The 72,089-nt window shown below is 44.8% G+C and overlaps 1 protein-coding gene and 2 pseudogenes across 1 annotated transcript; all 3 read right to left on the bottom strand.

The window, feature by feature from the left end:
* Positions 1-18,696: 18,696 nt before the first annotated feature.
* Positions 18,697-20,171, bottom strand: LOC136482403 (MEIOTIC F-BOX protein MOF-like; annotated as a pseudogene).
* A 29,654-nt stretch (positions 20,172-49,825) lies between these two features.
* LOC136480306 (AAA-ATPase ASD, mitochondrial-like) lies at positions 49,826-63,600 on the bottom strand (annotated as a pseudogene).
* Positions 63,601-66,296: 2,696 nt separating this feature from the next.
* On the bottom strand, positions 66,297-67,936 carry LOC136482402 (AAA-ATPase ASD, mitochondrial-like). The gene has a single exon (XM_066479617.1). The coding sequence runs from the start codon at positions 67,877-67,879 to the stop codon at positions 66,491-66,493; it is 1,389 nt and encodes a 462-aa protein (XP_066335714.1). The 5' UTR covers positions 67,880-67,936; the 3' UTR covers positions 66,297-66,490.
* Positions 67,937-72,089: the final 4,153 nt, after the last annotated feature.

The following is a 72,089-nucleotide window of genomic DNA, read 5'->3' as shown; positions in this document are numbered from 1 at the left end:
GCTAAAACTTTTTTCATTTAAAATCATTTAGGGGGCAAAATATTTAATACAAGATTAGTATAAGTTATTACAAAATGATACTCCCTCCATTCCAGGTTATAAATACGCATTATGCATATCAAGATTCAAACTTCACTGTCTTTGACCAACAATTTTATCTATAATTTTCAATGTTTATAATGAAAATTTGATATGCTAGATTTTAGTCAAATACGCAATCCAATGATCATAAGATTAAAATCATAAAAAATATAATACAAAATAAATGAATGACAAAGTATAATTTTGAAGACCGCACTATATTAGACTGCACCTTATAAATTAAACAGGAAGGAGTAATCCTATATTTAAGTGACTATGGTGGAGTCACCAAATCTGACCACCTTTAAAAAGCAATTTTGTTGTAGCGAATATTTCATTTTCTTTTAGATCTAACTTACTTACTTTTTTAACGTGTGCGTGTAATCTATATATCCTACTAACTAACCTGTAGATTTGATCTCACCTACTAACTAACGTGTTTAACCTGATCTATGCTACAAGCTAATAACGTGACTAACCTAACCACGTGATACAAGTAGATATCACACGCTTTTACGTGACAAAATAAATAAAGTGACTTCACCCTTTTTTAATCCTACTATTAGACGTTATACGTTTTTGTAAGACAAACTAATTAAACAATAACCTGAAATGCTTAAATTCTACATATAGATTTATCACAAACACAACACACCTGTAGAGAATAATGATGACATGTCAATTGCAGCACGACAGTGATTAGATTAGATGGTCCAAATCCAATCGCTATCAACACCTAAGAGGACGACGTGGCTACTGAATTGAAAAATAAGAGAATTCACTATAGCGTGAGGTGTCATGATGGAACAGCTTTGTGAGGGCAAGGGAGATATATCAATGGGGAGGCGTAAAGTAGCCCGTAGGCTAGCTGTTTGTCTATATATATTTTCCTCTCCTTAAATGACCAAGAGGAATAATGACCGTAAAAAGGTAGGAAGGTGAGGAGATGTGTCACCTGCGAGAATGGCTGATGGCTAGCAAATTGAGATGACATAGAAGACTGAGAATTGAGCTTTATAACAATTAATGATTGCTAGTGGCCCTTCATCTATATATAGGTATATAGGATATAGGATAGGATTGCACGTAGCCATAAAGTTGCATACGTGACAAATTCGCAGAGAAAAAGGTGTAACGTGACAATTAAACAGATATCTTGTCATAATATAGTTAGTGCTTGTTATTATATGTGAGAGGGGTTACATATTTTTTGTAATTGTACCCTAACACAATATGTCTTGGAAAAATGTATGTGATATATAGTTGCACGTAAGATGTACTATACATACCGGACATTTCTAACTCACTAATACATGGCATATTCTGACGACATGTCCTAATTTTCTCACAGCTAGGAATTCATAGTTGCATTAGTTTGTCTGACCGCTAGACGCACTCTACACGTACGTGCACCGAGTAGAAATGTGGCCAGCAGGAGGTGCCTATTTACTATATACTAATCATTTCACATACATTGAACATAAACTGATTTCATTACCAAGGGACGCATATATGCAAGAGGATTTTATTTTTTCCCCGGATTATTAAAATTAATTAATCAGTTTATGTATTCTAATTTCTAAAAGAAATCAAGGGCTGTGATACTTTTGAAGTCTTACCTCCTAGCAAGTAACTGAAGTATCACATAAGAGCTTAGTTAACAAAATTTTCTACAAAAAATGACAAATTGTGTACATAGTTTTCAATTTGACTAAATTCTGAATAGGTACTGTACAGGATAGAGCTTACTTTTCTAGACGTAAATTATATTTAATTGAGGCCCAACAACTGGATGTGCACACCATACCTTTCCTATATAAGATGGTAAAGACCACAACTCCGATGTGCCGAGCTCTAGAAGAGAAATCAGTTCTAGCAGCAGAGGAGAATGGAGATTTTACTAGTTCCATGTGCATCTCTCTGTGCTGTTACACTGATGATGGGATGGTTAGTACACTGGGCGTACAAGAGGATAAATCCGCCATGTAGTGGGACCCTTCCCCCTGGTTCCATGGGCTTACCTATTATTGGTGAGACCATTCAGTTCTTCAAGATGAGTGCCTCTTTGGACATTCCAAATTTCTACAAACAAAGAATGCAGAGGTGAGTTTATAAAACCGTACTTTAAATGCTCTAATTTTGTTATCATTGGCACCAGGCTCTTCTGTATATATCCAGTTTTATCAACTGAATAATCATTTTAAGTTATCAACCAAATAATCTATAAGTACACAGTACTCAAATTGAAGTGTCTACTGTTTTGAAGTGAACCCTATATACAGAAGTAAAAAAAAACAAAGATTAATTTATGGTGCTTCGTAAAACAGAACATAGGTTTGTAAGAACATGGCATGAGTAGAGAGAATATGGCCAAAAGTTCCTTACCATTTGTTCCGTATGGGCATATATAGGAATCAAACACGGACAGTTTCACATCAGACAATGCAATGAACTATAGAGTGCTAAGCTCTTAGATTGCTGCTGCCTTTTCAGCCCTTAAGTTCATGCCAAAACAGCATGAAGAAGACACCTACATCAGTGACAAACACATTACTGATGTGAAATTATATAAACGTCTCTGATGGTCATAATTAGACACAAATATATAAAGACACTTTGTGATGAGGGAAAATCAGAGATGGAGAAATCGTGCCATTAAAGATATGGGGAAAATCACACCACGGACACAAACTCTCAGATGTAGATTTCTCACGTTTGTGATGAGGGGCATGAACCGTCGTTGATGGTGTGCGGCCTCTAAGAGCAAGGCTAATAATACAGCCGGCTTGCTGGCTGTAAGGTTTTTTGTAGCCTTCTCTCAGCCCACTCATATAGTAGTGAGCTCTTTACAGTTAATACATGACCCACTTATCTCTCTCACAGACTTTCTTGGTTCTTGTGCCCAAGTCGGCTGTAAGTTTACAGCCCGCTTCTCCTCTCTCTCCTCCCCTCTCTCCTCCACCTCAGCATTTAGTCAGCTTACAGTCTGCTATTATACTTGCTCTAACAGCATGGTGGCTCGTCTATCCGTACCTCACTCTTCCCATGACGGTCATTCTTTTCATGCTCTTTAAGGTCTTGTATTTTTCCAGGCCTATTGATCATAGTGTATTATAGAAATGTTTCTCTGAGATATACACACTAATATACACATATTGACACTAAATATATTCAAACACGTGTACTTTCATGCTTTGTTGAAGTAACGATTCCAATAATGTCTAGTGATTTTTAAAATCGATCAATAACCTTTTCTTATTATTATTGCTCTTAGGTACAGTCCCATTTTAAGACAAATTTAGTGGGACAACCAATGGTTGTTTGTGCTGATCCAGAGGTGAACCGGTTCATATTTCAGCAAGAAGGGAAGTCATTTCCACTACTACAGGAATGGTTTCTAGGGGCGGCTGGTGAGGCTTTGTAGAGGCGGTTCGGCCAGCCGCCCCTACCACACTACTACAGAATGGACTTGTTGTCCCGGGCGGTAACGACCTTTAGTCCCGGTTACCGCGCCGGGACAACGATCCCGGGACTAAAGGTGGAACCTTCAGTCCCGGGTCATCGAGCCGGGATTAAAGAGGGACCTTTAGTCCCGGTTGGTGTTACCAACCGGGACTAAAGGCCCTCCAGCCGAGCAAACGTGGCCACACCCTTTAGTCCCGGTTGGTAACCCCAACCGGGACTAAAGGTTCCTTTTCTTTTGCTTTTTTTTTGTTTAATTTGTTTTCAGTTCAGTTACACATATTTGTTTAATATATAATATGTTTTTATGTACGTATTCTACGCTGCTAATATAAATACACGCACGCATATAATTACATCTAATTCTCATCTCGAGCATTATTATATTCGAATAAAGTATGAAACTATATATATTATAGATATATATGTATATATATAACACTTTCATAATCTTGTTCTCGAAAATAACGATATCAATAAACATTTAATTTACATCATTAGTTCCTTAGATTAAAGTAGAACTCGCCGTTGGGATTTAGCACTTTTTCTAGAAGATATCCTGCTATTGACTCTTGAACTGCTTTCAGATGGTCTTTTTGCATGACCCTTCGTTTCAACCATTCAGTCTTGCATTTGAAATAAAAGGAAAAGTATTAATACATATATATATATATATATTCATTTAAAAATAAATAAAAAATTAATATATACGTACTCTGAGGACATCTTCAGGAGTTCTTCTTATGTATGCAGTGATAAATTCACAAACGTAGTATCCACACAAGTTATTACCTGGTTCCTGCCGCAAACACCACTGTACGAGAAGAAGATTATTCTCATCATCTCACACGTAAATTGAAGTATGATATAGTAATTAAACACGTGGGGAAGTATATATAGTACTACTTACTGGTATTTCAACTACATTAAGTGGTGCCTTGCAATCCTTGCAGTGTTGCCAAATAAACTCTTTCCAAACCCTGTGCGACCAATAATGTACGATCGTTAATAAATTATGGCAAAGTCTATTCAATAATAGTTGTGCGCGAGAGATCGAAATTACCCCTGGATAATGTCTATCATATCTTGGTATAGTGCTATGTTTAGTATGTATAAAGTGTTAATATTTAATATTAACGATGCACTTTTAGTTGGTCCTTTATCTTGTCACCAGCCCCGGCTATCCCACACCCCATGGCATAGAGAGCTTAGCTCTCGTGCACGCTTAGAAATATAGGCATCATTGAGGAACCGCTGCCGACCACCCATGACGCAGAGCGCTACTACCCATGCACGTTTAGGTGCTAAATTGAGAATAGGACTGCTTCTGGATAACGTGAATGAGAACGTGGCTGGTCGGCGAGTCAAATGGCGATAGTATGCATCATCTTAAAGATGTTTAGCCTAGAGAAACAAGTAATTGGAGAAAAATTATGGAGAAAGAACAAACAGAGAAAACATGATGGAGAAAATGTTATTGAATGCATATATATATATATAAAGGTACATATCTTTTGTAGAACGTCTCAAGGATAGAAACTCCTATGGTGATCGATGTGCCAGGAGTTAGGGATGTCTACTCCGTCTTGATCGCAGAGCCTATATGACCCTGGTTGGGTCACTGCCTTGACAATGTATGGACCCTCCCAAGGTGAAGATAGCTTATGCATCCTGTCGGTCTTCCGTTTCCTGCGGAGTACCATGTCGCCGACGGTAAAGGATCGCTCCTGGATATTGCGATTGTAGTATTTACGCAGACTATCTAGGTATTTGGCCGTCCGAACACAGGTGACCAAGCGTTCTTCCTCAAGTCAGTTGACATCGTCTTGCCGTGCCTGATCGTTCTTCTCTTCATCATAGTTCTCTATCCTTGGTGCTCGGAAAGCGACGTCGGCAGGTAATACCGGCTCTAAGCCGAACACCAAGAAATAAGGGGAGACTTTGGTGTTGCGACTGGGCTGGGTCCTTAGTCCCCAGACCACAGCTAGCAATTCCATGAGCCATTTGCCCGGAGGTTTCTGGTCCTTCTCATATAACCTCTTCTTCAAGGCGTCTAAAATCATACCGTTTGCTCGCTCAACCAAGCCATTAACCCTTGGGTGTGCGACCGATACATACTTAACAGATATGCATCGCTCCTCGCAGAAATCCCAGAAGTCACTGCCGGTGAATGTAGAACCAAGATCGGTGATGATACTGTTCGGCAGCCCAAACCTATGGATGATGTCATCGAATAGCTCCGCTGCTTTCTTTGTTGTAGACTGGACGAGCGGTTTGTACTCAATCCACTTGGAGAATTTGTCAATAGAGACATAAACCCATCGGAATCTGCCTAGGGCATTCTTGAATGGCCCAATCATGTCCAGCCCCCAGCATGTGAATGGCCAAGAGGTGGGAATCGTTTGCAAAGCCTGAGCTAGAATGTGGATCTGTTTGGCGAAAAATTGGCATCCCTCACATCATCGGACAAGTGTCTTGGCGTCTGCGACTGCTGATGGCCAATAAAACCTACTCAGAAAGCTTTGCCGACCAGACTTCTAGAGGCTACGTGGTTGCCGCAGGATCTGACGTGGATTTCTTGAAGTAATGCCACTCCTTCTTCCTAAGAGATGCACTTCTAAAGCAATTCCTCCTTTGCATTCTTCCACATCAGCTTGCCATCGACTAGCACATAATGCTTGCTACGATGAATGAGGCGCTCCATCTTGATCTTGTCAGCCAGCACATCTGCAGTGGTTCGGTACTTGATGAAAGGCTCTCGCCAATCACTGCTCGGTGCGGGGATTACCAGGACCAACTGCTTGGCAGGAGACAATTCTAGAACTTCTTGCTCCTACTTAATGGATGGCGTTCAGAGATCCTAGACAAAGACACCGGTTGGGACCTCAGCTCTGGTCGACCCTAGCTTGGATAGCTGTTTGGCTGCTTGGTTCTGATCTCGTACGACGTGGTGGTATTCAATACCGTAGAATTTACCCTCCAATTTTCTAATTTTTGAGCAGTAAGCATCCATCTTATCACTAGTACATGACCAATCTTTGTTGACCTGATTAATGACGAGCGCGGAGTCGCTGTATACCAAGAGGCGTTCAATGCCAAGCTCGGTAGCTATATGGAGACCATGAAGACAAGCTTCATACTCGGCGATGTTATTGGAGGCTGGAAAATGAATCCGGAGGACATATCGGAGTTCTCCTCGGATGGGGAGACAAAGAGCACACCTGCCCCAGCACCATCAAGGTTGAGGGAGCCATCGAAATACATAACCAAGTGCTCGGGTCGGTCGACTGAGATAGGAGCTTGCATGTCGGTCCATTTGGTGATGAAGTCAGTGAGCACTTGAGACTTTATCGTCTATCGGCCCCTAAAATCAATGGAGTATGTGTCGAGCTCTACCATCCATTTAATGATGTGGCCATTGGCTTCTTTATTATAGAGGATGTCGCCCAGCGGATACTCAGTAACCACTGCTACTTGGTATGTTTCAAAGTAATGGCAGAGCTTCCTGGACGTAATAAGGATAGTATACAACAACTTCTGGACCTATGTATACCGAGCCTTAGACTCATTCAGGACCTCACTGATGAAGTAAATAGGGCACTGAACCTTATAAACGTGCCTGGCTTCTTCTCGTTCGACGACAATGGCAGTGCTGACAACACGGTTGGTTGCGGCGATGTAGATCAATAAGGTTTCACCAGCTTGCGGTGCCGTCATGACTGGAGGTGTCGTGAGAAATTGTTTGAGCTCGGCAAAGGCCTTGTAGGCTTTAGGCGTCCAGGTAAACTTCTCCAAAGCGTTGAGCAGCTTGAAGAAAGGTAGACCCTTTTCGCCAAATCGGGATATGAAACGACTTAAAGCCGCCATGCACCCCGTTAGCTTCTAGACATCCTTCACATAGGTCAGCAGTTTCATCTTGGTAACCGCTTCTACTTTCTCTAGGTTTGCTTCGATGCCATGGCGACTAATGATGTTGCCAAGGAGGATACAAGATGGAACACCAAATATGCACTTAGTGGGATTCAGTTTCCATTGGATTGCCTTTAGGTTTTGGAAAGTTTCTTTGAGGTCGGCGATGAGGTTGTCAAAAGTCTTAGACTTAACCACCACACCATCGACGTAGGCCTCGATGTTCTTCCCAATTTGGTCCTTGAAGCATCGCTGGATAGCCCTCTGGTAGGTGGTGCCGGTGTTCTTTAACCCAAAGGATATGGTGGTGTAGCAGTAGGCACCGAAGGGTGTGATGAATGAAGTCTTGATCTATTCTTCCTGCTTTAAGGAGATCTGATGATAACTAGAATAACAATCAAGAAAGCACAAGAGCTCACAACCGGCTATTGAATCTACGACCTCGTTAATGCGAGGTAAGCCGAAGGGGTCTTTAGGGCAGTGTTTGTTAAGATCGGTGTAATCAACGCACATTCTCCATCCATTATTCTTTTTGCATACAAGGACTAGATTTGCCAGTCACTCTGGGTGATACACCTCTTTGATAAAGCCGGCTGCTAGGAGCCATGTTATTTCTGCCCTAATGGCCTCCATTTTGTCTTGTGTGAATCGTCGAAGCTTTTGCTTGATCGGCTTGGCGGTCGGCGAGACGTTTAAGGAGTGCTCGATCAGCTCTCGAGGAATGCCGGGCATGTCAGCAGGTTTCTATGCAAACATGTTGATGTTTTTGTGAAGGAAGCTGACGAGCGCATCTTCCTATTTGGGGTCGAGATGGGCCCTGATCCGAGCTGTCTTGCTTCTATCACCGACGATGAGCTCAACCTCCTTCATGTCCTTAGACTTAGTCGTAGACCGAGGTGGCTCCTAGGTCGGGATCTCCTACTTCTCTGCTGGCACCTTCTTGGAGTCGACGATGCAAGCCTGCATTCTGGCGGAGAGGCCCATCGCTTCGGCGATGGCAAGGCCTTCTCTTTCGTAGTCGTAGGCAGCTAAGACGTTAGCGCGTAGGGTAAGAACGCCCTGCTCCATTGGGATCTTCAGCACTAGATAGACATAGTGTGGCATAGCCATGAACTTGGTGAGAGCTGGTCGGCAAGGATGGCATGATAGGCGGTGTCGAAATCTGCCACGAAGAAGTTTAGGTGCTCAGTACGAAAGTGCTCGGCGATGCCAAACTGGACTGGTACCGTGATCAGCCCCAAGGGGTAGGACGCTCTGCCAGGTACGATCCCCCAGAATGGAGAATCAACAGGGACGAGATCGTCCTTCGTGAGACCTAACTTAGTTAGGGCTCCGGCGAAGAGGATATTGAGGGCACTCCCACCGTCGATGAGGACCTTCCTGAACCGCACGTTGCGAATGGTGGGTTGTAGCACGAGTGGGAAATGGCCTGGTTATGGGATATCTACCCACTGGTCAGCCCTACTGAAGGTGATAGGGTGCTACGACCAGTCTAGATATCTGGGATCGGCGATCGTGTCTTGCCTAGTGATCGACATGACCAGCCGAGCGATGAGCTTCCACTGGCGTTTGCTCTCGAAGGTAGCATATCCTCTAAAGATTGTGGCGATGGTCTTGTTGGTGTCCTAGAAGGCGGGTCTTTCATCCTTAGGATGCTCCTCCACCTTGTCGTCGTCTGATTCGTCATCCTTGTGCGTTTGCCTCTTCTGCTCCTCATCACGGAAAGCCTTGGCCATGCCATAGCATTATCGCATGGTATGCTTGCTGTTCTTGTGAATCAAGCATGGACCATCAAGGAGCTTCTCGTAGGCAGCATTAAAATTGTGCTTAGCACGTGTCTTCTCTACGGTGTTGATGAAATTGTTTGGTCGGTGGTGATGTAGCTGTGCAGCGCTCGATCCCTCTGGCCGATCATTATGATGGCGTTCGCGATCGTCGTAGCACCTGTCGCGGTCTCCATAGCGCCATTCTTCACGGCGATCATCATCATGACGTGGGGGCGATCCGAGTAGGAGGAACGAGCAACGTCATCCTTGAATTGCCAATCAGCTTCTTTAGAGTCAGCGTATGAGTTCGCTGCCTTCAGGAGGTCACCAATGGTCTGGGGCCTCTTGTGGTAGAGCTTGGAGTGCAGCTCCTGGTGATGATGAAGTCCTCTGGTGAAAGCGGCAATGGCCTCTCTATTGCTGTTGTTGGGGACTGAGTTCCTCGTTTCCGAGAAACGCCTGATGTAGCTTCGCAGGGGTTCCCAAGCTGTCTGATAGAGTTTCTCTAGATCATATTCCATGCTAGGCTGCTGGCATGTTGCCATATAGTTCTCGATGAAGACTTTCTTGAGATCATCCCAAGATTCGATGGAGTCCTCCCTCATGCCCATGAGCCAGTTATTCGCTGATTGGGTGAGCATGACAGGCAAAAAATTTGCCATCACATCACTGCTTCCCCTGGTGGCACGTACAGTGATCTCATAGAGCTGCATCCACTACTCGGGATTGGCCTTGCCGTCGTAGGGATCGACCCCAAAGACCTTGAAGCCTATGGGCCACTGTACAGCTCGCATCCTTGCTATCAAGGGGTAGGGTCCCACCGGCTCAACGGCGGGGAGTACTCAGAGGCTGACGGGGTTGCCGTGTTGGTTGTTGTACTCCTGTCGACGTTGGAGTTCTACCCGATGCCGCCGAGCATGACTGTTCTCGATGCGTTGGCGAGCATCGAGGTTGGCGTTGATGTGGTCGCGTGCATCACCGCACAGGGGTTGATTAACCTCCTGGTTGGCATCACAAACTGTTGGTCGTGCCGATCTCTTGGTACTTGCGATCCGGGGTTGACGACAATATTGCCCCTGGACTGCCCCCCCCCCCCCCCCGATGATCTGGCCGTCTCCCTAGTTGCGGTGAAGTTTGGAGCTGTGGTAACGACTCCCCCCATCATGACTAGAGCCACGGGGTTACGACTGCGTGCCGACGCGGTCGAAAAAGACAGAACTGGGTTCTGGATGTCATTAACCTGGACCTGAGCTGCTTTAAGCAGCACTTGGATCTTGAGTACCTCCGGCGTTGGTGGAAGTCTAGCCAATTCGTTGGTGGCCATAGCCAAATTGGCGCTCGGCGTTTGCTCCACCTGTTGGTTGTCCACCACAAGGAACTCTTGTTGGAGATTGCGGGTGAGAGGCGGCAGACCACCTCTGGCGACTTGAGCGGCATTTTCGGCTTCCTCATGGCGACGCCATTGGCGATCGGTGTTCCTGGCCTCGCGCTAACGGTGCTGGACATTGGTTTCTCCATCGACGGCGACGCTGTCGTGGATAACCATAAAGAGATCTCCCCCAAAACCTGGTCGAAAAGGAGGACAACTGTTGGTGGAGCCCTCGGAGTACGGCTTGGGGCTTTCCTCCAGGATGGTGTTAAGCGTTTCGTCCGGATGCTGCCGGATCTGCACCATGTTCACCGTTGGCGCAGGCTGGTCGGCCTCAGGGAGGTCGATCTGGTAGAGGTCGTTGACGTGACTGCGCTCGGCGTGGTCAGCGAAGAGATGGTGCACGGCGTCCTGACAGATCGGATCCGCACCCACTAGCCCAAAAGGATAGGGCGTCGGAATGCTCTCCATCAGGGCTTCATAATTGGCGAGACGTAGGCCTGTAGCTGAGAGTGGTCGACGTTGGACGATGCGCCCTTCTGGAGTTGTTGTGATCACCAGATCTACATCTTGCCACCTCGGACGACGTACACGAGCAGGGTGCTCGGCATTAGTGGCATGGTGACCTTGGAGTGCAGGGGTCTTGCCACCCTTGGAAGATCGTTCTAAGACCGATTCCGCGAGAGACAAGCACTCAGCTAAGCCGTTGGTGACCCGATCGACGGATGTGATCAGATCATCCTGATCAAAGGATCTCCTAGCTCGACGAGGAGTCGAGATCGGAGCTTCAGGTGCCAGCGCCGGCGTGATCGGCACCAACACATTCAGGACAGGATTATCATGTATTGTCTCCACGATTTCTCCGTGGCCATTAGCGTTGATGATCCAAGTCATGGATCCAATTGTAAACGACTGGCCCGGCTCGGCGGAGTTCATGGAGCTTGGGAATTTGACCATCTGGTTGGCCATGAAATCAGCACGCACACCCCCTACCTGGCGCGCCACTGTCGACGAAATCTGGTCGGCAGTCTACCGACGGGTATACCCACAGTAGTAGATGATCGGTAGAGGTGCGCGTAATAGGAACCGGATGGTGACACGGGCGCAGAGACAGCGATTTAGATAGGTTCAGGCCATCAGATCGACGTAATACCTACATCTTATGTCTTTGGTGGATTGTATTATGAAAGACGAGATGATATGAGATGTTTTTAGGGGGGTCCCTACCCGCTTTATATAGCTGGGGGTAGGGTTACAAGTTGGTTAGATCTAGATCTATTCGGTTACATGGTAAATATTTACAAGGAATATTATATCTAATATATCCAAATAGATCATTTTCTATCTTCAAGATTCCTTCCTGAAAGCTTATGGTGCACGCCAAACAGTGCCTTACACCACACGCCTTGATCTTGTGGGTTGGACCGTCCCATTGCCGTGGATATCTAGGGTTATACCCCCACAGGGATCGGTCGGATAAATTTAACCATTCAATTGTCTCCTCACTCAGTCTCTCTCAGCTCAGTGCTGAAGCTTCTCTCCACTATCTTCTTTCCATGTCTCCCAATTGAGTGTTCGTTATAACTCCTGAGGCCCAGTCGCTCAGAGAAAGTTCTAAGAAGCTGGGTGCACCGCAGGCCTGATGCTTCTCCCCCCTTCTCTTGGTAAGTTCTTGCTGGTCTTCCTTGCTGCATGCTCGTTGTCTTCTTTGAGTATCTGTTTACCTGACTGGATTGCTAGTTCTTGAGTATCTGTTTGCTTGACTGGATTGCTAGTTCTTGCCGGTCTTCCTTGCTGCATGCTCAGTTGCTCACACACAAGTATTGCCTGTTTGACTTCTTGGTCGTCGTCGTCTTCTTCGGGTACCTGTTTGCTTGAATGGATTGCTTCCTCTCCGTTAGAGCGGTTTCCCCTGCTTCAGAGCTTATAGGCGCCTGTGCTTCTTGCTTGCCTTTTGTGGCAAAACCAATGGAAGGATAGTAAAGCTCTGTTTAGCAGCAATCGGAGATCAAGTGGGAGCTCAGGACCCAAGGTCGTCACCACCTTGTCCTCATCTCCTCACTGCAATGGGTACACTGATAAGTGACAGGATTTGTAATCATTCAAAAGAGATTGAAAAGATTCCTCAGAAGCAAAAACTGAGAAAGAGCTAAAACATCTGAGATGGTTCTCATTGATTGCAATATCGAAATATCTCAATGATGTATGGTCACTAATCTAATAACTGACTCAGGACCCAGCAAGGCACATTGGATGGTTCCCATGCTAAAGATCATTAACTTCATAACCACTATCCAGCTGTTACTTTTCTTACTTTCCATGCATATCCCTGCAAAAGCACTAAAGAAAGTGTACCACCACTCTGTTTACGGCTTTATGCTGTCAAAAAATTGTACCTAAGAGCATGTGCATGTTATGATGGAGGTGGCACAATCCAGTTTAGTCCATGTTACTGTCAGAGCAATTTCTGTTTGTTTGCTCCTTGGCCATTTGGACTAAATTATATACTTCAGTTCTTGTCCTGATCCAAGGAGCAATGGCCCTGCCAAAAATGACTGCTATTGCGATGTATTCCCAAGAAACAATGGCCAAAATCCCCCCCCCCCCCCCCCCCCCACACACACACACACACACACACGCAAAAAAAAAAAAAAAAGTGAACATGGGGAATTTGGTGAATACAAGTACTGGCCAACCGTCCAGCACCCAGATATGCAATGACTACGGTCTCTGTTTCTGGTATCCTTTGTCATGTCATCCGAAGAATTCTCTTGGTCCATATCGATATCTGAAATCAATGAAAAAGGCTGGAAAGTTTTCTGAACCATCCAAATGTATGTGTTGGAACTTGGAAGTGATCTTTGACATGAATCTGTAAACAGGACATGTGACAAAATCCAACGTGCTGACACATATGTCCCGTGTCATTTTGCATGTGTAGCATCAATGTCAACAGTTGCAAGTTGTTCCGTGTAACGATTGCTGGATTCTGTCTGTCAATTTCATGTTCTACTCTCGGTCTTCACTTCTGGATCTCATTTCCCTCTGATAGATACTGGAAAACATCATGCACAGTCATCGTGCAACCCAGTTTGGAAGTATATAGGATACCTAAGAGATAAGGATGGAAACTCTGCAGGGCATAGCTTGGGGAAGTCAATAACAATCCTGAACATGATTGAGATGTAACAGCAGACATGGCACCGCCAATATACATGATCAACCGGGCTCGAATTGGTGCAAGGTTTGAATACTAATATACAGTCGTACAGACAAAGCTTGATAGGTAAAACCATAAAGCAAGTGGGAGCTCATAACTGAACTGTCGTCAACACCTTGCCCCCATATGATCGGTGAAACATGTTTCATTGATAGGAGACCAGGTTCATCCTCAGTCATAACTCGTAAGAATACTTATTTTGTACTTTCTTCGTTTCAAATTGTAAGTTATTTTGACTTTTTTTATAGATGCATAATTTTTGCTATGCACCTATGTATAAAACTATACATTATGTCTGGATGTATAATAAGGGGGTGTTTGGTTCCACGGACTAAATTTTAGTCCATATTACATCGGACGTTCGGATGCTATTTAGGAGAACTAAATATGAGTTAATTATAAAACTAATTACATAGATGGAGACTAATTTACGAGACAAATTTTATTAAGCCTAATTAATCCGTCATTAGCACATATATTACTGTAGCACCACATTGTCAAATCATGGACTAATTAGGCTTAAAAAATTCGTCTCGTAAATTAGTCACAATCTGTGCAATTAGTTATTTTTTGTTTATATTTAATACTCCATACATGTGTCAAACATTCAATGGGACAGGGACTAAAATTTCCTGTAAGAACCAAACAGCCCCTAAAAACTATGAGCCTAGAAAAGTTAAAATGACAAAAAGAACACAGATCGAGGTGTGGTACAGAGTTGAACACAGACACTAATTGCACTGACGCATTCCTCTGCAGCTCTGTTAAGGCCCCGTTTAGATCCAAATTTTTTTGAATTTTGGCTACTGTAGTACTTTCGTTTGTATTTGGCAATTAGTGTTTAATTATGGACTAATTAGGTTCAAAAGTTTCGTCTCACGATTTCTCACCCAACTGTGCAATTAGTTTTTTTTTCGTCTACATTTAGTACTACATGCATGTACCGCAAGATTCGATGAGACGGATATTGCGCAAAATTTTTTAAATCTAAACAGGCCCTAAACAATGCGGTCATTGCTGGACGTGGAAAGCAGTTCATACTGTTGAGAGATGATGATATACATGATATATAGGTCATTGTCCCCGGCCCCGCTAGCTTTTTCACGGGGACGGACGATATCTGAAAACAAGGATGAAAACTGGAAAGTTTTCAGAAATCAGACGCAATGACGACTTGATGCAATGATGCTCTTTTTTTTTTTTTTTGAGAAGAACAATGATGCTCTTCCGACAGGCACATACTGTTGGAAGTTTGCAACTGCAACTTGTTCCGAATGCGACGGATCCATTCATTTTCGTACGTAAGGACCACACCGCACCACGGCAGCAGTTCTCGAAACGAAATTGAGCTTTGTTAGGGTGCTTGGGTGGAACCACCGGTTCCTCCCTACAAAATTATTTGGAGCCGAAAAGGTAATTAAGGGTAGTTAAGTATTTTTCCTGTACATAAGCCCAATAGCCCCTCCCCACCCCACGTACTGCCTCGCCCCGACGCGAGCGGCGAGCTTCGAACGTGAGAGATCCGACACGCGCGACAGCGCCGTCGACGCCCGCATCCAACATCTCGTGCGGCCGCCCTCGCGCCCTCGACCTCCGCCCCACTCGCCCCGTCCCGCCATCTGCCCGTCGCTCTGGCTCCGCGCAGCTGTGCTGCCCGCGCCGACGCGCTCCGCTGCTGATGCGCCAGCTGCGGTGCCCCTTCTCCTTCTCCACGCGGTCCGCGCCTAGCTCCTCCGACCTCCGTGGTCACCATCTTCCCACGGCCACGAGCTCGCCCGCCCAGCACGGCTTTGGGGACTCTCGGTGCTGCTCCAAATCGGCGGCGGCAGCAGAGGGGGCGAGGGAGGAGTGGCGGCAGGAGCCCCGCTGGGCCTTGTCGCAATGCTTGGAGGAGGGAGGGGTGCGGCTGCAAGTTCTCGTCGTCCTACTCTGAGAAGCTCGACGCTTCTTCAAAGTACATGTGGATTTATGTTGTATTTGGATATATATTTTTCTAAAGGAAAACGGACGTATATTGCGTAGGCATGATGACACGGTGACATCACCATGCTAGCAACGGACAGAGCACGCACGCAGCACGCCACACGGCCGGCTGCTTGCGTCCATGCCGCGCAGCGCTCTGCGCGTGCACTCGCGTGCGGGAGGACGCGCTTGGACGTTCGCGCTGCGCTCGGCCATGCCTGGAACCTCGTGTTCGCCGGAGCTAGCGGCAGCGGCGCGAATTGCGGCCTATGGGCGGATTTCTGGGAGAGGCTCTGTTTCGAAGCTATGGAACGTGATTGAGGAGATGGGGAGGTGGCAGGGGCGCGGGAATGCTCTCCGAGGCTTACCAAGGGCAGAGGAGCGTCGGCAGTGGCAGCCAGCCGGAGCTAGCTCCGCACAGCAAGGGCAGCTAGGCGCAGTCCGCCGGCTCCGAGGAAGAAAGAGTGGAGGTGGGGACGGTGGCTGGGTGCGAAGAGGCCGAGGACTCTGCTGCTGCCTCGGGAGAGAACACACGGATAAGAGATGAGAAGTAGCTTCTCAAATGAGAAGTAGCTTGTAGACCGTAAAAATATTAGAAACCAGTTCCGGATCCACCTATTTTTTTTTCCGGTGCACAACTTAAGCTGCTTCCACTTGGTTCCTTGTATTTTTAAACCATCAGATCTAACTGAAACGGAGGGCACCTATTATTTCCAAGGAACGACTGCCCTGAAACCCGTGAAGATGCGCTGAACAACAATAACGGATTCCGTCCGCAAGGAGGTCAAGGGTGGAACTAGTCGCGCCGAAAATATCAGGAGGTAACTTTTCGTATAATTCAACATTTTCAAATCAACCCTCCTTGAAAGATCTAGTGTTAGGGCAAGCTAAAATAAATAAAAACCTAATAAAGAAACTTGCCTCCAACAATAAAATTTTGGAAAATATTAATTCAAAAATAGAAGGTTTAAACTTTTCCGTGAAAAATCAATTGAGCTTTAATAAAATGTTTGAAACACAATTGGCTCAACTTGCTGCCACAATTCCTGCAATTGATTCTAAGAAGATCCCGGAGCAACCCGGGAATTCATTTGAAGTCGTCAATGCGGTGACCACGAGGGGTGGTAAGTCCACTCGAGATCCACCATATTCTTACCATGCAGGAAAAGCCAAAGAGCACAGGGAGACCGAACCTTCAACAAGATCCACAGGGATACAACCTCGGACCATAGGTCTCGAGCTCACTTGGGGGAGAAACCCTCCACTTAAGAGGTAACATGTATCCTACAAACCCTCCACTTATTAGTAGAAGTAACTAACAAGATTCCAGCTGGCGAACACAGGATCCATCACTATTTATTCCCCGTCGATATTAAGCTTTTTTTCCATTGTGATTGTAAACAATCCTAACTAATGCTGTTGTTTTGGTGACAGCAGGAAGAAGTTGACATATCACCTACCACATGTTGCATTGCTAACCTACGAACAATAATCACAGTCTTGGGCGTTCATACGAGACACAGCCAGCTCTGTGTTGAGGAATTAAAAGTCGTCGGCGGATCAGTTCTTAGGATGCTTTCAATCGGTAGCTGCGTTGGTATTGTCATACGGAATAGGAGCTACGAATAAGAACACAACACTGAACACGGGTCCTATTTCTCAGGAACCGACTTAAGTACTGTCACATAATAAATATTCACGTGAACACACACATCAAGTAGCTAGAAGCTACTATCAAACATAAGTTCCAAGGACACCTTGCTGGTATCGAATCTAGATACTTCAAAGTGTTTTCTGCTGATCGATGAGTGCGTGGAATGTTTATACGTTTACTATGAAATGTTTACTATTTTACCACCTATAGGGCACAAATAACTTCATGCACAAATCAGTAAATTCCTGTGTTTGACATGTATGCATGTGTGAGTGATGAGTGATTGTCAAGAGGTGATCGAAGCTTTGGTTAAGTGTGCGTGAGACTAACCATGACGTGAGATATGTGTGCAACATGTCTCTGGGCTTTTGTGATGTGCAGATGTTGAGCGTGAGACGGTCGATGGCAATAGAGAAGGTCAAGCGAGGAGTCTGTGCACGATGGACCAGGAGCGGTAAGGGGCGGACGTGAGGCCTGAACCAAGGGACCGAGGGCGGGAGGATGGACTCTGGATGGCTAGCACTTGGACATGTTGATATGCAAGTGTACAAGCAGAGGATGGTGGTGAAGACGGTGTTGACCAAAGTTAAGATGGCGATCGGACCAAGTCAAGGCGTGCATGCGAGCGGGACATGCGTCGACATCGTGGAGAAGGCGTAGCGGGACATGCTGTGGGCGACCATCGGTGAGCATGGAGGGCATTTGCAACGACGGTGCGACATCGGCATCACCTTTTTTTTTGTTGTAAAACAATTTGCACTAGAAGTTGATGCAACTAAATGGCCAGCATAAATGCATTTACAGTAGGCCCACCAATGAAGATGTGTTTGTAGTGGGGGTTCTTAAGCCGGCGCTAGTGAAAATTCTCTATTTCACTAGCCTTTCACACTAAAGATTCAAACAACCGCCAGTAAAGATAAAAAACTACCGTTAGTATAAAAAGCTTTTTGTACTAGTGACATCTTGACATTTGATCCAAAGTATGTTCAAGTAATGCACTTAGAAAATGTTGAGCAACTGTAGTGATGACGTCAACATTTAACTCTTGGAAGGATGCAACTCCTTTTAAGTCTTGCTACATATGTTACTATAAAAATAAAATTCAGAGATGAATATGCAAATTTCAGGCCCACATCAAAGCTTCTAGTAATATATATGTTGACAGGACTCAAAGAAGATATTTTCTTGAGTAGTGACAAGATAAGAAAACAGAGCATCGGGACTATAGTCTACAGAGCAAAACCTTATGTCATCTAGAAACGAGTCAAACGTATATGCTAATATGCTTGCATTCTAAGTACATCTGATGGTAGCGTAGAACATGTCCTCAAATTTCAGATAAACCAGGAGATGGCTAATTGGCAAGACACATACAAGGCCTAGACTAAAGATTTTATGACAATAAAGTTTACTCGCCAAATACACTGTCTCTACAACCTCGTCGACAGATAAATCAGAGCCTTGGTAATCATGGCATCTGATTCACTGAAATACTTCTAGCAAAGCAAAGAGGCACATCGAGACACAGATGAGCAATCGCGGGGGCCACGACAACACAGTGAACATTATTCGAGCCACCAGCAACAACTAAGCGCTTCAGTGAGGTGCGATATGATCTCAGTGAGATAGTGCCACCAGCAGTTCTTCAGAACCAAGATCTTCTGTGAGCCGGAGGTGATTGCTTGAAACGCACAGGTGCAGTCCTCCAGCTCCAAATTCTCCAATGATCTGGACGACGAACGGACATGGTTCCCGAACCGAGCATCCAGAGCCACATTGCAGAGATACAGCCTCTTGAGGCGCCATGAACTGGAGCTCAGTCCGTCGCCGTCAGCGCGATGACGGGGAAGGTCCGGGGTGCAGTACTTCATGGCGCGTCGGAGCCATCCGCCTGCTTGTCTATGGGCACGAAAACCAGGCGCCCTGCTCCTGTTAACACGCAGGCTCAAGGAATCCAATAGAGCCACGTTGCAGCGGTGCATCAGGCTACCGGTGAAATCCTCGAAATCCTCCCACTCCTTGGCACGGTCTTTGCAAGACGCCGACGGCGCCGACAACGCAGTCCTGCAGATGAACTTGTCGTGGTCGACGTCGAGGCACGGCACGGAGCGCCAAAGGTGCCGCCAGCGCGTGGCCACCACGCACGTCTGCACCGCCTGCCGGGCCTTCAGAAACGACATGATGGCGTGGAGCAGGCTGTCCGGCAGCGCGCTTAGCCGGTCCGCGTCGCCAGCCGAGCGTCCGCCGCGGCCTCTTGCGCGGGCACGCTTTGTTGCGGCCTCGATCTCCATGGCGCGTCCTGCTCGGAAAAATGAACAAACAAATAAATAAATCCATTTAGGGGAACTCCACAAAATTAAATCCTGTTCGATTACTACACTAGATGAGCCGCGCTGCTAGGTCGAAGACACGGCGCAAGATTTAAGAGATGGCGACATGACATCGTCGGAAGATCGAATGGAATCAAGAAGAGTTCACGAGGGCCGAAAGCAAACCATTCATGGGCACGGGAAATGGGGGCTTACCGTTACCGAGCTCATCCGCAGCCTGAGCCTGCCGTGGGGGAGACGCGGCCATGAGATGGGGCGGCGCCGCCGCCTAAGCCCTCGACGGCAAGACGCGGGATCTGGGACGACGAGTATACAGTTCTGGGCCGGCCCAGTTGCCGCGACCGGGTTTGCGTTTATATTACGTATAATAAAATTTTCTTACATAAGTCTACAGCCGGAGCCCAGCGGGGACATCAACGAACAGGGAAAAATACATACATAATTACATGCTCCATGAGAAAGCACTCATGTACATGGATTCTTGACACCTTTTTCTCCATGCAGATAATAAATTCTCAAAAAGTTTGCAAGCTTCTCTATGTTTCAACAATCTTAGATGTTCTCGGATCTATTGAAAGAACAGAGCATCATGAAAATAGTGCACAACAAACATGCAAATCGGTTATATGAATGAATATGGAAATTCCATTCAATTCCACAAACCATGCTGGGTAAATTGGATTCACTTTTATGCTGCCATTACCAAACAGATCAGACAAAATATTAGAGAGAAAATAGCTTCATGCTCTCATCTACTCTAGTGTCATTGACACCACACTCCCTCGTCATATCCTCGATGCATGTGCTGTCATCTTTGAATTTCTTTTGCATAGGAACTAAACAAACAAGTGAGTAAATTAGTTATTTAACTGTTTAATGGACAACGACACCATTGAGAAAATAAATAAATCAAACCATACATGTAAATTCACTGATATCAAAAGTAAAATGCTACTGGATAACAACTTATAATATGTACTGAACTGCTAATGTAAGTTCAACATACCCCCAGGGCCCAGGCTACGGTGTTTCTTTACTATGCTGAACAGAAAAAGAATATATCTACCAATATATGTTTTTACCTCTTTTATGAATAGATCTTGTAGTGGTGAGATCACTATGAATCTCAGACTCAATATCACCACTGGATTTTGTTACACCATGTTTCTTTTTTCTTTTCATGTGTATGGAGCTCTGGAAGAGTAAGGATTGCATCTTCAGCATTTGCTCGGTCTATATCTGTAGACCAGAAAGAGAAACACCAATAGATATAAGAGAAACCTAGAGATACTCACCATTAATGGTCCTCAACTGGCCAACAGCCGTTGCTAACACACTAAATTATTTCAAAGGCTTTCATCCGGATAACCTTGCATTGAAATATGAGCAACAGTCTAATGACTGAAAAGCTGAAATAATCAAAGAGCTGGAATATCCATCCTGTTGCCCCGATGGTTGATGTCCTTGACCCAACAAATAGTTAAATACATATATACAAATGCCTGTAATAGCATGAGACTTTGAGAGAAGAAAACCGTGCAGTTTTGCAAATTGAAATTCAGCCAACAACATTAATCTCTGAAACTGAAAAAAAGAACACCATGTTCCTATGCATCACATGCATGTACGTAATATAGCAGAACATTGCAGTTGGCTCAAACTTTTTTGAACCCCTATAACCGACACAGGAATAAATCTCCAAATTAAACTGATTGTGCTACCCAGAGCAACAACATGCAGAAATCACACACGATCATAACGAAAAGGGCAAACGGCTGCACGAAATTGAAGCAAAGGGGTTGAATAGATGTTGGTGGTCCTTATTGACTAAATCCGACCGCCAAATAAGAGACAACAGAAGGAGAACTAGCACAACTTACACACATATATTATTTATGTTGACATATTTCCACATGTATTGGAGAATTAGTGTTTTGCATGACACATACATGAATACAGTGGAAAAAGCAGTCAAAGTGCACAAAAGAGGAAAGTGTAAAGCAGACCTACACAAAGAATCAGAGGAAAGGCCCACCTACCTGGCAATTCTGGGCCTTAAGCGCAATTGGACGCAGCCCAGGCCCAACATGCAGCCTGCTAGCCGAAGGCGGTCGCGGGGAGACGCGGCCCAAGGGCGGCCGTACCAGGGGGGCGGTCGCACCCCTGTTGCCGCCTCTCGGGCCCAACTCGTGCGTGGCGGTGCATTCACTCCAGAGGAGGACGGTGCAGGGTGGATCTCCTCGGAATATTCCTTGCAAACCGTCATAGGAGTAGTATATAAGGAGGGGAAGAGCTCCCTCACTCACACACACCACACCTTGAGATACTCTCTCACTCCACTTGTACTCTTTTACATTTTAGTAGTATTTGGAGCTAGGAGAAGCTACCTTAAAAGAGCTTGAGCATCTTGGAAACTTTTGGTATGAATAAAATGAATAGTTTTATTATGCCTGCTCTGTTAGGATTTATTCTTTTATTCTTTATTCTTTCTTTTCTTCAATCCATCAAAGATGGCTTGTGTGTGTGTCACACTATCTCAATACCAATCTTGTTTACCCCTATCATGAACCTTCGTCTATTATATAGTCATGTCATCTTGTTCATGCACCAAATAGATACTTTTACACCATGCCTTCTATGGGGGTATTAACCCCTATACTCTTACGGCTAAGCTTGGGCCGGCCCGGATCAGTGGGTCCGGTCCACCAAAAGACGACGCGCGGCCCGGCCAACCTATTCAGAGTCCCGCGCAAGGAGTCAAGACAGATTTGGCGATCAAGCAAGATCTTGGTTGGTTAGAATAGGAATCCTTATCCTGCCACCTATGGCAATTGTAACTGACTAGGATTAGTTTCCAGATCTGTAACCCTGCCCCCGGACTATATAAGGCGGGCAGGGGACCCCTCTAAAAACATCTCTCATTGACATACAGCAATACAAATCAGACGCAGGACGTAGGTATTACGCCTTCTTGGCGGCCGAACCTGGATAAAACCTCGTGTCTGTCTTGCGTCACCGTCTTGTTTGTGGCTTGCGCATCTGTCTGCCGACAATCTACTACCTTGGGCATACCCCTAGGTAGACTGCCGACCATATTTCGTCGACAGTGGCGCGCCAGGTAGGGGGTGTGCGTACTGCTCTCCAAGCAAACAAGATGGTCATCATCTCTGGCTCCATGGCTATGCCGAACGGCCTCACGTTCACCGTTGGCCAGATCACCTAGGACCACCGGCTCCGACGACTTCATCGCCATGACCCCGGAGGAGGCGTGGATTCAGTCTGCGCCGACCACTGCTTCACCTGCATCGGCTACGGCTCCGACCACGGCGGATACGGCTCCTGACCACGATGGATACGGCTCCGACCACGATGGATCTGGCTCCGACCATGGTACATCTAGCTCCGACCACACCTGCATCATCTTCAGCCACGCCGACAACCCATCATCCGCTTCCCCGCTACAAAGGGAAGCAGATCGACAACACCGACCTGCTCGACTCCATCGATCGGGTCGGCACCAAACTCGCTGAAACCCTAGCTCTGGTAAGTACGATTCAAAGTCAACCTAATGAGCAGGTAACCGCTCCCCACAACAGATCTACCCGACCAGCTCGGACCAGTCGTCCTGCATGACTTGGTATAGATCTCGTGGTCATATCTACTCCTGAAGGGCGCTCCGCTCGTCGCCGGCCAGCCTTCGCGACTGGGTCTCCGGCTCTCCGAGTACGAAGCCTCGACTGGAGAACCACCAGGTCCAGCCCTACGGCCTGCGAAACGCTGCCTCCAGCTACGCGTATAACCTACAACGCCGCTTGGATCTGTGTTTTATGCACCGACCTCGGCCGAAGCCACGCAACTTCGTCAACATGATCCGGATTGAAGATTATCAAGAAGGATCCGTCCACACAGTCCAAGAGGGCGACTCCAGCTCCTCGTCTGGCATCGCATCTAATGCATCTGTCCACACCGAGCTTCAACATCACGAAGATGAAGGCGTCAAATACGATCTGGATATCCCAGACCACGCTCCGGGGTTCTCACAATTCCCGTCTTTCCCGCCAAGACGAGGGGATTTGATCCATGTTGTCAGCAATGACGAACCGCCAGCAGTTGGCGAAACAGAACAAGAAAGGACTGCACGCGAAGCACGCAATATTGACCGGTTTAATCGCCGACAAATCGAAGCCGAAGCAGACCAGGAGGCACGACGCATAAGGGTCCAGCCACGCGACCTCAACGATGCTTTCGACAGGGTGGGGGACAAACAGGTCTTCAGGACTCCAAGCGCCAACGTAGCCGTCGCCATGGCGACAATGCAACGGCTACCCAACACCCCGAAACCCAAGCAGTTCGCGATGAAATACAAGCCTATCTGACGGCTGCTATGGCCCAGACCGCAGAGATTGTAAATCAAGCCCGGGCTCCATCCGTCTCAGTCGAGTCAAGCCACAGCCGCCAGTACCCAAGTCGCTCACAGCCACTCAACCAACGTGGCTCGCGCAACAACGACCCATCAGACCACCGTCAAGGCAGGAAACGGTGGCCATGATGGTGGCCAGGATGACAACCGCCGTCGGGAGGACAACCGCCGCGACGTCCGGGACGATAACCGCCGAGACAACCGCGACAATCGCCGTGATAACCACGGTCGCAGGGCTAATCCAGATGGCAATCGAGATCGCCGCGATGGCAATAACGATCTCCGCCATTACCTCGGTAGACGCGATCTACGCGCTCGCATCAACCAGAGAGCCGACGATCGAGCATCCCACTGAAAGTTATCGCCGTATGGAATATGACACTGCCCACGGCCCGCCGGGTTTGAAGCAGTTTACTCCACACCTTCGCCAAGTCATATGGCCCAAGAATTTCAAGCTCGAGAAACTTCAGAAGTACGACGGCAAGGAAAACCCCGAATTATGGGTCATGCTCTACGAAACTGCGTGCAGATCAGCCATGGCTGACTGAGCACGTCATGTCTAACTATTTCCCAGTCGCTGTTGGCCATGCAGGTCACCAATGGCTGGTCAGCTTGCCGGCGAACTACTTTGATTCTTGGCAGGAGCTCAAGCAAGCCTTCATCGACAACTTCATTGCTACTTGTGAACAACCAGGCAACAAATACGATCTGCAATGGATTCGAGATCGAAAAGATGAGCCACTGCGCGAGTACGTCCGGCGTTTCTCGGAGATGCGCATCAAGGTCCCATCAATCTCCGACAACGAGGCAATCGAGGCTTTCATCACTGGCCTCCGCTTCCACGACGCCCTAAGGGACAAGCTCCTCCGCAAGAGACCTGAATCGGTCACAGCGCTCCTGGCCACCGCTAAGAAATATGCGGACGCCGACGACGCTAAAAAGATAATTATTGAAGAAGCAGCAAGGGTTCCACGCTCCGACCACCCCCCACACCGCGACGACTACCGCGGCAACCGTGGTCGGAACGACAATTTTGACCGCCGCAACCAGCGCAACGACTCCCGCGACCACCGCGACCAACGTAATCAGCGGCGTAACCGCCGTGACGATTACAGGGGCAAGCGTGCTCGGGAAGACGACGGCGAGGTCAACACCGTCAAAAAGGGTGGCGGACATCGTAACTACGAAGACGACTATGCCAAAGCATTGAAAGGGCCCTGCCAGCTCCATCCCAAGTCAAACCATACCATGGAGAATTGCCGCATTCTCAAGTCTGTCTACACGCGTCAACAGGCTCCGGATACATCCGACAAGCCTAACGACGCAGGGGAACAGCGCAACGAGGACAACGACGACGAAGACGTCAGATCCTCGTCACAAGTACGTCAAGCCAACTGATCGCGTGCACACCATCATCGGCGGCAAAGTGTCCATCGAGACCAAACGAGAACGCAAGCTGCTCGCCCGCGCTTGCTTGAACGTGGCCAACACCGACAACCTCCTCACCGATCCGCGGCTCCCTCCGTGGTCTCACCGCGAAATCTCCTTCAGCAGAAAGGACCAATGGGCCGCAATACCTGAGCCAGGACGTTTTCCCCTGGTCCTCGATCCTTGTATCAACAAGGTTCAGTTCGATAGAGTACTGATCGACGGCGGCAGCTCCATCGATATACTGTTCAAGAACAGTCTGCCCGCCCTGAAAATAGCCCAGGCGGACCTCAAGCCGTACGAGGCACAGTTCTGGGGTGTTCTCCCCGGACAGAGCTCTACACCTCTCGGGCAGATCACGTTACCTGTGCAATTTGGGACTCCAGACCACTTCCGCACTGACTACGTCAACTTCGTGGTCGCTGACTTCGACGGCACCTACCATGCTATTCTTGGTCGACCGTCGCTCACCAAGTTCATGGCCATACCTCATTACAGGTATCTGGTGCTCAAGATGCCTACTGAGAAAGGAGTTCTGACCCTCAGGGGCAACGTATACGCAGCTTATACCTGCGAGGACGACTAGCTTCAAAATAGCAGAGGCCCACGACCTCTCTATTCGCATGGCCGAGACCATGCTCGATGCTAAGAAGACCTCAGCCGACCACCTGGAGATCCCAGAGCTCGAGGCTCCACGCAAGAACATCAAGTCCAAGGAGCACAAGGTGATCCAGCTGGTCGACGGCGATCCCAGCAAAATGGCCCTTATCGGGGCCAACCTGGATCCCAAATAGGAAGACGCGCTCGTCAGGTTCTTGAGGAGCAACGTGGATGTGTTCGCATGGAAACCTACCGACATGCCCGGTGTACCTCGGAACTTGATCGAGCACTCCTTGAATGTCAACAGCAAGGCCAAACCTATCAAGCAGAAGCTACGACGGTTCGCTCGCGACAAGAAGGAGGTGATTAGGGTAGAAGTTACACGGCTTTTGGCAGCCGGATTTATCAAAGAAGTGTATCATCCGGAGTGGTTAGCCAACCCGGTTCTTGTACGCAAAAAGAATAATGAATGGAGAATGTGCGTTGATTACACTGATCTCAACAAACACTGCCCTAAGGACCCCTTCGGCTTACCTCGCATAGACGAGGTCGTAGATTCAACCGTCGGTTGCGAGCTGCTTTCCTTTCTCGATTGCTACTCTGGTTATCACCAGATCGCTCTCAAAAAGGACGATCAGATCAAGACATCTTTCATCACGCCTTTCGGCGCCTACTGCTACACGACTATGTCGTTCGGGCTCAAGAACGCCGGGGCTACCTACCAACGCGCCATACAGGCCTGCCTCACAGACGAGATAAAAGACGACCTTGTAGAGGCTTATGTTGATGATGTAGTTGTCAAAACCAAGGAAGCACATACCCTTGTTGACAACCTGGAACGCACCTTCGCAGCCCTCAATACATTCCAATGGAAGTTAAACCCAAAGAAGTGCATCTTTGGTGTTCCTTCTGGTATACTGCTTGGCAACGTCGTCAGTTACGACGGCATACGCCCTAATCCAGAGAAAGTCAAAGCTGTCTTAGACATGAAGCCCCCCAAAAAGGTGAAGGATGTCCAGAAGCTTACCGGATGCATGGCTGCTCTCAGCCGTTTCATATCAAGATTAGGAGAAAAAGGACTACCATTTTTCAAACTGCTCAAAGCATCCGAGAAGTTCGAGTGGTCAGAGGAAGCAGACGCTGCCTTCACGCAGCTAAAACAATACCTTACATCACCTCCGGTCCTCACTGCTCCCAGAGAAGATGAAACTCTCCTACTTTACATTGCGGCAACCAATCGGGTGGTCTCCACTACCATGGTGGTCGAGCGCGATGAGCCGGGCCACGCCTATAAGGTACAAGCGCCAATTTATTTCATCAGTGAGGTACTCAATGAATCCAAGACCAGGTACCCACAGATTCAGAAACTGCTCTACGCCATACTGATAACATCCCGAAAGTTGAGACATTACTTCGACGGATATCGTGTGGTGGTCATGACCGAGTATCCTTTGGGGGACATCATTCGCAATAAGGATGCAAACGGGCTGCATCATCAAATGGGCAATGGAGCTATGCCCTTTCTCCTTGGAATTTGCAAGCCGTACTACAATCAAGTCTCAGGCACTTGTCGATTTTATCGTCGAGTGGACAGACTTAAGCACGCCTGCCTCTCAGGGGCCCGATGAGTATTGGAAGATGTACTTCGATGGCTCTCTCAACATCGACGATGCAGGAGCAGGAGTTCTTTTCGTGTCACCATCCAAGGAGCAGCTCCGGTACGTCCTTAGGATTTATTTCCCAGCATCTAATAATGCCGCCGAATATGAAGCATGCCTACATGGTTTGCGCATTGCGGTCGAGCTCGGTGTTAAACGTCTCTATGTCTATGGAGACTCGGCTCTGGTCATCAACCAACTCAACAAGGACTGGGACACGACCAGCGAAAAGATGGACGCATACTGCAAATCGATAAGAAAGCTGGAAGGCAGGTTCTATGGCATCGAGTACGCACACAGTGGTCCGGGACAAAAATCAAGCAGCAGATGCGCTAGTCAAAGTTAGGATCATCCCGAGCCAAAATCCCACATGGCGTATTTGTCCAAGACCTGCTCACGCCTTCCATCGAAGAGGAAGATTCCACGGTCAGACAAAGCTCTAGACCAGCAATTGGTGGCTACGGTTCCGGCGTCGAGCACCACCGAGCCACCTCCGACCACTCATGAGCCCGACTGGAGAATACCTTTCATCAAGTACTTAACAGATGGCAGCAGGTTATACTGATCGGACAGAAAACGAGCGCCTGATGCGTCGCAGTAAGCAGTATTTGCTCGTCGATGGCAAGTTATGGCGCAAAAACGCAAAGGAGGAAATCTTGATGAAGTGTATAACCCAGGAGGAAGGCGAACATCTCCTGGACCAAATCCACTCTGGCTCCTGCGGCAACCACGCGGCCTCAAGAACACTGGTCGGTAAGGCTTTCCGAGCAGGGTTCTATTGGCCGTCAGCAGTAGCCGACGCAGAGAAGCTAGTCCGCCACTGTGAGGGTTGTCAGTTCTTCGCCAAGAGAATCCACGTACCAGCACATGAGATCCAGATGATACCAGCCTCTTGGCCCTTCGCATGCTGGGGACTGGATATGATCGGGCCCTTCAAACCGGCTCCTGGGAAATTTACATGCGTCTTTGTGCTGATCGACAAATTTTCTAAGTGGATAGAATACATGCCTTTGGTACAGGCATCCTCAGAAAAGGCTGTCACGTTCCTCGACCAGGTCATCCACCGTTTCGGCATACCCAACAGCATCATCACTGATCTAGGTACTCAGTTCACCGGGAATGCTTTTTGGGACTTCTGCGATGAAAGGAGCATAGTAGTAAAATACGTCTCAGTGGCGCACCCTAGAGCTAATGGACAAGTCGAGCGGGCAAATGGCATGATCTTGGATGCATTGAAGAAGAGGATGTACAGAGAAAATGACAAAGCTCCCGAAAGATGGCTCAAAGAGTTACCAGCCGTGGTCTGGGGCCTCAGAACTCAGCCCAGTCGTAACACCGGGGTCTCACCATACTTTATGGTTTACGGCGCTGAGGCAGTCCTCCCACCAGATATAGCTTTCAGATCAGCACGGGTAGAGAACTTCGACGAAGGCAAGGTCAATGAAGTACGGGAGCTAGAAGTGAATAGCGCAGAAGAGAAGCGGCTCGATTCTTGTGTACGTACGGCCAAATACCTTGCTGTTTTGCGCAGGTACTACAACAAGAACGTTAAAGAGCGGTTCTTTGTGGTCGGGGACCTGGTCCTGAAGTGGAAGATGAACCAGGCTGGTGTCCATAAACTCGCAACCCCATGGGAGGGGCCCTTCATGATCAAGGAAGTCACACGACCAACGTCTTACAGGTTAGCTCACCTAGACAGTACGGACGTACCAAATTCGTGGCACATCGACAAGCTTAGACGTTTCTATGCTTAACTACTGAGATATGTACTCCTCTTGTACTTTCGATTTACTTCAATAAAGCTATTATGATTTCTCCGACCACTCTAATGTGTCACTTCGAATTTTATGGTTATTCTAACTTAGCCAGTAAAAGCCGACCACCATTCCTTCTACGGTTTTCGGAGCAGGCCCTGTCTCCGGTTCCTCCCAACACTGTGCATGGGATCCGCTCTCTACGTTACGGGTGATCGGTAGGTCCCCCTTGGTTTGACTTGTCCGCGTCTACGTGTGCACAGGTCACGCACCTCACACTCCGACCACATGGCAAACTAGGGCCGCACAAACTTTTCGGGATGACGTGTCGAGCAAAATGGTACAACTAAACAGAACGTTAACATGTTCTCACTTAGTTACACCAACATGAGTTTCAAGCTTAAATACATTTTATACAAAGCAAACAAGCTTATGATGATATACAGTTACTGTTATTACAAGCTTGCCTGAAGAGGTCCAAGTTTACAATAACACAACTATGTCCTCCTTCTACAGCTCTAAGCCTATTACATTGGCTGGTCGGGGCGCGCGGCACCTACTGCTCGCTGCTTCCGATATCCTACTCGAGTCTCGGGGACTCTTGTGCTGGTCGAGCTGAAGGGGATGGCCCCGCCGATGCCTGGCTGGTCGAGACCGTAGGCTTCACTGGTTGGCTTGCAACTGATGGCGTTCCCAGCTGACTTGTCAATGGTGTACCCTGTACAGGTGCTGTCCCGCCTCCACACAGGTTAATATCGCCAATTATCTTTGACGACAGGTCCAGCTGGGCCATCTGAAGTTCCTCAGCCTTGTCTAGGGTCTACCTCCTTCGGGTATCCAGCCTCTAGGCGCTTGAGATCGATCAGGGGGTAGTGGGCACGCACCATGCTTAGCACATGTGCACCCGTGTACTCACCCGCCTCCTTCACGAACTCTTGGAACCATCCCCATGCCTTCCTGCATCTCTCGACCTAGTCTGAGCTGGGGCGTCCTTGGCTCTTCCTCTGTGAGTGCCGGGTCGATAAGGTCGAGGACGGGCAAAATGCCAGTTGCCACTTCCTGGCACCGGTTCTTCCATGTGTCCCGGTCCTCGATGGTCTCTAGGCATCGTGCTTCCAGCCGTCACGATCTTTCATCACGGCTTCTAGATGTTTCTTGGCATTGACTTTTAAAACTACAAACCGTACAAGACATCAAAATGTCATGGCACGACAAGATAAGGCGGGCAACAGAATGAGAAAGGTGGTCTAGAATACTTACTTTTCAGTTCCTCCTTCATCTTGGTTGTGCGGTCCTGGAGTTGAGACTGGTTGCGCGCCAGTTTCTCGTTGTCCTCCTTCAAGGCGACCACACTCGGCGGTCACACGGCTATTCTCCCTCTTGGAGGCGGGTTACTTCGGCTTCTAAGCCTACACTACAGCTGTCACTACCAATAGTGCAACAACACATGTCATGCACTTGCTATGATAAAATGAAAACTTACTTGTTTTTTCCTGCTCTTTGTTACTGAGCTGGCCGACCAGGTTCTGGTTCTATGCCTCTTGCTCCGTCCTCTCCTGGTCGATGGCTTCAAGTTGGCGGCGCAAGCGTTCCACCTCGGCCGCCAGTTCTCTATTGTTGGCCGTGATTCCCCTCAATCTGGTCGAAGCACCTCTTTCGGTACTTTGCGGTCTTCATCAAGTCCTATATATAAACAAGCTAAGTTAGACAGTTCGACTAAATAGCAGGATCAAGTGGTCAAGCCAAACATACCTGGACTTCTGTCACTAGACGTTTTGCCGCTCGTTCAACTTTTAGGGTCTCTTCGACCTCTAGGATTTCCTCATGCATAACCCACTCGTCGTTCCGCCAGCGCGACACATATACATGTTGTCGTTTGTCTTGGGGACGGCCCAGGATCTCTTCTACTTCGTCCTCTTCGGCCTCTTGTCAGGGAGGATGGCGCTGGTCTGGAGTCTGTAGTCTCTGCGACCACTATGGCTTTCCCATGAGCCGTAGCATCGGCAAGCGTGCTCTGTGCCACCTCCGGCTGCCTGCTCCTCGGCTTGGTTTGGTCCTCTTGGCGCCGAAGTGTCTCCCTCAGCAGGGTTAGTGCTTCGGAGCACTTGTACTTGGCTCGGCTCTCTTCTCGACCAGTTGCTCGGGGACTATCATCTGGCCAGTCGTCTGCTGAGGTGCCGGTGGATTTTCTTCCACAGGTTCCTCCACAGATGGCTGTTGGGCAGTTTTTTCCACCATTGTTGGCGAAGTCATGCCGCACCCAGCTAGCTGGTCAGGATTTTCGGTGGACGCTGACCTGATATATCAGAGAAAAGTTCATAAGACAATATTATTTAATACAAATTGTAAGCTTACATCAAGGCTACAAATACTTACAGCTTGGAAGCACGGAATGACATGGCGAAGGAGCGTCTCTTCGACCGCGCTTGCTCCACGTGCTCGGCGGGTTCCACCGGGTCTTTTTCCACGACCAGCACCGGCTCCGGGGTTTGGTACTCGACCCCTTCTCCGCTTGTCCTCTGTGTTGCAGTGGTCGGTGATGCGATCCCTACTGGCACAGAGGAGCCACCCTGTTCTGTCGACTCCATTTGTCTCCTCTTTCGAGGGACGAGTCGGAAGATGTTCGCATCCTTTGTTTCATCGTCTGAAAGGGGGAAGATGGCCTGACGACGTTTGTTGGCCGCCGGCCGCTTGCCAGCAGCCCTGGCTGTTGCCTCCTCCCCAACCCCGAGTACCGCCCAGTCGACGTCTTCTGTCCTGGCACTGGTTTGGGCGGTTGGGCTGGCAACTTGTGGCCAATCCACACCAGGGGGTGGCGACACGAACACTGCTGCCCGGTCACGACCATTACTCTGGGAAACATAAAGGCGACAACACAGTCAAATTTTGTTACAGCACAACTCTACAGGTACAAGGAAGTATCATTTACCTTTGGGGGAGGTCGGGCCAGCTTGAAGGCGTGCTCGATGTCGCTTAACCTGACACAATTGAAATCAGCTAAGTGGAATAGCTCCCCAATCCTGGCCTTGACTTTGATCTTGTCAAGCACCTCTTTCCTGGTCCTCGTCGGATCTGCGCTCCCCTGGTATTCATATCCAGGATGAACCCTCTTCTGGCAGGGCTGGATCCTTCGGCTAATGAAGTTCCCGACCATGCTTGGACCGTCCAGCTTTCCCCATGGATCATCAAGCAGTTCTACGACCTGTTCCAGGTGCTCGGGCTTCTCCGACCAGCTGTTCTTCTTCTCTAGAATCAACCCCACGTCGCACAGGGTGATCGTGTTCAGCTCTTCGCGGATGTAGAACCACTTCTTGTACCATTTGTCCAGTGATGTGTTCCAGGGGCAGTACAAGTACTGGGCCTTCATACCGTCATGCAGATTGAGGTATACGCCTCCGGCTATCTTTGAGTCCACCGCTCCCTTTCTTTCGCAGACAGAACAGATGGCAAAAGAGGTCGAAATGGGGCTAGAAGCCACCATAGGCTTCGCAAAGATGGATGAAGGTGGAGACAAGAAGAATCGAGTTGGGATGCAGATTGCAAATCCCAATCTTGTAATACAAACAGAGCCCCTGAAGGAAAGGGTGCACTGGTACCCCAAAACCCCGCTTGAAGAAATCCTCGAAAACCACAATCTCACCTGGTTGTGGATCGGGGAAGCTTTCTCCTTCCGGCGCATGCCATCCCGCGAGTGCCTTGTTGTGGAGCACCCCCATGGCGACGAGGTCTTCGATGGTCTGCTCGTTGCTCCTGGACTTCCACCACTCCTTTGCCATGACTCCAGTTTTCTTCTGGGCATCTCTAAAGGGTTGGATGCGGTGGAGGGGGGATTGGTGACAATTTTCGGAGGTATAGGGTTTTGGCAAGAGGAAGAAGAAGGTTGCGGCGGCGAATGACAATGGGGATCGGTAAAAAGTAACTTACCAGTTCTATATTATAAATAACCAAGAGCTCCATCGTTTCGTCCACCCAAGATTCTTGGGAGACGTGCGCACGCGCCACAGACGGTTGTTTTCACAACCTCGAGATCTACGCCAATAAATGCGCCCCTTCGTTACCAGTGTATGCGCCTCTTCGTTGATAGTGTGAGAGGGCCCACACTGACGCACCTCCATACAGGTGCCAAGCGATTGTTTGCCAGAAAGAGCAAGAAGACAGAGTGACGTGCTATACCTGTCTGCTTTTTGACCAGACGTGTTAGATTGGACTTGACAGAGTAAGGAGACAAATAAATACACCAAATAATAGTACAAGCGGCGCTCGTTTTTTCATTGCATGTCTTGTGCTCAAGGATGGACCAGACAACTGCCGTGATCGTGGACTGCCCTGACCACTACAATGCTCGGGGACTCCCAGACCACTGCCGTGCTCGGGTACTGCCCAGACCACTGCCGTGCTCGAGGACTGCTCCGACCACTGCCGTGCTCGGGGACTGCTCCGACCATTACCGTGCTCGAGGACTGCTACGACCACTACTGTGCTCGGGGACTGTCTCGACCACTACTCAGAGATCGCTCTCCTTGGCTACATGTGATTTGTACTCACATACAGTTGAGAGACATTTATTTAGACCTTGCTACAAGGCTCATACTTCGCCTTTCAGCAAGCCCGGGGACTACATCGGTACGATGCACCTGCCGGTGCATCTCGTATCGCCTGTACGACGATTGGTTTATCAATTTAACTAGTAATTCTTTTTAGACCCTGGCACCACGTGCCTACGTCACCTACTACCAGGCTCGGGGACTAAGTGGGCACACTTCACCTTGCGGTGAATGTGTTTATTTTTCGACCCCTACGCCTCTGATGATCAAGGATGCTATGTTTCAAGATTCACTTACATTTCTTTTCAGAAATACAAGTGGGCACACTTCACAGGACGGAAATCTTTTTCTTTTTTCTTCAGAGCACCATACATTATTTGAACAACCTACTTCTCCGGCGACAACGGTGGTCAGAGATGTCAAGACTCAAGCCTCACTATTTCGGAGAAGGTTAAAGTGGCGTGTTGCAGCATAATACATAGTGCTCGGGGACTAGCTATGGGGGTATTAACCCCTATACCCTTACGGTTAAGCTTGGGCCGGCCTGGATCAGTGGGTCTGGTCCACCAAAAGACGACGCGCGGCCCGGCCAACCTGTTCGGAGTCCCGCGCAAGGAGTCAAGATAGATTTGGCGATCAAGCAAGATCTTGGTCGGTTAGAATAGGAATCCTTATCCTACCACCTATGGCAATTGTAACTGACTATGATTAGTTTCTAGATCTGTAACCCTACCCCCCGGACTATATAAGGTGGGTAGGGGACCCCTCTAAAAAACATCTCTCATTGACATACAGCAATACAAATCAGACGCAGGACGTAGGTATTACGCCTTCTTTGCGGCCGAACCTGGATAAAACCTCGTGTCTGTCTTGCGTCATCGTCTTGTTTGTGGCTTGCGCATCTGTCTGCCGACAATCTACTACCTTGGGCATACCCCTAGGTACACTGCCAACCATATTTCGTCGACACCTTCCTTTGAGAAAAATATAAATTAACGATACCCTGAATACTTCCAGGTGAAATGCTACAACGGTAATTTCGTGCGCTTGCGGTTCTTTTCTGTAAACGTTAAGAACTACCACTAAGACATTTCTGGTGTCGTTACCTGGGAATACAATCCTGGTAGTGATGCTAAGAAATGTCGACAAGCATTTCTGGCGCCGTTGCCGGAAAAGGCACTAGTTAAAAGAATCTAGTAGGATATGTTCATGATAATATGTTTGTGTAGTAACCACTGCTCATGCAGGATAACTCTGCCTGTTTTCTCCTGTTGTGGATGAAAACAGGATAGTGTACAAGTGGTTTCGACTTGCCGACAAACTTTATTGAGAATCTAGAGTCACTGCTAAGGAAGCCCTAACTTGGTCTCGTACTTCCTGACGCTACTCTACCAGCAATCGAACCTCTCACTTCAGAACCATCTGCTTTAACCAAGATGGCCAAAAAGACCCCGTGCAAGTTCTCCGTCCCCGCTGTTGCCAACATGCCCGTTGGGCCCACTGTCAACGTGGGTGATGCAAATTTTGAGCTGAGGACCGGGCTCATTACAATGGTGTAGGCAAGTCCATTATGTGGACTACCTTGTGAGAACGCCAACGCACATCTCCAACAGTTCCTGGAGCTTTGTGACACCATCATCATCAAGGGAGTCAACACCGAGATCATCCAACTCCGTCTATTTCCGTTTTCCCTCCTCGGGAAGGCGAAATAGTGGTTTTATAAGGACCAGACAGCTGTTGACACATGGAACAAGTGTTCCACGATGTTCCTCGCGAAGTTCTTTCCCATGGGCAAAACCAATTCCTACGTGGGAGAATTCCCAACTTCCAGCAGAATATACATGAATCCATCCCCAAAGCATGGGAGAGGCTGCAAGAATACATCCTTGCCTGCCCACACCACGGGATGGAGAATTGGCTCATACTCTAGAACGTCTACAATGGGTTAACACCCATATCTAGAGCCCACATAGATGCTGCTGCTGGTGGAGCCTTCCTCTCAGTCACGATCAATGGAGCTACGACTCTAATTGAGAAGATGATCTCCAACCAGGGGTAGAGTGAAGAAAGACTCCAAACCCGACAAGACGATATGCATACCATGGAGGGAGTAGATATGCTGGCCACAAAATTTGACCTCCTAATAAAATGCTTGGACAAACGCGCTGCCACAAAAGAAGCAACTTATGTCACCGTCCAAGCACTCGACTCGCATATGCTATGCGAGTTGTGTGGAAATATCGGACACTCGGGGAACTACTGCCCTGAAACCCGTGAAGATGCGCTGAACAACAACAATGGGTTCCATCCACAAGGAGGTCATGGGTGGAACCAGTCGCGCCCAAAATATCAGGGAGGTAACTCGTCATATAATTCAACATTTTCAAATCAACCCTCCTTGAAAGATCTAGTGTTAGGGCAAGCTAAAATAAATGAAAACCTAATAAAGAAACTTGCCTCTAACAATAAATTTTTGGAAAATATTAATTCAAAAATAGAAGGTTTAAACTCTTCCGTTAAAAATCAATTGAGCTTTAATAAAATGTTTGAAACACAATTGGCTCAAATTGCTGCCGCAATTCCTGCAATTGATTCTGAGAAGATCCCGGGGCAACCTGGGAATTCATTTGAAGTCATCAATGTGGTGACCACGAGGGGTGGTAAGTCCACTCGTGATCCACCATATCCTAACCATGCTGGAAAAACCAAAGAGCACAGGGAGACCGAACCTTCAACAAGATCCACAGGGATACAACTTCAGATCATAGGTCTCGAGCTTGCTTGGGGGAGGAACCCTCCACTTAAGAGGTAACATGTATCCTACAAACCCATTACCTTAAAAAGAGATAATAATAAAAATAAATAAAATAATAATAAATAAAATATGATAAAAAGACCAAAAATATTTATTCCACTCCACGTATTTATAGTAAGAATGTTTTAGTTCATCCTTGTTGAAATGATGAATAGTTGCTCTATCTTATATTTCTTCTGTACCTAGTTTATAACTTAGCTTTCCCAAAGATTTGAGTTTATTGGCTAAAAATGTCTAATCTAAAAAAACTTGAAACTTGTGCGTTGCAAATGCATGATCCTTGTCTAAGTTGTTGCGAGTTATGATATGATATAATAGAATTTGCTACAAATTTGTTCTATGAGAAACTTGACATCCGGAGCTTTATTTTCAAAATGCTAAAATTCAAAAGTTCCTTAATGATGATATATCCTACCAAAGCCATATGATATTATACATTGCAAAAACCTTAGTCATATGCTACTTGTTATCATGTTGAGTTTTGTCAAATTATTGTGACCCTTGTTGACATCCTTGTCATGCACCCATGATCAAGATTCACGTACACTCCATATATAATTATGCTGACTCTTACACTGAGAGTTACGCAAAAATATGCCATCCATTCACCAAATAAAAATGACTCCATCATTGTGTCATGAACCTCTCTCTCCAAGTTCTCCTTTTGCCAAAAGAAAATATGGGCTATGCAAAAAAAATCCATGCTAAAAAGCATGAGAGAAAAAATATATAAATATCTATGCCGAAGAGCATGAGAAAAAAGAGAAGAAAAATAGATAGCCCATATTTTCAAAACCAAAGCAAAAGAGAGAGAGGCATGCAAAAGGAGTTCAAACAAAAGTTTAAAATTCCACACACTTGCACTTCTTGATCAAAGTGTATGACTTGCATCTTCTTAGATCTGATTTTTGACTTAGCAATATTATGTGGTGCAAGTATGCCTCGCTTTCATACCTGCCCAAAAAAACTCCACATAGGCCATTTAGAAGTAGGATGAAAAGAAAGACAAACATCAAAAGCCTTTGGTGAGGATTATACACATTGAGCGATCAAAAGAATCACTCGAGGAACTTACTTTTATTTGCAAAACCTTTCAAAACCTCCAGAAATAAATGTTGATCCAAGAATGAATGACTAGTGATTCTATAAACCGTTCTATCTTGCAACTACCAAAGACTTGGAAAAAGCTAATAAGCTCCATAGGTGACAAGGAATGAGGGGTGGATAAAACGTCGGTATATTCAAATCAAGGAAGAAAACTTTGTTATAGACATGGTACCTTTGAAATGTAATCAGCATTGCAGCAACTCCTGATCAACAACCAATGTCTTAGCTCTTGCTCAGGACCAGCAAGGGGTAAGCTTGGGGGATCTTGTTGGCAGTCCTTGTCAACCAAATCCGACCGCCAAATAAGAGAAAAACAAAGAAGAACTAGCACAACTTACGCACATATGTTATTTATATTGATATATTTCCACAAGTATTGGAGAATTAGTGTTTCGGAGGACACATACATGAATACACTGGAAAAAGCAGTCAAAGTGCGCAAAAGAGGAAAGCGTAAAGCAGACCTACACAAAGAATCAGAGAAAAGGCCCACCTACCTGGCAATTCTGGGCCTCAAGCGCACTTGGACGCAGCCTAGGCCCAACATGCAGCTTGCCAGCCAAAAGTAATCGTGGGGAGGCGCTGCCCAGGGGCGGCCGCACCCCTATTGTCGCCACTCGGGCCCAGCTCCTGTGTGGCGGTACATTCACTCCAGAGGATCTCCTCAGAATATTCCCTTCAAACTGTCATAGGAGTAGTATATAAGGCGGGGAAGAGCTCCCTCACTCACACACACCACACCTTGAGCTACTCTCTCACTCCACTTGTACTCTTTTATATTTTAGTAGTATTTGGAGCTAGGAGAAGCTACCTTGGAGAGCTTGAGCAACTTGGGAACTTTTGGTATGAATAATATGAAGAGTTTTCCTATGTTCTTGTTCTCAATCTATCAATATTGTTATGTTATAGAATTAGAGCAAAGTTCGTATGTTATTCATCTAGCATATGAAGCTTTCTGCTTAATCATTCATACAACATATATGGTTAGAATTAGAGCTAAGTTGAGGTGGCGGTTCGTCGCTCCTTCAGGTTTGCCCTTGTCCTATGCTTGTTGATCCATAGGGTCAGAGCCCCGGGAGGATAAGGGTAGTTTCTTTATACATGGGCGTGGTGCTCAGGTATACGGGGGATGTGACGGTGCTACACGGTTGAGGGGTAGGCGACAGGTGGTGGCAGCCCTGTCCGTCCCTTGTAATCCCCATGTTCGGGTATTCGTATAGGAGTTCGTAAATTCCCTCATGAGGTTGCTAGCAGACCAGTACTCGGAGATCTCCCCATCCATCTGTATGCTTAGAGCTAGATCTTAACCATGTATTTGTATGATTACCTGCTATTCTTTGCATAGCTATTTTAGGATATGCCTGCTCCTGTTAGGATTCATTCTTTTATTCTTTATTCTTTCTTTTCTTCTATCCCTGAGAGATGGCTTGTGTGTGTCACACTATCTCAATACCAATCATGGTTACCCCTGTCATGAACCTTGGTCTATTATATAGTAATGTCATCTTGTTCATGAACTAAATAGATACTTTTACACCATGCCTTCCTTTGGAAAAATATAAATTAACGATACCCTGAATACTTCCGGGTGAAATGCTACAACGATAATTCTATGCACTTGTGGATCTTTTCTGTAAACGTTAACAACTACCACCAAGGCATTTCTAGTGTCATTACCTAGGAATACAATCCTGGTATTGATGCTAAGAAATACCAACAATAGATAGAGGGGCAGGCTGACCATGGTGTGAGGATAGATTCATGAACTGATAGATGGTGAGGTTGGCATCGATGGTGATATGACATTGTCCCGGTAATCCTCCGATCCACCTGCCACTGCACACACGCTCTTGGCACGAGCTCCGTTAGCAGCTCAATCAGGAGGTATTATTTTGTACAAGATCAGGCAAACATTCGTGTGGTAGGCCAGCGGAGGAAGCATGAATTGAAGTCGGCCATGCGGGGGTGATAGATCATGAAGGAAATTGACCATGCATGGGAAGGAAGATCACAGAGGGGATCATGATGGACGATGTGATACACCGTGATTACCAAATCACCATGATTAATTATGGGAGGCGAGATGGGCAGACGACCGGGGTTGCAAGTGAGGGCCGGACAATTCACGGTGAGGTGGGGCGGTGGTGATTGCGCGATTCAAACCATTTTTCCTTCTCTCGTTGGCTCCCTCCACCCTGAAAAAATGGAAGGCTCTATCTCCTCAAATCACGGTGCCTGTTCTGATTGTGAAGGGCTACACAAAATGTCTTGTGTGCATTATGATATCCATTGAGTACTAGCATAGGCAACTGAGACACCTTTATGATCAAACATCCTATAAGCCCAACTTCTAGTCACTTTAGCTAAGCGCCTCCTTTGAAGCCAATGATACCTAAGCAGTTTAGATTGCAATGGAGATAGGATCCTCCAATATTGTCCACAATTACATCAATACCTGGTGCATGTTCATATTTATGTAGAATACCATAGTTATAATGAGTTGCCATGTTACCGCTGCAAAAAAAAGTTTATGTCTGTAAATTGCAAATTTGCATCAAGAGCGACAAAAACGTTCTGTATTGTCTGAGGATCCTCCCCAAGCCAAAAACAAGACATGCAGGGTTATGTCCATGTGCTTCTAGATGTCCCCAAGCCAAAAACAAGACATGAAGGGTTATGTCCATGTGATGCTAGACGTTTACAATGTTCATAGACTGTGAAATCAAAATATCTAGTTGTTTGAATATCTAAATTTGGGCCAAAATTATTGAGTCTGTGTACTATACAACCATGTGTTTCAGCCAAAGCCAGCACATGGTTGTTGGCTGCCTAAAAATCACACGAATTCCAATAGACAAAAAACCATGTGTTTTAGGAGAAGTTGGCACATAGTTGTTGGCTGCCTAAAAAACACACAAATTACAACAGGGAAAAAACCATGTGTTTTAGGAGAAGCTAGCACACAAATTCCATCAGACAAAAAAGGCCCGCACAGACCAGATCTGTTGTTGTTGTTAGATGTAAGTTCTGTGCAATTGAAAAACCCAATAACTAAGATGAAAGAGAGAGGCCCATTAAACATGTAGCAGCCCATAAGCCCAACAAACAGGAATTCCATAGGAATATAACAGGTATACTTAAGAAAGAAGCAAAGAAAATAGGGGAAATGATCTGCTTGGAGATCAGATCTGCTCTGCGTGAGAAAAGGCGTTGCTCTACTCATGCAGAGCAGGAGAAAGCTGGAGAAATCATGTAGAACACAGGAAAGGAGCACAGGTCAGATCAAAGAGAAAGCACAAACCTCAACAACCACAGTTAGCACACAAATCTTATCAACCCAATCTGCTTGTAATTGTTACATCCATGGAATCTGTGGTCATCAGAGAGCAAAAGGATAGCCTACACCTTGTACTTCATCCAGCAATAGGGCCTGGCCCTAGTTCCATGGTTCCTCACTATGAACAAGGAGTAGATCCAGCATATATTACGTGAGATAAGAGGATCATGCAGCTAGCAAAATCACACACACATATAGAAAAACACATTTTTCTTGGCCAATTTCTATAAAGTACTTTTGTAGCCATAGCACACATAAATGTTCTGCATTTCCTATATTCCTCTTGTAAAAGAATTACAAAATCTGAAAGATAAAATTGCAGATTTCAAAATAGTGCAATTAGTATTTCCTATTAATGCAATTATTTTGTACATGTATATAATTTAAGAAACCAGCTCATGCAAGTATTCATACCACTAGGACTATCAATTCAATTAGCAGTTTTGGCAAGATTTCACAAATACAACCAGAAAATACTGCTACATGGCTTCTGTAATCAGACCAAATTTAAACACCTAATGCTAGCTTTTGCACAATATTAGGTTCAATGCATGGAGATCAAAGAGGAACCACAAACCTCAACAGCCAAGGTTAGTACACCGATCATTTGAATCCAATCTCCTTGTGTGTGTTAGATGCATGGAATATGTAATGAAGAGAAACCTTCTAACTGTCAAAACATGAAATCTGGATGTTATAACAGAACATGAATCTAGAAAGATGAACAAGGCAGCAGGAAATGTCAGAGGCACAATATCAGATTTAGAATTACGAGGAAATGATTTGCCAAGGAGAAAGCAACAATGATGTAAAATTACTCCTAATTCAAAACAGTTGACACAAACAATAAATAAATAAGAACTAATGGCTTCTTCATTTTCTTGTAGGTTTCAATTGCTTCCCTTATGCAACTAATACAAGCACCAGTCGAGTTTGATCAACTACTTGAGGTAAGAAACACAATTCAATGATGCAATGAAAAAAGAAGAATCTGATAAAAAGCTATATAAGTACTCAGCTGCTTGCTTTTTTTATGAAGCAGAATAATATGTATGTCACAACAAGCAGATGTGATGATTATCCAACATCAATGATCTCACAAGAAGCAATTAAGGAAGTGCAGTCAGCTCCTTATCAAATATTTGCAGGCACAACTTGTTCTAGTGACCTTTTAAATACCTTCACATACAAAAAGGTGAGCAAAATTATTGCTTAGATTCAAAAATGCCTAGATAAGAAGGTTGTTTTTTGACTAAAATATATTTTAATGCAGGGAGGCTACACTGAACTTATGCTGAAACAAATCATGAACTCTCAGGAGGATAATTAGACTGACAAGAATACGCATGTAAAATTTATAATACTAGTATACAAAAATTATAGTCCAGACATATGCAAATTACACACATATGTACAATGTAAATTCAACATAATAGGACTGTAATTTCAATGCTTCATTAAAAACTGTGCAGCAACATGAAGAGATGCAAGGATCATGAACAAAGATGATGCATGGAAATGACAGGAATGAGGTAAAACTATATTATATATGCTTGTCAAACTAGTTGTGTTATATTATAAATGGTAACCATTCTCATTCTCAAACAAATAAAACAGAATATGAGCCTTAAAGATCTGGATGGAATCTTTGGACCATAAACTGACTGGTCAATATCAGAGTCAAGGTTATCATATGAGGTAGATACAAACAGCTGAGCCAATTTGATTACATTTAGAAGCAATACAAATATGTACCGGCATCAAAGTAAAACTTATCTTTGCAAAAATAGGATGGAGAATTGGCAATCGTCGTTGATGATGATGGAGCAACGACAAGCATAGCTAATGGTGGTAGATCTAAAATTCAACAATACCATTGGCAAACTGATGTATTCAATAACATGGACATTGACAAAGTACATAAAAAATGATCTCTTCAACTATTTCAATCCACACTAAAAAAATATTTGTATTATAAATGACATTACTCAAAAACTAAGATTGCTGCTAATATGTTTACAGGTGCAGCATGAAAATCAAGATGATCAACCAACAATGGGAGAAAATGACTTGAGGATCATAGCAACAGAACCAACAAGTTCGGATATTATATCAGCTATAACAGATGATAATGAGCATGTAAATGGCATCCAGGAACCGACGGAGGAAGAGATTGAACAATTCATAAAAAATGAGCAGGTTGCAACATCTGAAGGCGACAATGCACCAATCAACAGCAAGTACACCCCACAACTATCGATGGAATTTAAGACTAGGCATGATGCTCACCATTTCTTCAACTTCTATGCGTTCCTAGCTGGATTTCAAATTGCCATAACACATACGACAAGAACTCAAAGTAAGAGGAGAAATAATGAGGTAGTCAAAGAGACAATGAGATGCAATCGTCAAGGAAAAGAAAAGGAACAAAAGTATTAAGAGCAAGAAGAAGCTAAAGTAGACAAGGATGTTGTAAAAAACCGGTAAGGAGAATGAAAACAAATGTTTAGCAGAAGTCAGATTGTCCTTGTGTTATGATGGTGAAAGAAGAAGGAGCTATATGGAAGATGAAAACTCTAGATTTGGAGCATAATCACGAGCTATGCCCTGGAGATAGGGATCAGCTATTTTCTGGTCACAAGTGAATGACAAAAATGGAAAAAGGACTTATCAAGACTCTGAACGATAACAATATCCCGACTAGGAAGATGGTTTCTATTCTATTGTATCTGAGAGGGGGGCTTCCAGCTCTACCGATGAAAAAGAAAGATATCAGCAACTATAGGACAAAGCTGAATAGTGAAGTTAAAGGATCAGATATGACACAAGTACTATATTATTTCAGAAAGAAACAAACTGAGGATCCATCTTTCTTTTACAAGTTTGATTTAGATGAGGACAAGAGAGTGAGGAACTTGTTCTGGACAGACTGTTCTTCTATGAAATATTATGCAGATTATGGAGAATGTGTAAGTTTTAACACGACATATATGACCAACCGATACAACTTACCTTTTGCACCATTTGTTGGAATCGCAGGACATGGGCAAAGTTGCCTTTCTGGATGTGCTTTCCTGCATGATGAGACAGTGGACTCTTTTAAGTGGGTATTTCAAACTTTCGTTGAAGCAATGGGATGAAAACACCCTCAAACGATCATCACAGACCAAGACATGGCGATGAAATTAGCAATAGAGCAAGTCTTCATAAACACAAAGCATAGAAGTTGCTTGTTCCACAAAAAGACCAAATGCTACTATAAGAATGTCATGGTCTTTGCAACAAACGAAGGACTATATGAAGACTTCGAAGATATAGTGAACAATAGTCTAAAAGAGGAAGAATTTGAGCAACTTTCGAAGAGAATGATTGAGGAAAGAAACCGTCAAGGGAATCACTACATTTCCAAAATGTGGAGATGAGGAAAAGGTTTATCCCGATCTACTACAAAAATGACTTCTTCCCCTTCATACAAACCACATCCAGGAGTGAGGCAACAAATGCTAGGTTTAAAGACAATGTAGGACCAACCTATAGTATCATTAGCTTTATGAAAGAGTACAATCGGATTGTTGATACCATAAATCGAGCAGAAAGGCTGGAGGACAGCTATAGCAAGCAGAAAAGCCAAAAGAATTTATATTTGGCTACAGAATAGAGCAGCAGGCACAACAGCTATACAACCGAAACATATTCAAAAAGTTCAAGCTACAACTAAAGGCAATATCAAGGCTGAACTATAGGGAAACCGAAGATGGGAAAACATTTGAGGTGTGGCAAAAAAGTAACCAGATTCAGGAGGTTCATAGGTTCAGGAGATATATAGTAAACACTGACATAACAGAAGGCGAAGAAGAATTTACCTGCATATGTGCAAAATTCAGTAAAGATGGGATACTCTGCTCTCATATCCCGAAAATAGTCATTGAAAAGGAAATTAGCATAATTCCAGATAAATACTTCTTAGACAGGTGGAGAAAAAATGATATGAAGATACATGTTGAAAGAGAAGAAGAAGAAACTGTTGCAACAAGATCATTATTGAGATTCAACATATTATCCAGGAAGTCAACAATACTGAATTCAAAAGGATCAAAAAATGAGAAAGCCATGGAATACCTTATGGCAAAATTCGACAAGATGGAAATCAATTTAGATAGAATGTTATTTGCTCAGCAAATAGGTGAAGCACAAAATGACCAGCAAGGAAATGAAGAAGGAGAAACTATAGCAGCTCAAGATGGAGATCCACAGACTGAAATAGATGATCCAGAAAAAATTCAGAGAAAGAGAAGGCCACCTAAACCTGTCAGAATAAAGACACATATAGAAGAAATAAAGAAGAAACTGGTGGCAGCAGAAAAGAAGAAAAAGAAGAAAACAAATGACATCGACAGTGTAGGTAAAAAATTTGAGTATATACAAATAGAATTTCAGTACATACAAATAGAATTTGAATCCAAATGCAAAAATTCTTATTTATGTGTACTAATAGTGTTTTGTAGGCTCTCCGGTGAAGCCAAAAAGAAAGAAGAGGAAGGAAACATCAAATGGTAGCATTGATCACCAAGCAACAGAACACTGAGGACATGGTAATCAAAGATGATCAACAGAAGGAAAGCGAAATTTATCAATCAGAAGGAGGGATGCAGTCAAATTCAATGACCAATTAATTTATGTAATTTGTTTAATGAACATGATGTTACATTCTTAAATTAAATTATGCCCAGAACTACAATTACATATGCTGAGAACTAAAATTGCAGTGCCCAGTAGCTGCGAATTACATTGTTGGTGATTGCAATTGTGTAACTGAATGTTTTATTTGTCTCAGAGGACAAAAAATTGGTGTGTGCTGGCACAAATCACAAAAAACAAACTTCAATATGTGTTAGAACAAATCACATTAAATAATTTTTTTCTATGTAAGGACAATGACAAAAATGAGATGTGCGTTGGCACAAATCAGAATTATAAAAGTTCATGAAGTATTAGCACAAATCACAAGAGACAAATTTTTTTTCTATGAAAGGACAAGGACAAAAACTTGGTGTATGTTGGCACAAATCACAAAAAACAGATTTCAACATGTTTTAGCGCAGATCACAAGAGACAATTTTTTCTATGAAAGGACAAGGACAAAAAAGAGGTGTGTGTTGGCACACATCAAAATAAACGGATTCAAAAATATGCTAGCACAAATCACAAATGATATTGACTTGTAATCACTTGTCAGAAAGACTAATATTGACCTATATACATAGTTCACTTCAAATAATATACAGTCACATAGAACAAGTAAATGGAAGAACACATACCAAACTATATAACTTTAGGAAAAAGCAACTTCCTCAAACAGGCTGCTGCTCCTGATAAGAGTTCCACCTCTGAGGGCGAACTTCCTCTATTGGCAACTGAAAACAACCAAATATTTACAACAAGTAATGGGAGAAAGCATGTGTCATCTTTACAAGAACAAGAGCGACCTCCACAACCCTCAAGCTTATGCTTGTCTTTGCTATCAAAGGTTACTACATTCACACATAGTGGACAAAAAAGACACACTAACACAGAAGGATGGTGATTTGTATGTATGGGTTGAAGTAGGTTGTGATCTTGTTGATCAATAGTTTGATCTTTACGTGGTTGAATTGCACGGTGATGAGGGCGAGTAAGAAAGCACTCGACGCCATACTCAGAGACACAGACTGATGTCAAGTTTTAGAACATACTAAGACTTCTTTCAGATGCTTAAAAGTCCTCACAATTTCATCACGATCAATATCATCATCTGAGGAATTTGGATCCTAAAAAAAGGAAACAAGATATACCATATTATAATAAACAGGTGCCCTAACAACATATAACATTTCTATATTATAATACTCAAGTAAACTTATTACCTCACCTGAGCCAGAGTTGTTGTCATCTTCAGAGTTCATATGAAACTCATCATCACTCTCACCATATATAGATTGACCATCAAAACCCAACTCATCATCATCCATGTCTTCTGAACAGATTTGCACATGATGTTAATTTTCATGACAAGAAGATGAAAAGACCAATTAACAACCGAATCAGATTGATAGAGACTTGCAAGATCAAATTAGTTTGCATCACATAAAATAAAAGTTAACAATAATTAACACAGCTCCATCAAGCTAAAACAAAAAATATGGTGTCTGCTCAGGTAGCAATTTTTTGTTGTACCAAGGTTTAACAGATACAGTAAGGCTATTTAGTTAGCCCAGATTCCAGTCAACATATTTCTTTGAACAATAGGGATAAAAATGGGTTAAGAAATAACTGGACCTATCGAATCATGGGAAACAATATAGACTTTTCAAGAAAATAGCCTATAATTGTGCAAGGAGTAAAAATAGACACAGAGTAGTGAACTGCAGCCTTAAAATGAAGGGTAGTGTTTTAGCCATTTTCCCTCAAAATCCAAAAAGATAAGGTACAAATATCTTCAGACTAACAAAGTCAGTCACAACACAATACATGCCACATGAAAAATAATATTACCAAAACAGGAGTGTGACTTGGAACTACTAATGAACATTTCAGGTCATTTTAGGGCAAAGTCTACAAAAATTCTCAGAGCAATAAAACACAATCTTACAAAATGCATGAACTAATTTAACTAGCTAGATGGTCCTGTTTAAATCCTTGAGTAAAAAGCGATAGCCTAAGAGAGAAATGACGCACACACAGTCATCAGAAGCATAAAACCAAGTTTAATGTTAGTCAGAGAACTGATATAAATTAGCCACGAGAGCATGATAGTAGGCAGCGCAATGCACTCACACGTCAACATAAATCAACAAGTATATAGTGTAACCAATAATAAGGCCAAACATAGCACCTAAATTGATCACATACGCAAGCCACACACTACAGACCTCAACTTGCTCACTCGAGCACACAACATGCAGGCTTAACAATATTGTTATCTTGCTGACAGCCTTCAGTGGGTACCCTCCTCCAAGCCTTGGATCTCTGCACCTGAATTCAGTTAAAAAATCAGGATGTCAACTAGCCATCAACAAGCACACAATCTCCTTTAGATAATTACTTCATACGCAGTAGGCCATGACACAAACATGCATCAGTGAGCAACTGGGTGTCCTATCACAAAGTGGACTTAATGTTCGAAGCAAACTACAATCAGTTGAGACACATATGAACTTAATGCAGCAGTAACAACCATGCACAAACATAGAGGAAAAAGATGCTCAACAGATTTAGACTGAAAGTGAATAAGCACTGCATCAAAACGAGATCTACAAATGGAACACGGGGGCGCAAAAATGCCCTGCCAGCTGTGTCCATGGCGCTGGCAGCCTCATCCACACCTGCTCTTGCCAGAAAATCACCGCGCTAGATCCAAGCATAGAAGCAGCGACGCCGGTCTCAACAACCGCTCGCACCACCATCTCACAACCTCTCCCGTGGACGCGAAGAAGAGACGACACCTATGGCCTGCATCGATCCCCGCCGCCCGTGCACTCGCCATGCCTACCGTCCGAGCAAGGAACCACGGCCACGGACGATCATCGCCTACGTGTGAACAGAGCCGATGCACCATGCACCCCCAGCCAGCGCCCTGACGCAACCAAATCGCTGCAGTAGGCCAAGGCCATGGTGCTAGGCCCGCCCAGGGCGACAAGAACAGCAACCAAAGCAGCAAATCCAACACACAGGCTACATCCAACGCAAATCCAACTCAAATCTCCGGCAAGACGAGGTGAGGCAAAAGCAAACCGAACTCCATCCCCGCCACCAGGTTACATCCCAAAATCCCCCACCCAAATCTCCATCCCTATGCCCTCATCACAATACAGATCCACGAAATCTACTCCACATTAGGAAAAGGGATCGAGTACACACCTTCGGCCGCACTCCGTGACGGGGAAGCGCGAGTTCGCCGGAGCAATCGCCGCAGCGCCGATGAAATCGCCGCAGCGCCGATGAAATCGCCTCCGCTTTATTCCTTGGGCGTGCGTCGCCGGGCAGAGCGTCGAGGGGATGAAGACGAAGGGAAATGAAACGCTCAGAAATGGACAGGCCCATTTCCCAATTTGAAACAGTACCGCGTAGAGTGGGCCCTCCAAATCAGAGAAACAAACGGCGGTGGCAAGCACAAGCACACAATGCCCATCCAACAAATAGAAAAACAGTGTGCCAACACAACCAGAAATACACGCGTGTAATATAGCATTTCAGATTAAGAAAACATCTAACCAACATACAAGACTCGAAACACGTACTGCTTCTAACACATGGATCAGATAACAAATGACTTGATTAATTATGAAAACATCTATACAACATACAAGACTCAAAACACGTACTGCTGCTAACACGATTTCTCCCCATTCTTCTACACCCACCCTTATGCGTTTATTTGGCTTCGACTGCAGCGTCCTCCTTGGCTTTAAATTTTTTCAGAGCCACCACGAGACCCTCCAAGCACACGCTGGCATCCCTCTTCTCCGTTCGCATCAGGTACCCAGCAACGTCCGCCGGAGACATGTTAACGTGCTCCAGTAGCTCCTGTATCTCACCGAACAACTTGAACAGCTGGTGCTCTGTGATGTCCAGGTAGTTATGGGCCAGCACCTTGAATGCCTCATAGCGACAGTAGGCACTACCGGAAACGGTATATATGCTGAGTGCCTGGTGGTTTGCGAGTGCATTCCTTCGGGCACTCAGCAAACAGTATATTTACCTAGTGCCTACAGGTAAAAACTCGGCAAAATAAATGCACTCGGTAAAAAACTTATTTGCCGAGTGTAGGAAATAAAACACTCGGTAAACAACAACGAGACACTCGGCAAAAGACCGCCACGTGTGCCGGCCTTCTAACAGGGTGCCGGCCGTTAGAACTTTGCCGATTGTCACTAACCGACACTCGACAAAGAGAATCTTTGCACTCGGTGTTTTTATCTGGCACTCGGCAAATAGTTTCGTTTGCCGAGTGTTTTATTTTGGCACTCGTCAAATTAAAAAGTTTTTTTCCTCCCCTGATCTTGACACTTTTTCTACACTCCACATACAACATGTGGTACTCCATGTTAGGATTTAGTATATTTCTAAATCTGTTTGCTATATTTAATTAGTTTATTGCATTTCAAGGAATTTTTTGGTATAAGTCAAATTTGAACTGCAAGTGATTCAAATAATATAATAAAATGAGTAGAAAAACGATATTCATGTTATTGAGTCCGGTGTGAGGCCTTACCCAGGAAATGAAAAGAAATTTCGAACATCTTGTTCACGAAACACGACCACGAACATGTGGCCGAAAGGTTTTTAAATTCTAAAAAAAGCAAACAAAGTCTGAAAATCATGAGATTTGTCAAGATCTCGTGATATCATACGTGGAGGTCGTGATAAAAAATTGAGAAGGTTTCGCACAATTTGTCACGTACAATGTTTACAAACCGAAGTATCTCAGAAGAAGAATCGTAGCGTTGAGAATGATTCGGTAAGATTTGGATTCAAAGTGACGGTCGAATTAGGGTTTGACTTCAAAACTTTTTGTATAGGCAATAGAGAACATAGATTGATTCATGTGTAATTTTGGTAAATTTTTGGATCCGTTTGATAATTTTAATTTGTTAAGTGCAATTATAGGATTTTAATTGATATACATTGATTTTGAGCTACAACTGCATGAAATAACATGTTTTTCACTTCTGGCCTTGAAACTTTTTCTACTCTCTACATACAATATGTGGTACTCCATGTTAGGATTTGGTATATTTCTGGATCCGTTTGCTATATTTAATTAATTTATTGCATTTCAAGGAATTTTTTGGTATAAGTCAAATTTGAACTACAAGTGATTCAAATGATATAATAAAATGAGTAGAAAAATGATATTCATGTTATTGAGTCTGGTGTGAGGCCTTACCCAGGAAATGGAAAAAATTTCGAACATCTTGTTCACGAAACACGACCACGAACGTGTGGCCGAATGGTTTTTAAATTATAAAAAAACAAACGAAGTCTGAAAATCATGAGATTTGTCAAGATCTCATGATATCATACGTGGAGGCCATGGTAAAAAAATTGAGAAGGTTTCGCACAATCTGTCATATACGATGTTTACAAACTGAAGTATCTCAGAAGAAGAATCGTAGCGTGGAGAAGGATTCGGTAAGATTTGGAGTCAAAGTGACGGTCGAATTGGGGTTTGACTTCTAAACTTTTTGTATAGACAATAGAGAACATAGATTGATTCATGCGTAATTTTGGTAAATTTTTGGATCCGTTCGATAATTTTAATTTGTTAAGTGCAATTATAGGATTTTAATTGATATACATTGAATTTGAGCTACAACTGCATGAAATAATATGTTTTTTTTCACTTCTGACCTTGAAACTTTTTCTACTCTCCACATACAACATGTGGTACTGCATGTTAGGATTTGGTATATTTCTAGATCTGTTTGCTATATTTAATTAATTTATTGTATTTCAAGGAATTTTTTTGGTATAAGTCAAATTTGAACCGCAAGTGATTCAAATAATATAATAAAATGGGTAGAAAAATGATATTCATATTATTGAGTCCGTGTGAGGCCTTACCCAGGAAATGAAAAGAAATTTTGAATATCTTGTTCACGAAATACGACCACAAATGTGTGGTCGAATGGTTTTTAAATTCTAAAAAAGCAAACGAAGTCTGAAAATCATGAGATTTGTCAAGATCTCATGATCTCATATGTGGAGGCCATGGTAAAAAATTGAGAAGGTTTCGCACAATCTATCACGTATGATGTTTACAAACCAAAGTATCTTAGAAGAAGAATCGTAGCGTTGAGAAGGATTCGGTAAGATTTGGAGTCAAAGTGATAGTCGAATTGGGGTTTGACTTCAAAACTTTTTGTATAGTCAATAGAGAACATAGATTGATTCATGTGTACTTTTGGTAAATTTTTTGATCCATTCGATAATTTTAATTTGTTAAGTGTAATTATAGGATTTTAATTGATACACATTGAATTTGAGCTACAACTGCATGAAATAATAAGTTTTTTTTCACTTCTGGCCGTGAAACTTTTTCTACTCTCCAGAAAAATCAAATATATATTGTTCAGCGAATTTGAGAAGGTATTTTCGAAGTATATCAGAACAAATTGAGGAAAACACGTTATGGAAAAGAAGGAAAATGAAAAAAAAAGTTTGCTAACTTTGCCGAGTGTCCATGAGATGGCACTCGGCAAAGATGGGGTTTGTCGAGTGTCATACCTGGGACACTCGGCAAAAAGCTTCATGGGCCCCACACATGCGTAGTAGTTTAGGATTTGGAAATGGGAAAAAATAAAATGGGTTTGCCGAGTGCCCGGGATTTAGCACTCGGCAAACCTGTGTGTCATAACTGGGACACTCGACAAACAGCTTTATGGGCCCCACATGCGCAGTAGTTTAGGTTTTTGAAAATGAAAAAAACAAAACGGGGGTTTGCCGAGTGCTAGATCGTGGGCACTCGACAAACCTCCCTCGTAACCACCCCAGTCCCGCACCCGGCCGCACACACACGCTCACTCTCAAACACACAACCACGCCCAAACCAGACCATGCCGCCGGCCCTGCGCCCAAACCAGACCACGCCACCGTCCCCGTCGCCGGCCCCGTGCCCGCGCCCGCCCACACCAGCCCCCGGCGCTCTTAACCAGACCATGTCGCCGGCCCCGCGCCCAAACCAGACCATGCCGCCGTCCCCGCCGCCGGCCCCGTGCCCGCGCCCGCCCACACCAACCCCCGGCGCTCTTCGTCCCGCACCCGGCGCCCGCCCCAGCTCGCCGACGACGTAGGCTCCCGGCGCCGCGCGCCCGGCCCCGGCCCCCGCCCCCGCGCGTCGACGACGCATTCTCCCGGCACCCGCTCCCGCGCGCCGACGATGCAGGCACCCGACGCTCCGCCCTCGCCCCCCGGCGCCTGCCCCCACGCGCCGATGACGCAGGCTCCCGGCATCCCGCGCCGGACCCCCGGTGTCCCGCACCCGGCGCCCGTCCCCGCACGCTGACGACGCAGGCTCCCGGCGCCCCGTGGCTATCCCCCGACGTCCTGCACCCGGCGCCCGGCCTCCCGCGCAGTACCTAGGTATTCCCTTGGTCATCTCTTTCATGTTCCCTTTGTCTGATTTAGTGATTTCACAGTTTGGTTCGCAGTTGTTTGGCAGTGGAATTTCTAGCAGTTTGTAGTACTTGGTTGCTTCAAATAGATAAGTTTCTAAGGGATAGTGCAATGTATAGCTGAAATTAGGAAGTGTGCTTGCATGCTTGTATTAGGTGTTTGCATAAGTCTCTAGCTTCTCAGTTTTCAAGAATACTTGACTGCACACTACAGATGTTCAACAGAGTCAAATTAGGAAGTGTGCTTGCATGCTTGTATTAGGTGTTTGCATCATTTGATATTCAAGGGAAATAAACCTTGCTTATGGCTGCAGTATATGTTATGTTTTAGTAATAACGCAATTTGATATCACAAAAGGGCAACTACACTACACTTATAAAGTAGTCAAATTTGGCAATCGACGTCTCAGTGACATACTTTGGACATGTGTTTATTTCCTCCCTTTAGTTTCCGGTCATTGATTCCCACCTCTTTTTTTTAATCTTTGGACCTCTGCTAGACAATTCTATACATGGCAGTTTTTAAGTGAGAGCTGCTTTGCCAATTTTGCTGCGAGGCATATAGCAGCCGCTTCCGCCATAAGCACTGATTGGATGTCATTGATTCTTGCTTGGACATAAACTGTTGTTGATGATAACGGTCCTGGGTTGATGATGAATACGCCTAAACCTGCTGATCTTGTGGTAGCTCCGTTATCAGGCATCAGGGATGCATCTGGGTAGCACCTCGTTGCATGTAGAGCAGACAGCAGCAGGACATCATTTCTATAGCCTGTACAATGAGTACCTGCATTAGTAGCTATATTACATCTCTGTGTGTCTGATGGAAGCTGTTGTGGCCCATCGTCGTGGCCCATCGTCCTGGTGCATGTTCCTTGGTTGCCTCGTTTGTGTGCTGCGGATTGTACATGTTCCTGTTAGCTGGTCGTGTTAGTGTCTAATTGTGGTAGAAAATATGACATGATGCCCCCTAAGTGTGATTGGCTAGAGTAGTGTTTTTTATAGTATCACTGGAGTATTATTTTGGGAAGCTAATATTTAGATCGTATAAGGTTATCTGTACAACTGTTAGGTAGCTCAGCTCCTCTTCTAAGGTCCTTTGTAGAGTCATGAGATATCCTGTGGTTCTTGTGGCATCTACACATTTGATATTAAAGCCTGCTTTTTATTATTATTTAGACTAAGTCAATATAACAATATGTATGTTGGAGACAAGGTAACTAGTAGTATAATAATAAATACTTATACCTGCCAGTTGCTTGGCTTTCTGATACTGTTAGTCAGTGAGAGCTTGCAGGCTCTCATTTTATTGATTGCCTATTCAATCCATGTAGCTAAAGCTACAGCTTTCTTAGCCACAAGGCTTGTAACTCTACCTGCAATTGGATGTTCATGAAAATGCAGTGAGGCAGTGGGTAGACTGTTATTACACCTTCGACTTGTCGTGGTTTTGCAAGGTATAAGATGTGTATGTGGTTGTCGGCCATCGTGTCGTTGGTTTTGTGTGTGTGTGGTTGTCGGCCATCGTGCCGTTTGTTTGTTGCAGGTTTTGGTTACCTCACTGTGTAGAGGAGGTGCTGCCAAAATTTACAATTGACACTATTATGTTCATTTGTTGCAGGAGAGGCTATTGCAAGGATCATTCCCCACCGTCCTTGACTCGTCACTTTGCAGGACATCAAGGTGAGGCATCCTACACCCCTCTTTCCACATCATGTTCGTATATCACGTAACCTTGCTAGGCGTCTCCCGTTCAAAAGAAATACGGTTGGAAATATGCAGATCTTTGCATATCTATAACCGTATCTGTTTCGAATTGTCCACGTTTTTTGGACAGCTCGAGGATGTGTAGATGGAGTTAGTTTCCATGCTCTACTCGGATCCGAGACAGAGTTTCAGCAGCATCTCCCTGTTGTTCTCTAGATACACAATCTCCCTGCTAGGACGTGTATTTGGAGAACAGCGGGGAGGTGCTGCCGAAATTCTGTCTCGGATAGGAGTAGAGCATGGAAACTAACTCCATCTACACATCCTCGGGTGGGATTAGGACGTATCTTCACCTATTTGACAATATAGGAACCTACAGATGCAATTGATTTTTATATTACTTGCTGATATGTTAGAGGATGGATGACCGTGAGTGGATGTACACAGGCTGCTCTAGTCAGGGTTAATTCACCGATGAATGGATTGAGAAGACCGATGCTTTCTTGGAACTAGCATTTGCAAGGGTTAAAGGAGCGCGTGGCACTTGGTGTCCCTGCAGCATTTGTGCAAACACGCGTCGACAAACAAAGGTGGTCATGGGTAAACATCTTTGCAAGAATGGATTTACGACGGACTATACCCGGTGGATCTACCATGGTGAATCCGATCGTGTGAGAGACGAGGTCGTGAGACAACACATCGAGGATTATGATGCTGATGCCTAGTAGGAGACATGTTAAATGACTATCATGAAGCACACTTCGATGAAGGACGTAGGGAGGAGGAGCCAGAGCCAACCACAAAGGCATATTATGATATGTTGTCTACGGCATAGCAACCCCTTCACAGGCATGCCAAGGTTTCTCAACTAGATGCCATTGCATGTCTAATGGCCGTAAAGTCTCAATTTAGCTTGAGTCGAGAAGCCTTCGATGTTATGCTGACAGTTGTTGGTAGCCTGCTCCTGGATGGTCACATCCTGCCAAAGAGCATGTATGAGACACAGAAACTCCTTCATGTACTTAAGATGCCATATGAGCAGATACATGCTTGTCCAAAGGGATGCATCTTATTTAGGGAAGAACATGCGGAAGTAAAGTACTGTGTGAAGTGTAAATCATCTAGGTTCCTAGAGGTAGACTCTGGTGATGGTCAGAAGAGGTAGCTCGCCGTCCCCATGAAGATCCTACGGTACCTTCCATTCATACCGAGGATCCAACGACTTTATATGACCGAGGAATCCACAAAACAGATGACATGGCACAAATACCGACGTCAATACAATCCTGAGAAGCTGGTGCATTCATCCGATGGTGAAGCATGGACAAGGTTTGATATGATTCATCGTGAGAAAGCCCTATAGGCTCGTAATGTACGTGTTGCGCTGGCAACAGATGGGTTCAATCCTTATGGAATGGTGGTTGCCTCATACACTTGTTGGCCCATGTTCGTTATCCCTCTCAATCCCTCCCTTGGCGTCCTCTTTCTATGATAGAACATATTCTTATCGTTGATAATTCCTGAACACCCGAGGAATAATATGAGTGTGTACATGGAGCCTCTGATTGATGATTTGGTCTATGCTTGGGAGGAAGGGGTATGGACATACGACTGAACTACAAAGACAAACTTCAAAATGTATGTTTGGTACAAGTACCCCCTGCATGATTTTCTGGCGTATGGGATATTCTATGGCTGGTGTGTTCACGGGAAGTTCTCATGCCCAATATGCAAGGCGTCTCTGATGTTCATTTGGTTAACGAAGGGTGGCAAGTATTCTTCGTTCGACAAACATCAACAATTCCTCCCTCTTGACCATCTATTCAGACGAGACATCAAGAACTTTATGAATGATGTAGTAGTTGAAGGCCCTACACCCCAGATGATGATTGGTGCCGTGGTTCGTGCTCAGTTAGACGCTCTTGAGGTCAATGACCAAGGAGATCGTTTTCTGGGATATGGTGAGGAACATGCATGGACTCACAAGTCGTGCTTGTGGAACCTCCCCTATTTTGATGACCTTCTATTTCCACATAACATTGATGTAATGCACACTGAAAAGAATGTCGTCGAGGCAATTTTTGGTACAATCATGGACATTCCTGATAAGACAAAGGATAATGATAAGGGTAGAGTGGATCAGGTGAGGTTATGCAATAGACCAAAGCTAGACATGGCGCCTCCTGGAGGAGGGAAGTCATGGAGAAAGCCTAAGGCCCATTTCGTTCTGACGAGGGCCCAAAGGAGGGAAGTACTAGAATGGTTCCAAACGTTAATGTTCCCTGATGGGTATGCAGTGAATCTGAAGAGGGGAGTGAACTTAGCTACTTTGCGAATCAACGGGCTCAAGAGTCATGACTACCACATATGGCTTGAGCGGCTACTGCCGGTGATGGTTCGAGGCTATGTCCCTAAGCTTGTCTGGATAGTGCTAGCGGAGTTGAGCAATTTCTTCCACTAGCTTTGTGTTAAGGAGTTATCTCGTACCGTGGTTGTAGACATGGAAAGAATGGCCCCTATGTTGCTCTGCAAGTTGGAGAAGATCTTTCCACCTGGCTTCTTCAATCCGATGCTTCATTTGATTTTGCACCTCCCTTATGAGGCACAAATGGGGGGGGGGGGGCTATGCAGGGCCGTTGGTGCTATTCAATTGAGAGATTTCAAAAGGTTCTTCGAACTAAATGTAAAAATAAATGCAAAATTGAAGCATCCATAGCAGAGGCATACATTCTGGAGGAGGTGTCAAACTTCACAACAAAATACTATGCTGACAACCTTCCTAGCATGCATAATCCACCCCCTCATTACAATGCTAGTGAAGATGAATCAAACCTTAGCATTTTCTGAGGGCAACTAGGAAGTGCAAGTGGTGACCTTGAAACATGAAGAGTGGTGCACTATTATGCTATATGTGTTGACCAACCTATCCGAAGTGGAGCCGTACATGCTATAAGTTCTCAACACACTTTTTTCTCAAGTAGTCACAATTTTGTGTCCAACTCCCTTGTTTCTCGTTGGTACAGGGAATTTCATGAATGATTCTGGTGTGAATCAAGGGAACCTACCCCGCAGGAAACTTCGACCCTTCTTAGAGAGGGTGCGGGAAATGGAATGCCCGATTTCATTTCTTGGTTCAAACAGAAGGTACTATCCAATTTGGCTTGTATTTAGTTTGACATTATAAGTTGCTCGTACGTGCAACTAATATAACGAACTACCCTGATTGAACTTGTAGGGACAAACTGATGTGTCTATGAGTGCCGAGTTGAGACGGGTTGCCGATGGTTGTTCCTATAGGGTCAGGTCATTTATCGGTTATGACATGAATGGATATCGCTTTCACACAACAAGCCACGAGCAGAGTCGGCCTAATCGAAGAACCACAAATACCGGAGTTTTTACGCAAGGCTTAGATGGGGTTGAGTATTACGGAAGGATTGAAGAAATATACGAACTCATGTTTCATGTTTGCAAACCTCTTAATCCCGTTATATTCAAATGCCATTGGTTTGATCCTGAAGTAGTGAGGCAGACCCCTAATATTGGGCTAGTCGAAATTCAACAATCATCCGTCTTACCAGGAGACGATGTCTATATTGTGGCTCAACTGGCCACGCAAGTTTATTATCTCTCATACCCATGCCAAACTGTAAACCGTCTTAAGGGTTGGGATGTTGTGTACAAGGTATCACCACACGATAAACTACCTGTCCCAAACAATCAAGATTACAACATAGACCTCAACACATATGACAGAGAGTTCTTTCAAGAAGATGGGCTCAAAGGGAGTTTTGAGATAGACTTAATCGAAGCTCAAGGTATGGAAGTAGACAATGAAAGTGGTGCTGACGAGTACGCTGGAGACGAGGTTCTGAATGTGAAGGACTTAGAATTACTTCAGCGATTACATCTAAGCAATGACGGTGATGACGACATTCCTCCTTCGGAGCACGGGGATGATTATATCGACATGCGTGATAGTGATGATGAGACCTATGATCCAGCTAATCCCGATGATGATGATTATTTCTAATACATGTATGATCCGTGCTAATTGATTTATTATTTGTCATACCATGTTATTTTCTAAGTATGTTTTGTTTATTTTGCATCTATTTTGATGTATTATTTGTGCTAATTGGTTTACTCTTTTTAATTGCAGGTGATTGAACAATGGTGGGCGGTATAAGGAGGATAACATCGCTTTACTCAAAAGCGACAGCGATGCGTAAAGGGTCCGATGCAGCTGAGGGGTGTGGGAAGAGACCTCGGGTAGACCCAAGGGTCGAGGGAAGGATGGAGGCAAGATGAGGCCACCATCGCCTGTACCTTCGTCGCCGTCTGAGTTACCTTCAGCTCACTCATCCTCTGAGGAGGAGGTACAGGTGGAGGAGGAGGAGGCAGGGGTGGAGGAGGAGACAGGGGATACCTCTTCCTCTACTTCGTCGCGTGTGTGGTTGCAAGGTCCCTCGACCCTCCTAAGGCGACCGATACCTATAGAGAGACGCCCCCTGATTCGACCCAATGGAGACAAGTAACTTTATATGTTATCACTATTTTTTTGTTTGATATGTTCAAAATTATAATAGAAACTAATAATTTATTTTAATCACTTGGGCAGGGGTTGGAGGAAGGTCAATGGGGGTGATCACGCACGCCATGTGAATGGCATCCTTGGTCTTTTTGATCAAGGAAAAGTTCCCTGGCCTGGTGCAGTTCGGCAGAACTATTGAGCCGGCCTACACATGGGCCCACTATGCCGCCGTCCCCGATACCCCCGATCGGGATGGCAGGGTATTCACTGACAAGGCGCAGCGTGTCAAGGCCGAGATTTGGGTAAGTCTTTCTCGCACTACATTTCTCAATACATCACATTGATTGGACATTCTTGAAATAATGACTAGATACATCATGTCTATATATATGTAGGATTTCTTTAGATGCGAGGAGGGATACAAGGCCAAGGAGAATAATGTGGCTGACAAAGTTGCCAAGAAACTCATCAAGGACATGCACTACGAGGCGCGCATCCTGGCCATGATCCAATACCACGTGGAATTTCTTAGAGAGAGGATCCCTAAAAGGGCGGCAAGAACCATGAGCCTGACCTCAGAACAATACCTGAAGGTAAATATAGAACATTAATACTTATTTTTTCTAAGATTAATTATGCTTAATTTCATCTTCTTATATGTCATATACTTGATGACGTAGGTGCCTCCATGGTGGTGCGCCTACGATCTGCAGTGCTGGGCCCGGATGGTGGACAGGTGGTGCGACCCCACGTGGGAGGAGAATCACAACGCTTGCTGGGAGTAGCGTTTACTGATGCCGGGTGCACCACACCATCAAGGCAACCTCAACCTCTCAGAACACGCGGCTAGATGGGTACACAAATTCAATTCTTTATTCTAATGCTCAACTCTGCATAATTTCTAATTATATTGCTTTTTTTTGCAGTCAACGGCACATGGTGGCGAGTCTTGCTCCCAATTCATGGCATATGCTTTGGCCCACAAGGGGAAGGCGATGTCCGACGTCGCCTACAACCTGGAGGACCCACCCTCGGTGTACAGCAATGAGTCCGTCCATAGTCGCCTCGATGGATACACATCGATGGCAAGGGTGGTCCATGGCCCAGAGTACGATCCGAGCGCCCATGACCTTGATAGAGAAGTGGTCATGAGGGCGGGAAGAGGCAAGAAGCATGGCCGGTTCTGGATTGGCGACGGCACAATCGACATGGCCAGTACTCCCACTCTCCCTGAGATTCGAGCACGGAGCATGGGTTCTAGTCTGGTGATACGCCCACGGCCGGACTCTTCACGGTTCCAGATGAACGCACTCTAGGTTATTTCTGTTTTATTCATCATTCATTGATTTTTACATACTTTTGCACTGCATTGTAACATTGGGATGAAATATTGTAGGCTCATTTGGAACAAGAAACGAGGCGCCGGGAGGAGCGAGAGGCGAAGATGGAGACAGAGCGGCAGCGGATGGAGGCAGAGTGACAGAGGATGGAGCTACAGATGTTTGAATATATGAGGGGTGTTTATGCTGCAATCGGTAAACCTCCGCCACCATTTCCAGTCCCTCCTCCTCAACCTACTCCAAATACTGTTTCAGGCACTGTGAGTCTCTTTACAACCTTATAATCTAGTTTATGCAGAATCAATCTTACAAAGATGCCCAGACACTAGAAACTTAGTGACTAATGCTATATGTTACAAAGATCAACCTTATAATCTTGTCTCACACATGCAATCTCTTCTCCTTTGTGCAACATTAATCGGCGGCATCGAATGAGCCTCGAGACCCAGCGTTGTCGTAGTGGAACTCGTGGCCTAAGTTACTACTTGTGATTTTATTTGTATTTGCGTTTGTGGATTACCTGTGACTACTTGTGGTTGTGAATGAACCTACTTGTGATTCTGAAGTTTATTTGCATTTATGTGTTGTCGATATATGAACTGCCTGTGTTGCCTATTATGAACTAGCTGTGATGGATGTGATGTTTATTTGAATATGGTACGTGGCTATGACCAAACCTAATAAACTGATTATATGTGGTAGCTTGCCGAGTGTTACACTCAGCAAAGAGGCCTTTTGTAGAGTGCTAGGGTTAAAACACTCGGCAAAGTGGACACGTGGCAAAATTCTGTGCGTTCTGGGACTAAAATGGCTTCTTTGCCGAGTGTCTGCGCTATGACACTCGGCAAAGAAGCCAAAATTCTGTGCATTTTGGGACGTGTTTGCTGAGTGCCTGGTATTCGACACTCGGCAAAGAGTGATAGTTTGCCGAATGCCTGGAACTTGACACACAACAAAGAAAGAAGCTTTGATGAGTGCCTGAACTTTGACACATGACAAAGGAAGAAGCTTTGCCGAGTGCCTGAACTTTGACACTCGACAAAGAAGCAAGGTTTGCCGAGTGCCTAGAATTTGACACTCGGCAAAGAAAGAAGGTTTGCCGAGTGCCTAATATTTGACACTCGGCAAACGCGACAAGACCATTTCCACTCCGTCAAGTTACTTTTTTTTGCCGAGCGTCGGTTTCAGCTCTCGGCAAAGAGCCGTTTGCCGGCAAAGTAGATGCCGTGTGCTGTTTGCCGAGTGTTACACTCGGCAAATCCTTTGCCGAGTGTTTTTTTGGCTTTGACGAGTGCCTGTGGCACATGACAAAGCGACTGTTTCTAGTAGTGAGGTCATCTCCATGTGCTTGTCCATCCTTCCTGGCTAGATCAGCGATGGGTCTAGCGTGTCCTTGTTGTTGGTGGTAAAGATGATGATGCGCTCGCCACCGCATGCCGACCATAGCCCGTCAATGAAGTTGAGCACCCCAGAAAGGGTTAGCTTGGTGTCATCTTCATCTTCCTTCTTCTCGGTCTTGGTGTCATCGCCGGATTCCTTGTGGGCATTTTTGTCCTGGCGCTTGGCGGTGAGGTCTAGGGAGCAGTCAATGTCCTCGATGATGATGATGGACTTTTCCTTGGTCTCAATGAAGAGCTTCCGCAGCTCGGTGTTGTTCTTGACCGCCGTGAGCTCCAGGTCATAGACATCATAGTCGAGGAAGTTGGCCATGGCAGCGATCATCGTGGACTTGCCGGTGCCTGGGGGGCCGAACAGCAGGTATCCACGCTTCCATGCCTTGCCGACCCTGGTGTAGTAGTCCTTTCCCCCAGTGAAGGCTCTGAGGTCATCGACGATGCTCGCCTTCTCGGTGGGGTCCATGGCCAGCGTGTCAAACGTTGCCGGGTGCTGGAACTCCACGTGGCTCCAGATGGTCTTCCTCTCTTGGTAGGAGCTCCAGCGGCTGCTTGGGTTGTTGGTGAAGAGGCGGCACTGGCGGTTCTTGGCGATGATAGCATGGCCCTTTTCAATAATCTAGGGTAGGTAGGACTCGATGATGGGCTTGTGGAATCTTCTATGGAAGGTAACTCAGTAGAAGCGGCTCTTCTTATCTGTAGGCCTGAAGCTGATGACATTGGAACTTGGGAGCTCTATGACGGCATACCACTAGAGTGTGGCGCCGCCGTAGGTGTCGATGATCTCTTGCTCGTCGTCAACGGAGACCTCGGGTTTCTTTTTGTCGCTGCCGAGCTCGGACCTTAGCTTGCGCGCCCCATGGGCACACGATTCCGAGAGGTAGGCCTCGATGGTGACAAAGAAGTCGCTGCGTTGGAAACACTCGGCGCCATACTCAGGGATGGTGATTTGTATGTATGGGTTGAAGTAGGTTGTGATCTTGTTGATCAACAGTTTGATCTTTTCGTGGTTGAAAGCCACGGTGACGAGGGCGAGTAAGAAAGCACTCAGTGCCATACTCAGAGACACAGACTGATGTCAAGTTTTAGAACATACTAAGAAGTTTTTTCAGATGCTTGAAAGTCCTCACAATTTCGTCACGATCAATATCATCATCTGAGGAATTTGGATATTAAAAAAAGGAAACAAGATATACCATATTATAATAAACAGGTGCCCTAACAACATATAACATTTCTGTATTATAATACTCAAGTAAACTTATTACTTCGCCTGAGCCAGAGTTGTTGTCATCTTTAGAGTTCATATGAAACTCATCATCACTCTCACCATATATAGATTGACCATCAGAACCCAACTCATCATCATCCATGTCTCTGAACAGATTTGCACATGATGTTAATTTTTATGACAAGAAGATGAAAAGACCAATTAACAACCGAATCAGATTGATAGAGACTTGCAAGATCAAATTAGTTTGCATCACATAAAACAAAAGTTAACAATAATTAACACAGCTCCGTGAAGCTAAAACAAAAAAATATGGTGTCTGCTCAGGTAGCAATTTTTTTGTTGTACCAAGGATTAACAGATACAGTAAGGCAATTTAGTTAGCCCAGATTCCACTCAACGTATTTCTTTGAACAATAGGGATAAAATGGGTTAAGAAATAACTGGACCTATCGGATCATGGAAAATAATCTAGACTTTTCAAGAAAACAGCCTATAATTGTGCAAGGAGTAAAAATGGACACAGAGCGGTGAACTGCAGCCTTAATATGAAGGGTAGTGTTTCAGCCATTTTCTCTCAAAATCCAAAAAGATATGGTACAAATATCTTCTGACTAACAAAGTCAGTCACAACACAATACATGCCACATGAAAAATAATACTACCAAAACAGGAGTGTGACTTGGAACTACTAATGAACATTTTAGGTCATTTGAGGACAAAGTCTATACAAATTCTCAGAGCAATAAAACACAATCTTACAAAATGCATGAACTAATTTAACTAGCTAGATGGTCCTAAATATTGACATGGCATTCATCGCTACTCGCTAGCACTGGCATTCAAAGGTTCAGAAGCATAGACTACTCCACTGACTCCAGACCATTTCACTCCTAGAACTGCAATCCAATCGAAAAGGTATGTTTAAATCCTTCAGTAAAAAGCGATAACCTAACAGAGAAATGACGCATACACAATCATCAGAAGCATAAAACGAAGCTTAATGTTAGGTAGAGAACTGAGCCACAAGAGCATGATAGTAGGCAGCGCAATGCACTCACACGTCAACATAAATCAGCAGGTATATAGTGTAACCAATAATAAGGCCAAACATAAAACCTAAATTGATCACATATGCAAGCCACATACTACAGACCTCAACTTGCTCACTCGAGCACACAACATGTAGGCTTAAAAATATTGTTGCCTTGCTGACAGCCTTCAGTGAGTACCCTCCTCCAAGCCTTGGATCTCTGCACCTGAATTCAGTTAAAAAATCAGGATGTCAACTAGTCATCAACAAGCACACAATCTTCTTTAGATAATTACTTCACACGCAGTAGGCCATGACACAAGCACGTATCAGTGAGCAACCTGGTGTCCTATCACAAAGTGGACTTAATGTTCCAAGCAAACTACAATCAGTTGAGACACATATGAACTTAATGCAGCAGTAACAACCACGCACAAAACAGAGGAAAAAGATGCTCAATAGATTCAGACTGAAAGTGAACAAGCACTGCATCAAAACGAGATCTACAGACGGAACATGGGGGCGCAAAAATGCCCAGCTGCGTCCATGGCGCTGGCAGCCTCATCCACACCTGCCGCTACCAGAAAATCACCATGCTAGATCCGATCGTAGAAGCAGCGATGCCGGTCTCAACAACCGCTCGCACCACTGTCGCACAACCTCTCCCACGGACGCGAAGAAGAGACGACACCTACGGCCCGCACAAGCGTCACCGACGCGGACGAGGGTGCCACGGCGTCGTCATCCGTGCTGGTCCTCCCATCTCCTTCCCCCATCGATCCCCACCACCCACGCACTCGCCATGACTGCTGTCAGAGCAAGGAACCACGGCCACGGACGATCATCTGCCTGCCTGTGAACAGAGCCGATGCGCCACGCACCCCTAGCCAGCGCCCTGACGCAACCAAATCGCTGCAGTAGGCCAAGGCCACGGCGCAAGGCTGGCCCAGGGCGACAAGAACAGCAACCAAAGCAGCAAATCCAACGCAAATCCAACACAAGGGCTACATCCAACGCAAATCCAACCCAAATCTCCGGCGAGACGAGGTGAGGTGAAAGCAAACCGACTCCATCCCCGCCACCAGGCTACATCCCAAAATCCCCCACCCAAATCTCCATCCCTATGCCCTCGTCACAATACAGATCCACGAAATCTACTCCACATTAGGAAAGGGGATCGAGTACACACCTTCGGCAGCACTCCGCGACGGGGAAGCGCGAGTTCGCCGGAGCAATCGCCGCAGCGCCAATGAAATCGCCTCCGCTTTATTCCTTGGGCGCGCATTGCTGGGCAGAGCGTCGAGGGGACGAAGGCGAAGGGAAATGAAATGCTCAGAAATGGACAGGCGCGGTTCTCAATTTGAAACAGTACCACTCAGAGTGGGCCCTCCAAATCAGAGAAACAACCGGCGGTGGCAAGCACAAGCACACGATGCCCATCCAACGAATAGAAAAACCATGTGCCAACACAACCAGAAACACACGCATGTAATATAGCATTTCTGATTAAGAAAACATCTAACCAACATACAAGACTCGAAACACGTACTGCTTCTAACACATGGATCAGATAACAAATGACTTGATTAATTATGAAAACATCTATACAACATACAAGACTCGAAACACGTACTGCTGCTAACACGATTTCTCCCCCATTCTTCTACACCCACCCTTATGCGTTTATTTGGCTTCGACTGCAGCGTCCTCCTTGGCTTTTAAAATTTTCAGAGCCACCACGAGACCCTCCAAGCACACGCTGGCATCCCTCTTCTCCGTTCGCATCAGGTACCCGGCAACGTCCGCCGGAGACATGTTAACGTGCTCCAGTAGCTCCTGTATCTCACCGAACAACTCGAACAGCTGGTGTTCTGTGATGTCCAGGTAGTTATGGGCCAGCACCTTGAATGCCTCGTAGCGACAGTAGGACATCTCGATGTGCTTGTCCATCCTTCCTGGCCGGATCAGCGCGGGGTCTAGCGCGCCCTTGTTGTTGGTGGTAAAGATGATGATGCGCTCGCCACCGCATGCCGACCATAGCCCGTCAATGAAGTTGAGCACCCCAGAAAGGGTTAGCTTGGTGTCATCTTCGTCTTCCTTCTTCTCGGTCTTGGTGTCATCGCCGGATTCCTTGTGGGCTTTTTTGTCCTGGCGCTTGGCGGTGAGGTCTAGGGAGCAGTCAATGTCCTCGATGACGATGATGGACTTTTCCTTGGTCTCAATGAAGAGCTTCCGCAGCTCGGTGTTGTTCTTGACCGCCGTGAGCTCCAGGTCGTTGACATCATAGTCGAGGAAGTTGGCCATGGCAGCGATCATCGTGGACTTGCCGGTGCCTGGGGGGCCGAACAGCAGGTATCCACGCTTCCATGCCTTGCCGACCCTGGTGTAGTAGTCCTTTCCCCCAGTGAAGGCTCTGAGGTCATCGACGATGCTCGCCTTCTCGGTGGGGTCCATGGCCAGCGTGTCAAACGTTGCCGGGTGCTGGAACTCCACGTGGCTCCAGATGGTCTTCCTCTCTTGGTAGGAGCTCCAGCGGCTGCTTGGGTTGTTGGTGAAGAGGCGGCGCTGGCGGTTCTTGGCGATGATAGCACGGCCCTTTTCAATAATCTGGGGCAGGTAGGACTCGACGATGTGGTTGTGGAATCTTCTATGGAAGGTAACTCGGTAGAAGCGGCGCTTCTCATCTGTAGGCTGGAAGCTGATGACGTTGGAACTTGGGAGCTCTGTGACGGCGTACCACCAGAGCGTGGCGCCGCCGTAGGTGTCTTTGATCTCCTGCTCGTCGTCAACGGAGATCTCGGGTTTCTTTTTGTCGCTGCCGAGCTCGGCCCTTAGCTTGCGCGCCCCATGGGCACACGATTCTGAGAGGTAGGCCTCGATGGTGACGAAGAAGTCGCTGCGTTGGAAACACTCGGCGCCATACTCAGGGATGGTGATTTGTTTGTATTGGTTGAAGTAGGATGTGATGTTGTTGATCAACAGTTTGATCTTTACGTGGTTGAATGCCACGGTGACGAGGGCGAGTAAGAAAGCTAGGGCTGATCCAACCCCGGCCCACAACTCCGACGCCATGGCTTGGCTAAGGTGAGGAAGCAAGCTCTGGATTGATGAGACCAAACTAAGCTAGCTGGCTCGGTGGCTCTTGGCCCTTTAGTTACACTACTCAATGGGATATATATACACTACCGGAGACCGGCTCTTTGCCGAGTGCCAAGTGGTTTGACGAGTGTTGTTTTTCGGACACTCGGCAAAGATGCCTTTGCCGAGTGTTTTTTTGACACTCGGCAAAGAAGCCTCTTTGCCGAGTGTTTTTTTTTTGACACTCGGCAAAGAAGCCTCTTTGCCGAGTGTTTTTTTTTGACACTCGGCAAAGAGCTTCTTTGCCGAGTGTTTTTTTTGACACTCAGCAAAGAAAATTTCAAAGCATATTTTGAAGCAGTAATTAATTCAAATGAAAAAGTTTTCAACTACAAAGTTGTACAACTCATCAAGATGTACAATGTTTGTTTTGGTCTTTTCTTCATATGACAAAGTGAAAGTAAATTTGTTCACAAATCTAACATATCTCTCTTTAGTTTATGAAACTACAAGAGAGATATATAAGATTTGTGAACAATGTTAGAACGACCATGTCGGATGAACAGATGACCAAACAACAAAAATAAACTTTGTAGATCTCAAAAAGTTATGAAACATTGTAGTTGGCAACTTTTTGATTTGAAAACATCTTGTCATGCAAAACTGCGTTTGAATTTCAAAATTTTAAAATTCAAATTTTATAAACGACCTCAGATGAAAAAACTTCATAAACTAAAAGTGTAGATCTCGAAAAGTTATGAAACTCTGTAGTTTACAACTTTTTTATTTGAATTCGTTTAGGGCCTCAAACAAGCAATTTACACTCGGCAAAAAAAGCTTCTTTGCCGAGTGTTTTTTTTTACACTCGGCAAAGAGCTTCTTTGACGAGTGTGTTTTTTTACACTCGGCAAAGAAAATTTCAAAGCATATTTTGAAGCAGTAAATTAATTCAAATGAAAAAGTTTTCAACTACAAAGTTGTACAACTCATCAAGATGTACAATGTTTGTTTTGGTCTTTTCTTCATATGACAAAGTGAAAGTAAATTTGTTCACAAATCTAACATATCTCTATTGTAGTTTATGAAACTACAAGAGAGATATATAAGATTTGTGAACAATGTTAGAACGACCATGTCGGATGAACAGATGACCAAACAATAAAAATAAACTTTGTAGATCTCAAAAAGTTATGAAATATTTTAGTTGGCAACTTTTTGATTTGAAAACATCTTGTCATGCAAAACTGCGTTTGAATTTCAAAATTTTAAAATTCAAATTTTGTAAACGACCTCAGATGAAAAAACTTCATAAACTAAAAGTGTAGATCTCGAAAAGTTATGAAACTCTGTAGTTTACAACTTTTTTATTTGAATTCGTTTAAGGCCTCAAACAAGCAATTTACACTCGACAAAAAAAGCTTCTTTGCCGAGTGTTTTTTTTACACTCGGCAAGGAGCTTCTTTGACGAGTGTGTTTTTTTACACTCGGCAAAGAAAATTTCAAAGCATATTTTGAAGCAGTAAATTAATTCAAATGAAAAAGTTTTCAACTACAAAGTTGTACAACTCATCAAGATGTACAATGTTTGTTTTGGTCTTTTCTTCATATGACAAAGTGAAAGTAAATTTGTTCACAAATCTAACATATCTCTATTGTAGTTTATGAAACTACAAGAGAGATATATAAGATTTGTGAACAATGTTAGAACGACCATGTCGGATGAACAGATGACTAAACAATAAAAATAAACTTTGTAGATCTCAAAAAGTTATGAAACATTTTAGTTGGCAACTTTTTGATTTGAAAACATCTTGTCATGCAAAACTACGTTTGAATTTCAAAATTTTAAAATTCAAATTTTGTAAATGACCTTAGATGGAAAAACTTCATAAACTAAAAGTGTAGATCTCGAAAAGTTATGAAACTTTGTAGTTTACAACTTTTTTATTTGAATTCGTTTAGGGCCTCAAACAAGCAATTTACACTCGGCAAAAAAAGCTCCTTTGCCGAGTGTTTTTTTTGATACTCGGCAAAGAGCTTCTTTGCCGAGTGTTTTTTTTTGACACTCGACAAAGAAAATTTCAAACCATATTTTGAAGCAGTAAATTAATTCAAATGAAAAAGTTTTCAACTACAAAGTTGTACAACTCATCAAGATGTACAATGTTTGTTTTGGTCTTTTCTTCATATGACAAAATGAAAGTAAATTTGTTCACAAATCTAACATATCTCTCTTGTAGTTTATGAAACTACAAGAGAGATATATAAGATTTATGAACAATGTTAGAACCACCATGTCGGATGAACAGATGACCAAACAACAAAAATAAACTTTGTAGATCTCAAAAAGTTATGAAACATTGTAGTTGGCAACTTTTTGATTTGAAAACATCTTGTCATGCAAAACTGCGTTTGAATTGTAAAATTTTAAAATTCAAATTTTGTAAACGACCTCAGATGGAAAAACTTCATAAACTAAAAGTGTAGATCTCGAAAAGTTATGAAACTTTGTAGTTTACAACTTTTTTATTTGAATTCATTTAGGGCCTCAAACAAGCAATTTACACTCGGCAAAAAAAGCTTCTTTGCCGAGTGTTTTTTTTAACACTCGGCAAAGAGCTTCTTTCCCGAGTGTTTTTTTTAACACTCGGCAAAGAAAATTTCAAAGCATATTTTGAAGCAGTAAATTAATTCAAATGAAAAAGTTTTCAACTACAAAGTTGTACAACTTATCAAGATGTACAATGTTTGTTTTGGTCTTTTCTTCATATGACAAAGTGAAAGTAAATTTGTTCACAAATCTAACATATCTCTCTTATAGTTTATGAAACTACAAGAGAGATATATAAGATTTGTGAACAATGTTAGAACGACCATGTCGGATGAGCAGATGACCAAACAATAAAAATAAACTTTGTAGATCTCAAAAAGTTATGAAACATTGTAGTTGGCAACTTTTTGATTTGAAAACATCTTGTTATGCAAAACTGCGTTTGAATTTCAAAATTTTAAAATTTAAATTTTATAAACGACCTCAGATGGAAAAACTTCATAAACTAAAAGTGTAGATCTCGAAAAGTTATGAAACTTTGTAGTTTATAACTTTTTTATTTGAATTCGTTTAGGGCCTCAAACAAGCAATTTACACTCGGCAAAAAAAGCTTCTTTGCCGAGTGTTTTTTTTTACACTCGGCAAAGAGCTTCTTTGCCGAGTATTTTTTTTGACACTCGGCAAAGAAAATTTCAAAGCATATTTTGAAGCAGTAAATTAATTCAAATGAAAAACTTTTCAACTACAAAGTTGTACAACTCATCAAGATATACAATGTTTGTTTTGGTCTTTTCTTCATATGACAAAGTGAAAGTAAATTTATTCACAAATCTAATATATCTCACATGTAGTTTACGAAACTACAAGAGAGATATATAAGATTTGTGAACAATGTTAGAACGACCATGTCGGATGAACAGATGACCAAACAACCAAAACAAACTTTGTAAATCTCGAAAAGTTATGAAACTTTGTAATTGACAACTTTTTGATTTGAAATCATCTTGTCATGCAAAACTGTGTTTGAATTTTAAAATTTTAAAATTTGAACTTTTCAAACGACCTTGGATGGAAAAACAACCAAAATAAGCTCTGTAGATCTCGAAAAGTTATGAAACATTGTAGTTGGCAACTTTTTTATTTGAAAACATCTTGTCATGCAAAACTGCGTTTGAATTTCCAAATTTTAAAATTCAAATTTTGTAAACGACCTCGGATGGAAAAACTTCCTAAACTAAAAGTGTAGATCTCGAAAAGTTATGAAACTTTGTAGTTTACAACTTTTTTATTTGAATTCGTTTAGGGCCTCAAACAAGCAATTTACACTCGGTTTAGTATAATATATTGGGAACTAAAACGGAATCTAGACACCAGTGACAGTGTGGTGTAGTGGTAGAGGAGGTTCGTGCGCAGCGGGAGGTCTCGGGTTCGAATCCCGTCGGCCGCGTAGCCGTGAAATTTACGCAAAAAATGCCGGAGATGGGTGGGCGCTGACCGGTGGGGGCCTCCACCAATTAAAAAAAATTCCATTTTTTTGGGCAAAAATTGCCATTTTTTCGGGTTTTTTTCGGCTCCAACTTTGCCGAGTGTCGGGCACTCGACAAAGACACTTTTGCCGAGGCATTTTTTGTCGAGTGTTGTTTGCCGAGTGCA

Source organism: Miscanthus floridulus, chromosome 9 (genome assembly GCF_019320115.1).
Source record: "Miscanthus floridulus cultivar M001 chromosome 9, ASM1932011v1, whole genome shotgun sequence".
Classification (NCBI taxonomy): Eukaryota; Viridiplantae; Streptophyta; class Magnoliopsida; order Poales; family Poaceae; genus Miscanthus; species Miscanthus floridulus.
The sequence above is the reverse complement of the archived record's forward strand: the minus strand, read 5'-3'. Positions and strand labels throughout refer to the sequence as shown.

Bases quoted from the DNA above. Each gene is read 5' to 3' on its own strand.
- LOC136482402 (XM_066479617.1), bottom strand. From the start codon at position 67,879: ATGGCGTCGGAGTTGTGGGCCGGGGTTGGATCAGCCCTAGCTTTCTTA.